Source organism: Vulpes vulpes, chromosome 16 (genome assembly GCF_048418805.1).
Source record: "Vulpes vulpes isolate BD-2025 chromosome 16, VulVul3, whole genome shotgun sequence".
Classification (NCBI taxonomy): domain Eukaryota; kingdom Metazoa; phylum Chordata; class Mammalia; order Carnivora; family Canidae; genus Vulpes; species Vulpes vulpes.
Window position 1 is genome coordinate 64,372,756 of NC_132795.1, and position 72,089 is coordinate 64,444,844.

Consider the following 72,089-nt stretch of genomic DNA (forward strand, 5'->3'; position numbering starts at 1 on the left):
ATTTTAAACCGGATGTGCAGAAATACAAAAGACGGCTAAATTAAAGAAATTTTTGATTGACTTTCCCAAACCTACAAACCTTCGATAGATTTTCCAGTCCTTATTTTGAGCAAAGTAGTCTTGGTGACTGGTATTGCCTGAAAATTTCTGCATGAATAATGAGATAAACTTTCCCATAGACTTAGTCACTCCTTGATAAATTCATACTCATATACGGACCACAATTTGGGTGCATGCAAAACAGCACTAAAATTCTGTAACATTAGGTTCTTGAAAAGCCAAATAAAGCCAATATAATCTATAGTTCAATGTACTTTAAAACATGACTATTCTTTCTTCATCCCTAATTTAGAATCCAGGCTTAAAACGTGTTGAATGTGACAAGATTCATAGGCAAAATAACTTCCTAAATAGCTAAATGTGTTTTGTCCAATTTTCCCGGTTGGAGAGCTATGTTTCTAGTTCTGCATCTTTACACTTTTTAAGTGTGTTCCATTTACCTCATAGCCTTTAGGTATCATATAGTTTCAACCTAATAACTAACTGATAAATGCAATTCTCATTTGGGAGTCTGAGGCTCCAGAGGTCAAGTGGCTTGGCTAAGATTATAAATGTTGAGATATCAATCTGAGGCAGAGCAGCTACTTGAAGCCATATATGCTTTACTCTGCATTTCTACTCTTACCTACTGTCTTCCAAGTTATGTTAAAATCAGGCCAGAGGCCAAGGAGTGTGAGCCATTCTTGTGCTGTGGCTCACTCCAGCTGCATTTTGCAACTATACTGGGGGGGGGGGGGGGCTGTTTTCAGTTATTCCTCTCATTAATATCCACTACTCTATCATTAGCCTTTGGTCCTATCTGATTTATGGTTTTAACTGCTCTTGGTTCAAAACTCCATAAACCAACACAGCATTTTGGCTAATATATAAGGCAGTACTTATTTTAAATAGATAGACATAGCTTTCCAACTGAAAACCAAAACAAAATTGCCATATACTTTTTGATTATAGAGTATTTAAATAATAGGTGATGGCTGTTTTTTACTGTTTTGGGGTTCTTCTTTGGGTGATTGTATAAAATATGAAGAAGTAATCATTTATCATGTCTTTGGACTGCTCTCAGAATATCTGCCTTAGGAGAATGCTAATGATCAAGTTAAACTCTCTTAACACTAGGGTTAAAAAGAAGAAAGACATACACAGACTCCAATACACATTGTCTATTCTAGCTCCTAATAATTCCCCCTATAGTATAGATTTGTGATAAAACAAAATATAGGCTTTTCAGAAATGTGTCCATAATGGCAGATAAACTGGTATATTTCTTTGCATAACTAATTATTCTTTCCTTCATTCAGCCTTAAGTTGATTCTAGGCCCTTCCTCCATATATATCCAAATGCACAAGTGTTTATGATTAAGCTGTAAGAAGACAAAGTTCTTCTGAAAGTATATATTCACACTTTTAAAGACACTTTGAAAGAGTTAGATAAGAGATATAAAGCACATACTTAGAACATAATGAGAAGCAGTTCTTCACTTAGTGGTTGGTTGTGTATCCTAGATCAGCAATTATCAGACAGCTACTTGGTTTTTAAGATGCAGATTTCCTGATATTAATGGAATAGATATTCTGTTTATTGATTTGTTCATCTCAAAGAAAGGCTTGTGTGCAGTGGCAAAACTTCTTTTCCAGGGAAAATTATTCAAGTTTTTTGAGATATGATATCACAAATTGTCTAAGGCTTATGCAAGGTGAAACATTTCCATTTCATTTTTGTATACATTCCAACAATGAGATGGTTTATTTCAATTCCATTGCATAGTTGTCTTGAAGCACCACTTATATTTGTTTTAAGGGACAGCCGCAAAAAGCCAAATCTAGACATGATCTCCTGAATTGCACCAGCACAATTTAATACAATACCATTACATTGAAAACATTTACACATATTAGAGCTGTAAATCGACTTATTTTAAGCATAGTTTATATAATATTTTGACAGACAAAAATATATGTTTAGAACCATTATATGTATCTGTCCATTCAATAACAAACTTACAACAAATTACACATGATGCCGGAGTAAATTTTCTCAGAAACTAAGAAGAAAAAGTCACACTTTATGTTTAAAAAACAATGTCAATTCATTATTTCCAAATGAAAAATGCTAATAGCCATTACATTAGATTCACTTATTTCAAGCTTACATTCATTTCACATTCACATAAAATTCATTATTTTTAACTGTAGCAACAAAGTTGAATTTTGACACCGAGCACTTGAAAGCCTGATGACTTTTCAGTTCAGCTACAAGCTTGATGTTTTGGAAAATATGTGTGGGAAAAAATTTTAAATTACCCAAGAAACATGTTATAATTAATGTGGAAGCATGAAAATAAAATATGTTTTATTTTAATGCTTTATCCAAGTATTGCCTCCAGGGGTTAATATAGCCAGTGGTATCACATGTTTCCATTGTCTTATTCTCATCAAGAATGGATTTTTGTAAATTAAATCAACTGACTAGCGGGAAGAATACAAAGCCACCAGCATTACCCATGATGTCAAATCAGAGCAGGGATGAGCATTAGGCAATGTCTTCTGAGTGTCACAACAGTATTCCTTCCCTGGAAATGGAATAATGTGCCTAATGACCCTGTGATCATTTTTTCATTCTTTTTGATCATCGACATTTTTTGTCCTTTAAAAAAATCATCTCCCTAATATTTAGCACATGTATTAGTGGATTTTATACTAAACTAGTTTTTTATAAATCTAGTTTGAAAGTAGGTATGAAATAACGTGAAATAAAAATAGGACACTATTTGTTGATTCACATTATTTATCTAGTTTTTAATATCTTAGACAAGATGAATTTCCCTTTATCTTTCTATTATTAGATATTAATGAATGGAATGAAAGAAATTTTCACTGTTAATATTTATTCCATTTCACTGGACTTAAATATAGTTATTGCACATATTTGAACATATATGGACACCTTTTGCCCAGTAAAATTGTAAACTGTAACATCTTCAAAGAGACTCTAAGCCCCTGTTGTATTCTATTGAAATATAGGTGATGTTTTCTATGGAATCTGGTGCCTAACTAGGTTGAAATAAGAACTCAGAGTGACAGAGTATGTACAGTTATTCAGACGGTGTGCTGGAAAGCATGGCACATCTGAAGGAGCAGATCTGCCAGGAACTGCATCCCCAACAGTTAATCACTTTTCCATGCCAAATGTTTCCATTACTGGACTTTGTCTTTGTGAGCTTTCTGCCCTGGGTTCTTCTCTCCATTCATGTCTTAGAATCTTGGGACTCCCACACTTACAGCTTCTTTCCAAGTCCTCCATTGTATACTAGGTATAGAGAAGATTCTGAGCAAATTGATGAATGAGAAGAATTCTCATTATTATTATTATTATTCTCATTATTATCAAGTATGGATGATGTTCTATAAAGACTTTGAATGTGACATCATATTCTCCATCAAGTTCTGATAAAGCATTAAAATATGGGACATTTCAACATGTAAAATACTTAATTCATATTTTAAAAATTAACTGATAAAAAAAAAATAAATAAATTACCTGATGAATCTAACTCATGTTTAATAACAAAGGAGATGTATTATTTGATGCTTATAGACAATTAAAAAACTTTTAAAAAAGGAATTCTAGCTTCTAGAACACATCTTTTATGCTTAATGTTGAACACTGAATTAACTTCATTTTGTCTACAAATTGCAAAACAAGTGCTTTTGGACAAAGTGCTTTAGTTTAAATAAGTCATGTTGCCTTTCCTTATTGGATCAAATGCTCAGATAATTTAGCTTATCAATTCACTCTGTTTTTATAGACACAGCCCTTGTTATTTCTACAATGTGACTACTGGGAAAGCATTTAAAATTCTAAAATGGATACAAATCATTGCAAATATATATGCCTCATCCATGCTCTATACATATATATATACGCATATATACATATATATGCGTATATATATGTATACACACACGTATTTTTTAACTCCAGAAAAGAAGTAAAATAATATTTAATGACCATCTCATGAAAGTTATGTGGATGCCAAATGTCAAAATTGATGGCTTTTTCCCTTTAGTACATATTTTTACTTTCTGCTTTCTTCTCCATTTTAAAATTCAGTATCTACTCTCTGTAGTGGTGATTTGTCTAGTACCTAAGATTGGCTTTGCATTAAGTGCCACAGAGTTACTGTCTTGACACTAAATCATCTTCATTAATGAATGTCCAAAATTGAGAGGGTTTTGTTTTTCTAGTTTTATCAAGAGGTGCTGTTCATGCCTCATTAATCTTAACTGGTGCTGTGCTGCTACCTCACCTTACATATGACTCAATTTCCCTTCCAATACTAATTTAGATAGGAAACCACAACATTACTTCTTTTATCATGAAACAAAACTATATAAACCTCAGATGAAGGTAAAAATCCAATCGTTTTCCTATCACCTTCTGCTTGATGGCATTCTTGATTTATTGCTTTAAGGTTGCCTGATAATCATGCCTTCCACCCTCTAGGTACATGTCTCAATGCATATGGTAGCTCTTAGATACACTCAAATGAACCAGTGCTACTCTACAAGATGGATTCGATTTTCCTATTACCTTGTACCTAAAGAAAATGCCACGACACAAATATGTCATGTGTGTGTTTGTTTTGTCTGTGCTCAGAGTAATATGTCGTGCCACTACAAAAAGGGAAATGAATTGCATATTCAGCAAACATTCTAGTTAAGGACATGAAAGAAGGGATTAATCAGCACATCAGGACAATCACTGGTTAATTTGTTGCACCATTCATTGGAATGATGGCCAGTTCCTCTCCTGATTTCACTAATGACAATAAACTAAACCCACTAGCATATTAGTGGACAAGGTCTGGATCAAGTTCACCTGATTTCCTTTGCTCTTTTGTATCTACTTCTTTTTTTTCAGAATAAAGATAAATACTCTGTTTGGCCCTCTGTTCTTCGAGTAGGGCTTAATTCGGTTTTGAATACTTAACAAAACTAACTAAAGTCAGAATCAAATGGGGATGAGAAATATCGATGCAAGCTGTCGCTTTCACAGATGCTTCCTTGTAGCTTGACCTCCATTTGTGCAATTGCACTTTTATATGGATTTTTGACCTCCTGAATGCTGTTTGTTCTTAAAGTATGTTTTTTTATATGCTGCCACCCATCCTTCCTGGACTAGCCTGCTATTGGCACTCTGTTCGTGAAAACAGTATTTTATTTGGATGGGGTCATTACAAGTTATCTTCAGTCCCCGATCCTTCTGGGCTGGAGTCGATGTTGACAAAGGCCTCCTTATTGGTAAAAGTGGAGCTGAGAGTTAGGCTCTGTCGGGGCTTCACAGGTGCAAGTTCATCCAATTTAATATTTTCATTTTTGACCAGAACTGTCTTATCCATGTTTTCTTTACTGTGCCTTGCGACAACAGCATCAAATACATCTAATTTGGGTGGCAACTTTCCACTTTCAAATAGGTATTTGGCTAGATAGGAGATGCAAATGTTGGATAAGAACGAGGTAACCATGGCAAGGGTTTTAAATGGGAATCTCTGATTATAAATGCCATTCTTATCAGAGTAATAACCAGGGTAAAAGATCAAGGGCTGTAGGTTCAGATACGGCTCCCCTCCGGTTATTCTCAAGAAAAGGCCAGACACATAACCTGCCACGGCCCCATATGTGTTGGTTCCCTTGACGAAGAGCACACAGAGCAGCTGTGGGAAGATGATGATGTAAACGAGGTCTGAGCTGAGGTACCAGAGCCCATACACGGTCTTCGTTAGTAAGGCCATGGCTGTGGCTGAAGCTCCAAACACAAACACTGTGATTCGCATAACCCAGATGATTTCCTTGTCTGATGCCTGCAAGAAATTGCCACAGGGACAGCTTTTCACACAGTGCACTGGCTTATTTAGGTGAAGAATGAGATGCATTTCTGTGCCTTAAAGCTGGTCTGAACAATTGCCCTGGTTCCTATAGTTCTACCTGGGAAAAATCAACCTAAACCATGGTATAGGAGGCAAGCAATCTAGGTGGCCTCTCTTGTGGGCCTTTGGGAGGGGTTTTTGTGTGTCATGTACAGGAAGCACTGGCAGCTACATCTTTCCCTGAATGTGCAGGGGAGAGGTAAGATGAACTTACGTGCTGTCATAGGGCAATAATAATGCAAGAAAGGATGTCACATACTTTACATGTTAAGTAGTAATTCCTATGTGGCTATGAGGAGGCATGACCCACCCTGCCTTGCTGTCTCCTGGGACTCCTAGCATCTTTAAAGCCAGCCACTGTAAAAATAACTGGGAGCATTTTGTTTTCACCTAGGAAAACTTGAGAAAGGCAAAACCTTGGTGAAGGAAGAAAGTGGATAGGGGTTACTGGCTTCTCAGTGGCATAACAGCACCGTTCTGCATCTACTTGATTCAATAAAGTCCATTACACTGAGAAACAACTTTCACACCAAAGTGGACTTAGGAGTCTAAGCGAAAAGAGGGACAGATGCTACACAAATGCCCATGAAATAATTTACTCACCATGTTCTACTTCACATTTCTTGTCATACTCGATGTAACTCAAAGTTTTTCTAAGATATTTTAGGTTTCATGACTCTTTCATTAGAAGGACAAGAAATGTAAATTACAGCAATATGACTGTACCTTTTGAAGTTTCTCGCTTTGATTTGTTCCCTTCCATATCAACATGAATGATAACATGCATTAAACACGTTCATGTAGAGCTTCAATAAAATTCAGCATTATTTAACCTTGTATGCTTAATCAAAGTAGGGTCGGATTTTAATATAGGATATTAGTAAATGCATAATACTACAGATACAATAAATACAACGATGACCACCACTACAACAACAAAAATGTTATGTTTGAAAAAATTTGTTCTTACATTTTGTCTGAATGAAAGCTGGTAGATGTTCCGGGCAAACATGGAACTAGCTGACAAGATTGAAGAATCTGCTGATGACATAACAGCAGCAGAAACTGCACCAAGACCAAAGAAAGAAATGTACACAGGGCAGAGATACTTCAGAACAATTGGTAAAATCATGTCTGCTTCCTTGTTGGCCTTGGGATCTAGAGGCCTGTATGTAGTCTGGTTCCAGTCTGTTGAATAGAAACAAAAAATAAAACAACCACCAAAGAAACATTAGGTTCTTTATCCATCTGGGGGTCATCTTATTTACCAGGAGCTCTTGAAATAAATTCAGAATGCATGAATTAGTCTAATCAGAGGAGAATTCTATAATTAGGTCTAGAAATCTAACTGAGTATGTTGGTCTGAGAAGGTGGGAAGTCCATCGTTTTATATTCAATTCTGGCTTCTAATAGGTTTTGGTTACACTTAGCCTCATTCATAAGACCTGTTATCTATTATCTATCTATCTATCTATCTATCTATCTATCTATCTATCTATCATCTACCTAATCTATCTATCATCTATCATCTATCTGCCCATCTATCTACCAATATCTATCTATATCTATCTATATCAATCTATTTATCATCTATCATCTATCTGCCCATCTATCTACCAATCATCTATTATCTTTCTACTTACCTACCTACCTAATATCTATTTCTCTTCTGCAATTGTGACATCAAACCGTACAGAATCATAGAAAACAAGTATTATAAAACAAAAGCATAGAGTATTTATTTCTTCAACCAGCTGGAGATATGAGAGGACACTTACTGTTTCAGTCCTCAGCCATACATGCATTAATGGATAGACAATAGTGGGGCTATTCTCACCCATCCTTTTCTTGTATAGGAACTTGGTTTTGGGGCTCCCTCAACATTATTTTTCTCCCAACTAAATTTTTCTTGCATTGGAAATAGGGAGGCATGATAGATAAAGGAAAATCTTTGTTTTATTGAGTAGAAAGTACAGGTATGAGGCTGACATTTTCAGGAGGATTTTGGACTCTGTATAAAAGGACTCAAAGCATAAAAGATAAAAAGCCTTTCAAGGAAGCATGAGGGCATGGGTACCAGAGATGCACAGGAAACCTTTTGCAGCACATCTCTGGCTAAGTCTGTGAGTTAGGCTATTAAAAACAATGAATCAGTTTGACAGTCGTGAGGATAAGGAAGAAATGGCAGAGAATGGCAAGTGCTTAATCTTGTTAAAGCAAGAAGTAAAAGGAAGAATCATCATTGGATTAAATCAGTTCTTGGCAAACCTGAATGAACATAGGGCTCTCTCAGGCATGCCTTTACAATGCAGAGTTCTAGACTCTTATCCTCAAAGATTCTGATTGCATAGGTCTGAATGATGATAACATTCAGCCAAATTTGGGAATTCATCAAATTATAGCTAGTCAATAGATTAATCATTGGAGTAAAAATTCATTACAGAGTATTATCAATTTGCTTTATCTCACAAAAATAACACAGTGAAGCCGATTTAGAAAAACTAGATGATAAATTATACAACCACACATTTCCATACTATATATATATATATATATGAAGGTGTTTTCTTTAAAACCACAAAGCTGAAGTAAGTAACATGCAGTTTCTTCAAGCATTTAAAAAGATTTTTGGAAAAAATAAAATAGGTAAATGTGCTTTCAAGTTTTAAAATTTGAAACTTGGAAATTATATCTGTATTTTTTCTTATTTCAGCAAGTTTAAGTCTTTTTATCATAATTGAAGGAATTGCATGATCAATTAAACATTGTCAGCAGTATTTTCCAAAATTTTCCATTAACTATTTAAATGCAGCCAAAAATCTGAGTGTTTTGAATTATACAAACTTATCCATTGTCAGTCTAAGACTCATAACATTTATATTATTCTTCTTCAACAAAATCTGAGATGAGCCACTAGTAAAATAGGCTATAAGATTATTTAGATTTCATAATGAGTTGGTCTGTTTAACTCTAGAATTCATAGAAGGAATTACATCTTTGAATTGATTTTTTAACAAATGAAATTCTGCATTGTCTAATATGTTTTTGCATATTATTTAGAAAATAGCTATTAAGGTTTTATTGTAAAGGGTACAAAAAATATCTTCTGCACCACGCAAGATAGAGAAAAATTATGGTGAAAAAAATAGAACAACAAGTTTACCTTTTAATATTTAGTTCTTTACTGTTTAGTTATACTATCATGTACTGAAGAATACAATGGCATCTTTAAATGCACAGTAGTATAGCTCCTTTAGCTTCTTTTTTTTTTTTTTTTGCTTAACTTTGATGGCATAATTCCAGGACCAAATAGGGATTTGATTTCCCTTGGATCCTACCACTTTTTTCTTCCCCCATTTTCCACTACAATTGTTCAAAGCCATTCTTTGTTGAAGCCAATTTTATAGCATTCATTGAGATGTTATGGTACCAGAAATAACAACCAACAATGTGAACCTGATCCAAGAAAAAAAAAAGATTTTTTTCAGTCTGTTGTTCTATTGCACACACACACACACACACACACACAAGCTCACCTACACACATGCACAAGTATATATACATGGCCAGATTTGTTTCCTGATTGTGACATAAATGTTATCTTTTATTCAAAGGCACACAATTACCTTTGTTAGTCATCTTTTTAAGTGTTTATGACACGGATGAACAACTGGAATAGAGAGTATGCACTATGGACCATGACTGCTCTTATAAAAGTTACATGATCCAGTAAGTAGTTCTACTAACTGTAAATCAAAATAGCCATGAGAGTATCATCCTGTATCATCTTTTCAAAACACAGTGGAATGAAAGGTAAACTTCTTTAGTCTGTTTTAATGACCCCATACCAATAGGACTCCATTGAATTTGGATTTTCTGATGTATTTTCATGAAATGCTCTTAGAAGCTGTATATCATAGATACATAACTGTTAGGAATAATTAAGAATTCAATTAAGCTAAGGGTGAGATTTAAAAAATGTTCTAGATAGAGGCTAACTAGGAGATAAGCACTTCATAATGCTCTTTTTACCAATTCTGAGTAAGCTATTCTCTAAGACTTAGTGCCTTAAGTCTACCATAACCTACACACTTATTTATTTCCCCAAGGAAAAAAACTTTTTATTAACAAAATATTAAAAATGTAAAATAGGAATGTCAAGTTCAAAGTGGTCCTTAGGTGTCAGGTAAATTTGCAAGCCAGTAGCTTTCGACTCAGGTCAAATTTGACCAACTAAAGGGCTTTAAAAAACACTGATCTCTGGCTCCATCTTAGATTATTAAAATTAAATCCCTGTGAGGTAGAATAGAAATAGGTATTTTTTAAAGTACCTCTCCTCCTCCCCCAGATGATGTCAATGTGCACTTTGGTTGAGAACCGCTGCTGACAGGATTACATATACATAATTGATAAGTACATTAACATGGGAGGGGTATGCTCACATACATTTTATTGGTGGGGAGAGCAATCAAAAACTGGAGGCACTGAGGTTTAATAATGATTTGAATGCTATAATAAAGGTTTGTATCTGAATAAGATGAGAAACAATCAACTATGTGGGGGTAAGAGGGCAAGTGGGGGAGGGAGAGCCACCTTGTGGTAATTGATTGCTTCAGTGAAGCTTCATGGGTCAATTAGTGAAGCTGCAAGAGATATACCTGTTGATGCTCCTATGGCCCCAATGAGTATGGCTGGTAGAGCCATGATCAGGCACCCAAAAGCTGCCAGGAAAGATAACACTTGAGCATAGGTGGCTGAGGATGAAGAGAGGACCCTCTGGAAGTAGGCTTGCCATGGGATTCCACCCAGCATCTGCATGGGAACAACAGGGACTCAGAATGAGGTGGAGGCAAACAACATCTATTAGGTATTCTTTTTTTCTTTTTTTGTATAAATTTTTTATTGGAGTTCGATTTGCCAACATATAGCATAACACCCAGTGCTCATCCTGTCAAGTGCCCCCCTTAGTGCCTGTCACCCAGTCACCCCATCCCCCCCCGCCCACGTCCCCTTCCTCTACCCCTTGTTCATTTCCCAGAGTTAGGAGTCTCTCTATTAGGTATTCTTAAATCAGATTCTTTTGAAAGTCACAATCACAATCGTCCTATGGCTCTGAGATGCCATAAATGTCCTACATGTCAAATATCTCAATTGCAATCATCTCATTTTCACGTTTTCAACTGTGCAGAATTTCCTCAAGCTTTTTTTCCCTTCATAATTACATAACTCAATCTTATCTATTCTTAATTTACCTACTTTAAGCTGCATTACAACTACCCATAAGAAGCCTACAATTTGTTTTCATCTAGAGGTTCTAATCAACACAAAATTGTCTAAAAAAATTAAGATTCTCAAAGGAGGAACTTTTATTTGAATCAATAAAACCCAATAAATATTTCTGGACCAGGTGATGAGATGGTTGTCAAGGGAATGGTTCTTGCTCTGGAGCTCCCTGCTCACCAGGAGAGTCAATGCAAGGCAGTGTTTTCCAGAGTGGGGTGTGCAGAATGTCCCAGATAATATAGAAGGGCATCAAAGAAAATATTAGAATTTCTATTTAGACTCATTTTTACCTCTTACTTATGTGTTACATTGTTTTAATTAAATGATTAAAAATGTCTTAATATGCTATGTATGAGTAATTAATACTTACATATACCTATGTGGGGGTGTGTTTAAAATTCTTATTGAGGATATGCAATCATGAAACTTTTGGAGACAGTGAACTATAATGTGATTTGTTGCCTGTTATAAAGAGGTTTGTATGGGAAGGAAATTGAGGAACAATTAACTATTCAGAGATAACAGGGACAGGGTTAGATGGGAGGAAGGACAGCTGCATGGTAATCACGAAAACCTGCAGAATTGACATGGAGTCAGTCCTTAAACACTGAGAGGGTGTCACTAGGTAAAGATGGAGAGAGAAGCGAACACCGGGCAGAGAATTCAGTGTGAAAAAGGAAGGAAAAAAAAAGCAATGAAGCAGCTCTGAGACCACTGAGAAATTGGCCTAATGGAAGGTCAGGGTGTGTAGGAGTGGCTAACGAGGAGGTGGAAATACCTTCCTCATGATCACTGTCATGGTTCTCTGACTCACATACAGTCAATGTTCATAAATATTTATCATATGAATGAGTGAACTGATGAATGCATTTTCCATATTACATTGCCTGTCTCACTGGGCTCTAAATTGTGGGATGTCTTATTTGTCATTGTCACCTCTGTGCCAATCAGAGTGCTTGTTACATATTGATTCCAATGCAATCTCCTCCTTATAGAAGCTATGCATGTTCAAAAGTTTAAAAAAAAAGTAAAAGAAGAATGCATTTTCCATATTACATTGCCTGTCTCACTGGGCTCTAAATTGTGGGATGTCTTATTTGTCATTGTCACCTCTGTGCCAATCAGAGTGCTTGTTACATATTGATTCCAATGCAATCTCCTCCTTATGGAAGCTATGCATGTTCAAAAGTTTAAAAAAAAAGTAAAAGAAGAAATTCTAAAATTCATAATCCATGCCTCAAGTCTATATGCTTCCAAAACTTTTCCTTTGGTTTGCAACCTATAAATCAACCTATAAATCTGTTTGCAACAGATTTTCCTTGACTTATGATGGGGTTACATCCCCATAAGCCCACCATAAGTTGAAAATATCTGAAGTCAAAATAAAAAATGCATTTAATACACCTAACCTCTTGAACATCATAGCTCAACCTAGCCTGCCTTAAACATGCTCAGAATACTGACATTAGCTTATAGCTGGGTAAATCATCTAACACAAAGCCTATTTTATAATAAAGTGCTGAATATCTTGTATAATCTATTGAATGCTATACTGAAAGTGAGAGACAGCACGGTGTATGGATACAAAATGTTTGTCAATGTATCGTTTGTTCAGACTCCTGGTTGACCGGGAGCTGTGGCTAGCTGCCACTGCCCACCACCCTGAGAGGCTCGTACTACACAGTGCTAGCCCAGGAAAAGATCAAAATTCAAAGTATTGTTTATATTGAATGCTATCGTTTTCTCATCAATGCAAAGTTGAAAACCTGTTAAGCTGAACCATTATAAGTCAGGATTATCTGAGTATCATTACCATTTTCTTTACCAATGAATATTCATCAATAACTTCAATGCCTGTATGAATTGATACACCACAATTTACATGCCAATCTTTCTGGACATTTAAGCCATCAGAGCTTTGTAACTAAAGTAAAATCTGCCCTCTGCAGACAAACAGAAGTCCTGATGACAAGGTGGGAGATGGGTTAGGAGGAGTGAGATGCAGGTAGGTGGGCTGCCATGTGGAGGCTGTGAAGAGCCACCACGACAGGCCAGCTGAAGAATACTGCCAGAGAACAGGTAGGGCTGGGAGATACCTTGGAGATATCCAGAGCAAGACCCCACAAGTCATTTATGACAAGCAGAAGTTCAGAGAGACAGTTGGAAGATGGGAGATCATTGGTGAAACATTTTAAGGCTTAACTTCTACAGTTCATTCATTCTTTCATGCAACATCTATCATTTCACATCCACTTATGCTGCATTTTGAAGAATGAACATGACTTAGTTATATACTTTTTTTGAGATGGAAGAAACTTTATTAGTCATTGGATATAATGCCTTATCTTAAAGATTAATACATCTGAGGCCTAAAGTGTGGTGTAGGAGAAATGATTTTAGGGTCTTAATGCTCAGACATTTCGATTCAAATCCCTCACTCAGACAATGGTGTGATTATCCACAGACTGCTGATCTTTTCTGAGTGCCATAATCTCCTCCATATAACCCTAAATAAACCTGCCATGCTGATACAATTTCACACACACATAATATTTAACCCCTTTCTCCCTTCAATTCATAATTATAAGCCATTCTAGAAAAGTGTCAGCCAATACATTTCTTAACAATACTTGGGAAAGAATTTCTCTTCCCTACCACTGGAAACAATTTGTTTGCATGTTTTCTTGCCTTCTTACCTGGAATTTCTTTACTGGGACAGACACATCTACTTTTTTTTTTCTTTTTATTTCTTTATTCATGAGAGACACACACACACACACACACACACACAGAGGCAGAGACATAAGCAGAGGGAAAAGCAGGCTCCATACAGGGAGCCCAATGTAGGGCTCGATCCCAGGACTCCAGGATCACTTCCTGGGCCGAAGGCAGACATTTAACCTCTGAGCCACCCAGGTGTCCCGACACACACTTTTACTGCTGAAATTTAGCAAAGGGCCATGAATACAAAGTGAAATCACCAAAATATTGTGAATCCTCTAAAAAGTTAACAAAAATAATTTCCCCTTAATTTTGATATAAATGTTAATCTATTTCTTATTTTGAAATTAAATATAGTGTTTTATTCTTGTAAGTAACCCAATTAGCAAAATCACAAAGTCTGACAGGTTCTTTTGGCTTTCCCCCTCTTCCCTCAATATGTGATCTTCCTTTATTTTTTCTGTGCCCCACATCTCACTGCCAACACCTTCACCCAAAAGTTCTGTAAGTTCCTAAGCTGTCTCTGACTTACCAGTGCTTCTTCTTGGCATCTTTCCTGAGTGACACTTCCTTTCCAAACTTCTGTCTGTACTAAAAACTCTTTGGCAATAATTTACTTATTCAGTAATTAAAGACCAAATGGATTATTTATTTCAGAAGAAGTTGGTTTTAATGCCTTAAATCCAAAATCCAAATTAAAACTTTTTGATGGCTTGGTTTCAGATTGGGGAAGTCTCTGTGGCTAGGGAATGGTGTTCCTTACTTACAGCACAACAGAAATGTGGATATGCCATACATTACCCCATAGACATTGTCTCTTTAAGATTTTACACTCTCTCCACTTTGACACTAGTCAGCTACCATAGTCAGTAAGTGGCTCCATCCTTCCAACAGAAGTAGTCAGTGCAGAAACAGACATGAGTCAGCAGGTGAAATTAACATATAAACCTTAAAATCTTAAAAATGCATTTGATTTTAGGAAAAATGAGATTACATTCCTCAGTTAACGGCATTACTTACCAACAGCAGAAAACTATCAAGCCAAGTGTAGACTTCAAATGATTCAATGGTCCCCAGCCAAGGCTTTTGGTACTTGGCATGCAGAGCAGTGTACCCAATGTCAGTAACTGCAGAATGTGACAGGGCAAAAGGGACGCTGATCCACTGTAACCAAAGAGGAATGTGACATAGTTAAGCTATGACTTTTGCCTGTCTTATATATGCAAGGTTTAGCCACACACTTTGTTTTCTAATAGACCACAAAAGCTCAGTTGTTCTTCCTGTCCACCAGAGAAGAACCTAGAATCATGTTCTCTGTGGGATGCCATGAAATACTGATTTACAAAAGTTAGTAACATATTATCCATGCCTGTGCTTAATTTTATCACGTCATATCAATTATAGGAGCAGTCAGCCAACCTTTGAAAGAAAATATTAAATTTGAGAACATAGGTATATTGGCATATTAACTTTTAATGTTTTCTTTGAGTTAGTGAAAGATGTCCATTAATAAAGTGACAATGAAAAATCTGAGAACTTGGTGAGTGAAACAAAACTTCAAGGGTGAGCCCAGAAGGAAGAGAATGGAGAGATCATCTAAATGGAACAAGGCAAAGAGGAGAAGAACATAAAGTGTGTGTGCACATATTTCTTGTGTGACAAGGTTTGCTGGTGTGGGAGTGGGTTAGGAACATGGGAGAGAGAAACATAAATACATGGCAAGAAATTTTAATTGCAAGCTAAGGGATTTATATTTTGTTTTATAGGCAACTGGAAGCTAGAAGCATTTCTTCTGACTTATAAAAAGATTTTAGTAGGTTTCTTCTGCATTTTAATATCACAGATGTGAACAGTGAGCTTAGGAGAAGGAGGAATCAGGATAAGCAGTAGGTGAACTGGTATGATCCAGATGAAGGCCTAAAGTAGAGCCATGATATTGGAAATGGAAAGACATTGGTACTGAAAACGGATTATGAAGGGAGATTGAGCAGCTCCTAGATTATAGTAGGAAGAAAGAGATCAGAGGGGGAAGATGAACAGATGAACCTCAAGTTTACAGTTGTCAAGCTCCAAGGATGGTGATAAAATCAACAGAATTGGAGAATTTGAGAAAAGGAGATAGTTTAAGGTGTGAGTTGCTTCATTAATTAAGTGTGCATGCATAGTCTTTTGAAGCTTGGATAACAAACCATAGTTGGCCTTTTACTCAGTCAAGTCAATAGGCTCTTAACTAGTAATCAAAAGAACTTGATTCCTTATCAGTTTAGTTACAATTTGTAGCAGAAAACCACTCTAACATCTATCTCACATATATTTGTCCTATCATCTTTATACTGGCATGCTTGATTTATGCTCCTGTGTGTTTTAAGTTCTGGCCTCATGAAAAGCAATGAGAAATTACATCTACCGAGAATAAATAGCTTCATCCCTGGTGTTGGCTTTCTTAGTATATCAAGTGCCTCAGCTAAGAAGTTTGTCATTGTCAAACCAACCTTGCCTCCAAAGTTCCAAACAGAGATTTATTTTTGGAAGTTTATGATGATGCTAAGGAGAATTCTGAATTTCAGCACTGTCCATTTGGTTTTGGCAATTCAAAAATAAGAAAGTAGAAGTGATTGAGAATTAAATTGACTTGAATTCAATTAAGACACTAGTGAATGAAATTCCACGAAATGCACATAGACACTAGGGGAAAAGAGGAAATGTTGTGATTATTGCTAGCATATGTAAATTTATGGCTTAACTATAATTTTAGTTGTAGTCATTTCTTTTAAAATTTTCCTGCCATTATTAAAGATTCTAGAAAATAAAAAAAACAAAACAAAACAAAAAATGAGTATGAGATTCGACTCCATTTTTCATTTCTAAGTGTCTAGTGTAAACACTAAAATAGAGGGAAGAGCTTTTCATTATGAGGAAAAAAGAGGAGGCTCAAAGGTGCTTTAATCATCCATGGGAAGGGTATCACGATGTGCAGTCTGAACTTCTTCTGTGGCCTACCTGTGAGGGCACCAGCCCTACACACTATGTCTCTGAGATAAAATACATGTGAGTGAGTACTACGCTACAGTGCCCAGCATGGAGTACTCACACCATTTTCTTTGATATGTCTTAGGTGTTGAATATTATTGTATATAAAGTAATATAGTCTTCACATTTTAAGATGTTGAGCTTACAAAGGCTCAACGTTGACTAAAATGTGTTCATAACACACCAAAGCACTCTTAACATAATACAAGTAATACATCTCATAATTATACAGTACTTTTTACTGAATAAAACACACATATATTTCCTAATTTAATTTAGAACTTATAAACAATACATAACAAACCTTTCTAGTGCCTATATAATTAAGCCTTTTCTTTGTTTTTAGACCCCAGATAGTGATGATTAATATTGAAACCCACAGTTTTTCCAATGGGATAATTTCTGTCTTATGAGAAGTCTTACAGATCAATTAAAATGAATACAGGGGGTAGATTAAGAGACCAGTGCAGGAGGCACCTGGGTGGCTCAGTCAGTTAAGCATCTGCCTACAGCTCAGGTCATGATCTCAGGGTCCTGGGATCCAGCCCTGCCTCAGGCTCCCAGCTCAGAGAGAAGCCTGTTTCTCCCTCTCCCTCTGCCCCTGTCTCGTGTTCTCTCTTTCTGTATCAAATAAATAAACAAAATCTTTTTTAAAAAGAAAGACTAATGCAAGTGAGCACCAATGTTTACATTTTAACTCTGAATAAAGTATGTTGCCTTCAAACTCAAGGACTAGCACACATAAGTTGCCATCAAATGTAGGCATGAAGGGAAGGAAGCCCTAGGCCTTTTTAAGAATTAAATTGAGGGCATATTTTCTGTTAAAATCTAGCAAAATGACTACAGTTTTTTGTCCAATTAATTCACTGAGAAATTTAAAATTTCAAATGGTATATGACCTACTATGTATTACTCATGACAGAAAATGACATTTCTATTAATTTTTGCTGAGTTAGTATAATACCACAGTACCTTTTAGAAAGAAAAAGGAGAGGAAAGGAAAAGAAGAAGGAAAGTCTGCGAATGGCTCCACTTACCAGGCCTATGAAAATGCAGAAAAGCTGAACTACATCCGTGTAGGCCACAGAGTAGAGACCACCCACTAGTGTATACAGAGTGGCGATCAATGCAGAGACGATGACAGAAGCTTGCACGTTGGCGCTAATGATCACACTGATGGTGGCTCCTGAAGAAAGCAGACAAGAGAACACTGTGGTCAAAGTACTCAAATGGATTCCACTTTCTGTTCAAGGATATACTGAATGTTCCGTGACAGTAAGTATTTCCCTGTGTCATGTGAAAAGTATTGGATGATAACAGTTAATGTAAGTTTTCATATCAAAATCTTAAAATCTCTATAACTTAAATATGTATATACATATATATACTTACGTATATAAATCTACATATATTTAAACACATTCTTTCTCTCTGAAATTTATGCTTTGCTAACTTATTTATGTGGGACACCCAAAATTCATGACATGACTTCAGAATTCCATGAAATATACTAAATTTAATACTACTATAAGAACCCGAAATAATTTTACTACCTATCTGAAACTGACTTTATTAAATATATGCAATATATTTACTCATATCCTTGAGATAAGCCCAATCACCCATTTTCCATTAATTCTGACTCCTGCTAGCTTTTTTTTTTTTAGGGTACTTTGTCACAGTACCCTTTTTTTAAAAATATTTATTTATGATAGGCACACAGTGAGAGAGAGAGAGGCAGAGACACAGGCAGAGGGAGAAGCAGGCTCCATGCACCAGGAGCCCGACATGGGATTCGATCCTGGGTCTCCAGGATCGCACCCTGGGCCAAAGGCAGGCGCCAAACCGCTGCGCCACCCAGGGATCCCCCTGCTAGCTTTTTAAATTCATTTTTATTTTCATTTATTTTTATTTTTTAAAGATGTATTTATTTATTGTTGAGAGAGAGAGAGAAAGAGAGCGAGAGCAGGGGAAGGGGAAGAGGGAGAAAATATCCAAGCAGACTCCCATTGAGTACAAAGCCCAGCATGAGGCGCAATCTCACGACCCATGAAATCAACACCTAATCCAAAACCAAGAGTCAGACACTTAAGCAACTGAGCCACCCAGGTGCCCCCTTGTTAGCTTTTTTTAGATGATGGATGGTATAAGGTACCAAGGTTTAAGACAAGTGTGTAGATGAAAATAATAAAATTAGCAAATTTTATTCCAGTCCTACTGCTAGGACACCAATGTGTTGAAGGGCCCTAGATTTCAACTGAGATTTTTTTTTTAAAAAGATTTTACTTATTTATTCACAAGAGACACACAGAGAGAGATAGAGGCAGAGACAGCAGAGGGAGAAGCAGGCAGGCTCCATGCAGGGAGCCCGATGCAGGACTTGATCCCAGGTCTCCAGGATAACACCCTGGGCTGAAGGCGGCACTAAACTGCTGAGCCAACTGAGATTTTTAAGTAATTTTCACTATCAGAGTTTTAAGCCTGCCTTAGAAATAAAATTTAAGTTTTTCTTACTTTATGTCTTTTATGTCTTTGTTTATTGAGTTTGTTGGTGTCTATATCTTGGATGAGAATATTAGAGAATGTACAATTAGACCACTATGGCTCTTGGACTTCTCTCAGAATTCACTTGCTGCTTTACAAACTCTTTCCCCATTGTTCTCAAAAGCTACATATTTTATATTTTATATTGTTAAATGTAGCAATTATAGGAATGCTAACATACATGGAACAAATCTGTGATTTTTTAATATCATTAATTGCGATCTTATATTCTGCCACCACTTCTCAGTTGCATGCTAACAGTGTGTGCAACCCACTAGAGATGAAAATGCATTCATTTTCTCAAGGAGCAGTATAAAATATTTTGATCTAAGATAACAATACAAAATATTTTTCAAAAATTTCTTTCTTAGTGCTTTGAATATGGTAACAAAATTATTTTCTTGAGTAAAGCAAATGAATAAAAGGAAAAGACTGACAAGGAATTGGAAGATGAAGACAATGGAAGGTAGTCAATTATTTATAAATGACTTTGGGTAATTGACTGAGTTATTGTTGTATGGATATTTAACAGGCTTCCCCCCCCCCCTTGCAATTATTTACTTCATGTTGAAACTTTAGTTGCAATTCTTTGCCATTCTTCTTTTGGTCTGGTTTTCTATTTTAATGACATTTCTAAGTACAATTATTACCCTGCCTCTTTGGGTTGCTGTTTAATTTTCTACCCATTAGTGAAAATTTTATTAATTCTACACCTCCAAAAGGAAGGGAAGGAGGCTGTATGCTATAGAAGAAAGATCACTGGACTAGGATTCTAAAGATTTGGATACTGGTAAGTACTACCATTTGGTTGTAACTCAGTGGTTTTAAAGAAGTCTCCCACTTTTCTATTACTATTAAGATTGGGATTAATTTTTTCTTTAAAATATTTTCTAGATAATTCCATCATTTGTAGTGAGTAAAATAAATTACCTGCTAATGAAATATTACTTTATTCATGCAGCCATAAAAATAAACATACTATAAATAAAATCATAAAATTCACTGAATTTGAGCTGTGAGAAGTGTAAATATACATCTTTAAAAGATTTTATTTATTTACTTATTTAGAGAGAGAGAGAATGCATGAGTTTGGAGAAGCGCAGACAGAGAGGGAGAGAGAGAATTCCAAGCAGACCCTAGTCTGAGTGTGGAGCCTGATGCGAAGATTGATCCCAAGTCCCTGGGATCATGAACTGAGCCAAAATCAAGAGTTGGATGCTTAACTGACTGAACCACCCAGGTGCCCCTTACAGATACATTTCTTAAAAAAAAATGTTTGTAAAGGATGTTGTCCATTTATGGTAAGAAGATAGTTTAAAATTCTCCTAAGTTTCTGTGGTGAACTAAGCACATTCACAGGAAAGTGGTAATAGATATTGTATTTGTCTATTCTTAAGTATTCCAAGTTATTTCTAATAAACACTAATTTTGAATTATGTCCAACTATTATTTTTGAAGAAAATATGTATTGATTTAAAAATACATCTTTTTGGGATCCCTGAGTGGCTCAGCAGTTTAGCACCTGCCTTCGGCCTAGGGTATGATCCTGGAGTCCCGGGATCAAGTCCCACGTCAGGCTCCCTGCATGGAGCCTGCTTCTCCCTCTATGTCTCTGACTCTCTCTCTGTGTCTCTCATGAATAAATAAACAAAATCTTTTTAAAAAAACTATTTTCTTTACCAGAGCATATATTTCAAGCAATAGCAGCAATGTTTTTATACATGTTGTTTGATATGTGTGTTCATCTATGTTGATATATATATATATATATCCTAATATTTTACATATATATTGACATACACACAGACATAGAGACACATGCTCATATACAAAAATAATTAATTGAAGCAAGTTCAGAGTTTAGTTCAAGTTTATAGTTCCAAAATACTTTAGAAATTAGTTGGGGCACCTGAAACCAAAAGACACCTGGGTGGCTGAGTTGGTTGAGTGTCTGACTCTTGACCTTGGCTTAGGTTATGATCTCAGGTTTGGGACATCCAGCTCCATGTTGGGCTCCATGCTCAGCAGGGTGTCTTCTTTTCTCTCTCTCTCTCTCTCTCTCTCTCTCATTCTCCCTTTGTCCCTCCCCCATTAATACTCTCTTTTCAAAAGAAGGAAATATTAGTTTATTAATTCAATTCTCCCTTCAGGGCTCGATTGTATAGATTGATCTTTATTTGATGAGAGTGAACATTTTGTATTCTGTTAGCTATTCAGCCCACTCCCTTTTTAATATCTCAGCAGGCAGTTTGTTCTTAAAACCAACATTTTCTAGTGTTGAAACCAATGACAAATAAACTACCCATTGCTTCTTGGCTAATGAGAGCAAGGTGGGAAGAAAGGTGCATTTTTACACATAATTTCATTAGGATTTAAGTGCAGTGGTAATTATGGCATAATTATTATATTGCACCAGGAAAGTGCAACATTTTCCACTGAGGTATATGTTACTTTATAGCTATCAAACTCTCTTCTACATCAAATCATCTCTTCATTTTACAGTTGGAGACCAAGAAGGTAAGATTATATGGGAGTTTGAAAAAGAAAGGTGTGAAAGGTAATATAAACTAATATCTGATATTACAGAGGACAGATCTGATAATAATACTGAAACCAAAAGACAAGTTTGTGGTATAGAATATATACCATAGAAGGACATTCATCTTTTTTAAAAAAAAATTTTAGATTCAATTAGCTAATATATAGTACATCCTTAGTTTTAGGTGTAGTGTTCAGTAATTCATTAGTTGTGTATAACACCCAGTGCTCATTACATCACATACCCTCCTTAATGCCCATCACCCAGCTATCCCACCTGCCTCCACCTCCCCTCCAGCAACTCTGTTTCTATAGTTAAAAGTCTCTCATGGTTTGTCTCCCTCTCTAATGACTGGAACTGGAGAGTATTATGCTGAGCGAAATAAGTCAGAGAAAGACAATTATCATATGGTTTCACTCATGTGTGGAATCTAAGAAACAGTGCAGAAGATCATACGGGAAGGAAGGAAAAACTGAAGGACATTCATCTTATCTTACTTTTGCTTTGACTACTTTGGGTCTAGCTGTAGACTGGAGCCCTTTATCTTCATTTGTAAGATGAGATAAAGAGAAACATATGTAGATGCCTAGATGTTAAATATGGACATATTTCAGTGAGGAAGGTTGTGAAACTTCCAACTCTGTTGATCTGCGAGAAGGAACTCAACACTCAGTGAAATGATCTGTATTTCCCCGTGATCAAAAGGAAGGTTATGAAGCCTGACTGAAGATCTCCCGCTATCCCACTGAAATCTGTTTTCTAAACCTTACAAGTGGGTTGAGAATCAGTGGGCCAAGGATAATTTGTCCTTAGCATTAATTGGACTTGGTAGTAAGTTAAACCCTAAGGACTCTAGGTTCATTTTCTAATGAACCTAAACATGTTTACAACCCAGTACTTTAGGATTACCTTGAGAAAACAAGTGATGTTTTTCTTTTTCTCTTTTGAAGAAAGTAGAGATAATTCACTCATTCATTCATTTGTGATTAAGATTACTACTATTAACAGGACACAAGTCCTGCCTTCAAGAAATTTATAATCCCTTTTGAGAGGTTGGATTTGGGCTTGATATAGATTAACAGGCACATAATCATACAAAGTGACAAGTCCAGTGAAAACAAAATTCCAGGTGCCTAAGGAAGCCCACAGCAAGGTCAGGATTACTGGTCCAAGTAAGTGACATGTAAGAGAAGACTGAAGGACATCTGGTTGGCTTGGCAGATGTGCAAAAGGGCAGACAGGGAACAAGTCAGAAGCAGAGGGCACCTGCACTTGCACAGTGTTAGAGGCAAGAAAGGAGGTGAGGCTTAGAGTTCTGGAAGGAGGAGGAGGGATGGTGAGAGGAATCAGAGTCTAAGTCATAAAAAGCCTAATGCACCCACTTAAAAGTTTGGAAAAGAACAGTAAAGGAACAAAATCCGATTTGCATTTCAGAAGAATAGACTAGAGGAGGAAGTCTGAACAATAAACAGGGAGATGGTTGCATTCACCCAGGTGAGGGAAGCTGCAGGTGGCCTGGCCTGGGGCTTTAAGGGAGTAAAGTTGTGTATGTGATGTTCCCTTAACCAGAGAGAGGCAGAGGTCCTTACCTAAGGCAGAGAAAATGGCTGCAGCCCAAAACATTTCTCCCATTAGAGCGGGAATAAATAGGAGCCCACCCATGCGTTTTCCATAGATCTGTTGAAACGGGTCTAACATGGTCACATATCCCTTGGAACGCATAGGCTTTGCAAAGAACAAACCACCTAAAATAAATTAAACAAATGTTTGTGAGAAAATAAAAAATCCATAATATAATAGTCTTGCCAACTTTTTACCATGCTATAATTTCTCAAGGGAAATAAATTTTTAGAACACTTATTTGTGTGGAGGAACCAGTCTGAAATATAGTGTGAGTACAGAACCAAGACATATTTAGCAATCAAACATGAATTTCTTAACACCTTTGTCATTGTATGCATCCAAAGGGCCATTGGATGGTATATCTGAGGCATGTGCATTGAAAAACATGGACCACTCACTAAAATGGTGTGACACTCATTAAAATGCCTTTGTATCATCCACCATAGCATTCAGATACTAATTAAGCTCAAGATCCAATAAATGTATTTTAAATGAAAGAAAAAAAAAAGAACTCTGTTATATAATATCCTTGACCTTTTCTTAGTTTGATTTACACAAAGAAATTCAGGTACAATTCAAGTTGATTCATTGTTAATGACATCTTTACTATTTTTAAAAGAAAAAAATCATATGTTAAGAAATTCACTATTCTCTTACCATAGATCAAGGGATTTTTAAAAAACATATTCCATAATCAAGAGATCAAATAATCTAAGCATTATTGTTACTGACTTCTGGTAGCAGGTACTTGAGAGATTCCTGGTAACATTTTTTTCCACAATAGTTATTCACAGTTTGATTCATTATTTCACTTGTTATTTGTACTCCTCTTCTTTATGCTTTACTGAGTGGGTCACTAAGGTTTAAACTTTCACTTACCTAAAATCAGACTAAGAGAATATCCAATTGGTGCCTGAGCCCAAGCTAGACCATAATCTGGTACATACACTGCTTCGGCTGTCCCATTGATGTAACCTCCTCCGACCCAGGTGGCTGGAATAGAATGAACAGTGAGGGAAAGACACTGCCATACCCCAGACCTGCTCAGTTTAACACGGTGGCCAGTAGCCTCCTATGACTATCGAGCACCTGAAATATGGCTAGTCTGGTTTGAAATGTTCTGAGTGTAAAATACACATTGAAATTAAAAGACTGAGTATGAAAAAGTAAATGTAAGCTATCTCAATAATTTTTTTGTATTATTACATGATAAGATGAAAACATTTTCAACATAATTGAGTTAAATACATTCAATTATTTATATTTATTCCCCTATTTTTTCATGTTTTTAAAGTGGTTTGTAGAAAATTTAACATTCCTTTTGTGGCTCACATCATATTTCTCTTGGTCAGTGTTGCCCTGGGTGTTTTCTGAGTCCATTTAGTCGTCAATACTTTCAAACCATATTGTTATATCCCAGAGTCTGACATTATATACAAAATATTATGTGACTATTTCTATTCTCTCTCTTTTTTTTTAAGATTTTTTTATTTATTCATAAGAGGCACAGAGAGAGACAGAGGCAGAGACACAGGCAGAGGGAGAAGCAGGCTCCATGCAGGGAGCCCGACATGGGACTCCATCTCGGGTCTCTAGGATCAGGCCCTGGGCTGAAGGCGGCACTAAACCACTGAGCCACCCGGGCTGCCCAACTATTTCTATTCTCAATAATATTACAACCTTTCCCCCCACCCTCCATAACATGAGGTCAAGTTTCTTTATCTTAAGGTCTTTCTGTTTTAATTGTATTGATATTCTCACATTGATCTTCTCACATTGATCAGGTTTATCTTCTTGCGGGGTTAGAGGGAGAGTTTCACGCATGCACAGGTGTGGATGTATGTGCCTTTTTAAAAAATTTGTTAATAGGGTCACTTCTTAAATACCCTGAGTATATAGGATTTAGACAGATTTGTTCTCCATTGTAACATATTGTTTACTTTCCTAAATTGTTAAAGGAGACATCGCACTTTTACTCCAAAGTGTCCTAAAGTGAGTGTAAATTATCTTTCCCAAGTGCCCCGCATGCATTTAGACATAAAAAAATGGCATTTAGAATTTGAAAAGTTGACTGAATACCCACTTGCATTCTTTGTTTTAATCTGGGTCTTTTAGTAAGATATTTGATATTTCATGGAGAATAATAAGAAAATGTCTTCTTCAGTTGTCATTTAATAGAATTTCTGTAGAATAATAGCTGAAGGAGGAGGCCAAGGAACCAAAGAAAACACGTGATGGTTAAACAAGATTGGAGGGATCCCTGGGTGGCGCAGCGGTTTGGCGCCTGCCTTTGGCCCAGGGCGCGATCCTGGAGACCCGGGATGGATTCCCACATCGGGCTCCGGGTGCATGGAGCTTGTTTCTCCCTCTGCCTATGTCTCTGCCTCTCTCTCTCTCTCTGTGACTATCAAAATAAAAATAAATAAATAAAAATTTAAAAAAAATAAACAAGATTGGACCAAAAAGGATCTATAAACTTTACCATTTTCTGTGACAAGGCAATATCACATATAATTATTGCTAAAAAGCTAAAGTTAATGGAACACTTAAATCTTTACAGTTTATATCCTTTGAAGAGTACTGCCAAGATATTTTTTTAAATTCTCTGTATGATTTGTGTAAAATTATGAGGAACATAATGGCTTACCAGATATGAGTCTGAATTCTAGGCTATATCATCCAATTGGGAATAAAAGTTAACTCTGAAAAGTTCTCTGAAATCTCACAGAATATAAGTAAAATAAATAATATGTACATGAAACTATCAAAGACAGATGTCTCTATTGTGGTCATGCCAAAATATATCTGGCTTTTGCTCCAAATACAAAGCTAAGAAGAGAGTGTTGTGGGGTTAGTACTATTGCTTAAAGGTTAACATGAAAAGATCTCCCTGCAAAGGAATTTCCAGCACATTTAAATGGAAAGTGTATATACAAAATCCTCAAGTGGACAAATATGCTCTTGGCAGCCACTCTCATCTGCCTGGAAGATTTTACATGGGTCTTAACAAACAACAAATGCTATAATTTGTTTTTTTTCATTGTAAGCCCTCCTGAAAATTTAAACAGAGTTTCCCTCCTTCACTGGGTGTCTGACTAGGACTTGAAGAAATGATTCTCACAGGTACTGAATCAGACCTGATTCGCCTACTAGGCAACTGGAACTGCTAACACCACCCAGCATCGTCTCATTGCATAAAGTGAATGGTCTTATGAGAACAAAGCCTATTAGTGATCATTTGTCTTTGCGTAGGTCTCCTCTCCCTTGTCCAAAAACAAAACAAACAAACAAAAAAACTTGCTGACTGAATGATTACAAACATTATAATATAGAAATGAAGACTTGGTTACTTATCATGTGAAAGTCCTCCCATTTTTATTAGTCTTGTCCCTTTTATGCCAGAATTTGCTCTGCATGTTTGTATATTTCATGTCAGACTCACCAGTGAAAACAAGAATTCTTTCAAACTATGTGCATTTTTATTTTTTAATCTTTCTTCTTTTTCAAATACATACAATCAATGAATGTAACAGGGTTTAGATAATATGGTTCAGAATTTAAATGAATTATAATATTGACCAAGATTCTTTTCAGTTCTGAAGACTAAAATCTTTCAAAATCGAGCTAGACCATGATACTTCATATGAAATATAATGATTTAAATTTTTCTATATACTTCATTAGACTATTCTGTTGAAAAATAATTCTAGATGATAAAAAAACAAATCCTGGAATATGATCTTTATGAACACAATAGATATAACATTAAACTAGAGTAATAATAGCACATTGTAATGAACAAAATTTACAATGAGCAAAGATTTTGATATGGACAATCTCATTCAGTCTTTTCAACAGTTTTTTGAGTGGGATCAACTCTCATTGTTTTATTTTGCTTTTCTACTTATTTTCTTTGTACAGGAAAAATCTGAAGGGAATATAATTCACTTCAGACATCAGTATTGCATCTGGATCTTTAGGATAAAGAAGAAATGTTTGTGCTATAATGAACAATGAACATTAAGATGTAAATGTGTATGGTGTTCATCCATAGGTAGATAATAAGAGAACATCTTAAAATGTATACCAGCATTTCAGTAAACATATATGCAGGTGGTAGACTAATGGATGATTCTCACTCTGTTTTTGTACTTACCTGTGTATATTAGACATTACAGAAAATATTTTGCACAATACAATTTGTTCTATATATGTGTATATGTAGAAAAACTGAGGAACAGAGGGTAAAAAAGGACCCTTTTACAAATGATGCGCCTTTGTAAAGAAAGGAAGTGAATTCAGCTGGAAGGCTGCAGGCAGTGCATTGAGGAGGGGCCTCAGGGTGTGGCTGCTGGGAGACCTGTGTTGGGTGATGACTCCAATCCTTGTTAATCATGTAATTCTGCATCTTTACTCAACCCCAGAGCCCTTTCACACTGCTCAAATATAAGGAGCTTCATAAAGATCACATGAAACCATATGCAGTTGGCAAAGAGTTAAATGAATATAAAACATGCATATCTGAAAAATAAAACGTATAGTCCATAAACTATTCTAGAATATTATAGGTTTCAGATGGCCAGCAGAGATGCAGTCTTCACAGATTGCTTTGGTAAACTATTCCATATACAGAGGAATCATTTTTAAATAGCACCTCAGGGCTGAAATTGGGCATTATTTGGATATATTTCTGATGAGATACTTTCCAATGGGCCCTCAGAGTTCCAGTTAGTGTAGATTATGTTGCTAGTATTAAAAAACCTAGTAAGAATTGGAAGTGAAATGTGTGTTATTGGTGAAAATGTATCAAATACATTTGTTGTTTTTCAGAACTATTTTCTACAACCAAGAAGAATAAAAAAGAGAAACAAATCACCACTTAAATAGAACCACCTCTGGGCATCAGCTCCTCAGAGCCCAGGGGTGGTTTGAGTGGGAGAAGGCTGCAGATGCTGGCTGAGGCATTCCTGTTAGGACACGCCCTAGCTTGTCCCCTTTTATATCAAGGTTCCTGGGAATCTTTTTTTTTTTCCAGTGCTGTGGATTCCTAACTTGTGATTGTCTTCCTCTGAGGAAATTAGTTTATTGAATGGGAGAATTAGGTTTCAAAACAGGACATCAATCAATTTGGAATTGTGCTGCCCCTAACTGATTTATTCAGTTGAAAACCATCACGAGTTAATGTTCATTGACATTCATCATTTAAGGACACCCAAAGTCACAATTTTGTGCCTAAATTAGTGAACAGGATGAGATGCTGACTTTATTGTGTAACTTTTAAGACTAAGACGCTTTTCTCCACCTCTTTGTTTTTATTCTGTTCCCACCCACTGAATTGTCCAGATAGCCCAGATTCATTTCATCAATATTCTGTCCGGCGATTTATTATAAAATCATTTTGTTCAAGTACTACTGAGTTGAAACCATTTTATTTTTGTTTTAAATAAATGTAAAGTTATTTTTAGAACACATAAGCAGTGAACATAAGGAATCCTCAGAGGACAAAGGCTACAGTTTGCTTCGTCACTCTGGGAAGGCAAGGAGGGGTGGGCAGCATGGCGCAGAGGCATCAGGACCTACCTGTCATGGTAAATGCACCCACCAGCAGACCAATGTCTCGGCCACCAACTATGATGGCCTCGCTGCGCTCTTCTGAGCTGCCGCTGTTTTTGGTTCTCCAGGCAGCCCATATTCCAACCAGTAATATTAGAAGGTAGAATACGATGATAGCTATCAGGCCTTCCACATGGAAAGTCATTTTTATTTTGGGGTCCAGATTCTTCCACAGCTAGCTACTTCATTAAGATCTCTGAAGAAAATACAGTAATGCATTATAAACCAGTCAAGCATGCGTAGGCAGCTGGGAATAAACCAGCTGGCTCATGAGAGATCCTGTGCTACGTACAGAAAAAACACATTGAAATCACATATGACACTAGCAGTTGCCAACACAAGTCCACTATTTTTTTTTTTCTATTTAACAGTTTAACGTTGTTTTGAGTTTTCAAGAAAAAGAAAAAAAATAGAAAGTGCCACTTAACAAATGTAACCACAGTCACTTAGTGTTTAATGAATTCTTTCAATTTGAAATTAACCTTGTCTTGTAACTTGGTCAAGAGATCATTTCCAAAGACTGTGTATTTGGAACTTACTATTCCATCGAGAATTGTGCAGTAGTCTTACAATACTACTCTGAGTATTCTAACATATTCATTCATTCATTCATTCATTCATTCATTCCTCTGTCTCTCCTTTCAAACAATATCAGGGAATGGTTCGAAAAGGAATGTGATATGTAAATCTGGGAGACAAAAAAGAAAAAAAAAACTTTAGGAAACTCAGTTTCAAAAACACATCAGCTCCAATTTTCAACAAGTGCCTGTGGTCCAAGTTACTGAAGCAACTAAAGATGTTACATCGTTTAAAGGGTGCACCTCTTCTTCCTCTTCCATTGTTCTTTGCTCTTTTCATGTCTCCCCCACCCTTTTGCATATACAACAATTTAAGAATACAGAATTGCCTAAAAATATAAGAGGGTGTCAAAGGTATTAAAAAGAAGACGTCGAGTTCTAACGCCTGTTCTTTCTGGAATTCTTGTCTTCTGCTATTTTTCAACCCTCGTGACCACGGCTATTTCATGGTCTCGCCTTCACACAAGCACGTTTCTGGGGGGGAATACAGGTATTTGTGTCCGCAGGTGGGGAATGAGACCTCGGGCGAAAGAATTAGGCCCCCTCGGATTCCGGGGAAGCGAAAGAAGCGCGGCGGGGCTGGGTGCGCTCGGGCTCCGCGAACGCGGGAGCTGGGGGGTCCTTCCTTCTGGGGCCAGCGCGAGGCTCCCCGGCTCCCGCCCGCGCGCCCGCCCGCGCGCCCTCGGCCCCAGCGCAGCGTCCAGCCCCGGAGAGCCTGGGGCTGCAGGCAGCGGACCCGCCGCGCGTCCCCACCGGGAGGGGGATGCCGCGTCCCTCCGACCTACAGACGCCGCGGGGCGGCCACCGCGCCCCCGAGGGAGCGGGCTCCGAGGCGCCCCGCTGCCCGCTCCGCTCCTACCTGCAGTGGTAGCCTGGCCGGGAAGCGCTCCGCCGTCCGGGGCTCCTCCCGGCACCGCCGCCCGGGCACCGCGGAGGTTGGGGGCTGCGAGAGTGCGGAGGGAGCGGAGGGCTCGGGGGGCCGGGGCTCGGGGGGCCGCGCCCGCGGGGAAGGGCCGGGCGGCGGCGGGCTTCCAGCCCCGGGGCCCCCAGAACCTGGGCGCGCGGGGCCGACAGGTGTGTGCGCCGGGGCGAGGGCACTGGAAGCGGCCGAGGTGGCGATCGATCCCGGTATTGGCAAAGTCCCCTTTATAAGGGCGGCCGGCGGGGGCGATCGTCAGAGCCGGGAAGGCGGACGTCAGAGCCAAGGGGTGATGGGCGGGTGCTGGGGACCGTGCCCGGCGCGGCGCGGGGCGGGTGTGGGGATGCGGCGCCCCGGGCTGAGCCCGCGCTGGAGCCGCCGCGGGACCCCGCGCCCCGCCGCTCCGCCCCTCCTCGGGAACCAGGGCGTGGCCCCAGGGCCGTGTCCCATTCGGTGTTCCCACGACTCTGGTTGGAAGCAGGGAATGGGGGGACGGGGAGGGCTTCGGAGCATCACGTTTTCAGCTGGAGCTGCTGGAAGTCCAGCGGAGGGGAAGGGGCGACAGTTGTCTTGCTAGACTTGGCCCCAAGCGGTTTCTGACATCTACGTGGGCCGTGGTGGACGCCGGTGCCACCCACGCCGGGGTGCTCTGAAGAAGACATTTCAGGACGGTTTCCAAAGTCGATTTAAAATCATGTCCCTTTCGCTTAAAAATGGGGTTATAATGCAATATTGCTAAGAGTTGTCCAAAACAACAGTGAAGTTATCACACGCGCCAGATGAGGTAGCTTTCCTCGTAGAGCTAACTAGGTTGCTCGCCCATCAAAATATCCTATTCCGGCGTTACCAAAAATTTACTGTGTAAGTTGAAAATATCTATCTATCCATTCATCCGTCTATCATCTATCTATCCCTAGATATCTATATTAATGCCCAGATTATTTATATGTCCACAGATCCAGTCACACATCTATAGCTCTACTTACAGATCTAGATATGTCGATAGATTGATAGCTATAGATATCTGTGCATGTATACACAGATATGAGTGTATGGGAAGAGAGAGAGAGAAGAGCCACAAGTCACAAAGCCACAAGCCCCTCTGGTCACTTTCTTCCTTTTTCCCATATTCCACCATGCCAGTCTATTGAACAATGAAATATGAAAATCTAGTAACCGATAGAATAAATATTTCTTGACTACTGGTCACCTCTTTCTAGATGAAATTTTGGACCATCCCCATCTTCTTAAACACAGCATTTGGAAATGAACTTTCAAGTTTTTATCACTACTCCTTTGCTTTGTTCTCTGCATAAACAATAACTGCATCCAAACACTTTGTTTGGGATAAGAGGCCAATGGAATTAAAGCAGAAATTAGGACGAGGGAGAAGGGTCTGCATGGACAGTTATTTCATCTGGTTTGAATGATATGCTCACTGCTTTTCTGGAAATGGTTTAGAAAGCCTTTCAATGTAACTCCATTTTTTACACGGAAGGGTTATGAATTTAAGCAATTTTAAGAAATGGATAGAGGGAAAACAGAGATGGAATTTCATATCATTATTCAAGTGCTTTTCAACAGAAACGCTTCATTCTTGATTTTGTTTTTGACAGTTATATGTGAGTCAATTTCTGATTCTGGACTTTGGTCACAGGTTAATTTGTGTCTTCCCAACCAGAATACACTTAGGGTGACAAAGACAAAAAGCTTGTGGTTGTAGCAGGGCAGCGGTAGGCAAGAGAGTGTATGAAGCAGTGCGCTAAGGTTCTGGGGCTAAGACTCACATCCCAACAGAGACAAAAGAGGTGGCCGTCCACAGAGAAATACCATCTGAGCTTTCGGCTGTAGGAATGGGGAATGCAGCCAGGACACAAAGCTCTCTATGAGGCTCACCTAATCCACTTTAAGAAGCCAGATTTGCCAGCCTCTAGATTCAGTGCCAGATCTGGGAAGGTACAATGACTTTGGAGGTGGCCCAAGCAATTCTGACCTGGCAGAGCGGCTATCCTTCATGATGGAGGGCACCAGTTGAAAATGACAACTGCTGATGTATTGAGTCTGCTTCTGTGGAAACATTTCCTCATTTGCTGAGCCCTGTGAGCCCCTGCATCTGATCTCATGATGATGCCACTTGTGAATTTCTGCTCCAGGATGTGCCTTCCCAGACACCCATTCTCTGTTGTCTTCAGTGTGTACCTCTTCATCTACTTCCTTGAGAATATGGGAAATATATGGCAGTGGAAAGCTCAGTTGCAGCTTTCGAAGATAAAAAAGCAGATTTTGCCTTTCCAAATCATTTATTTATTTAACAGACACTTCCTAAGTGCCTTTGGTGTTCTAAGCACTGTTCTAAATACTGAGAAACATGTGGAAAATAATATAGTACCTGCCCTGAGGCAATTTATAATTAGTGAAAGGAAAGCAGGAGCAAACAAGCAAAAGCTCTACTTGAGTCTACCTGCTGGCAAAGATATGTCATATCTACACACACAGATTTTAGGGAAAATTCAGAAAAAGGTCTTAATCAGATCGGGGTATTCTGGGAGGAAAAGGAGATTTATTCATACAACAGACACACTGTGAGGACCTACTGTGTGCCAGGAATTATGAGAGATACCAGGTACCTAGACAGAAAAAAAAGGGAGCCCTGTCCTCATTAAGCTCATAGTCTATGACCCTACAACTCAAAGTATGGTCCATGGAACAATAGTGTCAAACATCATCATCATCATCATCATCATCATCATCATCATCTCTTTTTTTCTCTCTCTCTATTGTTTTTATAACACTGGTAATTTGAGAAGGACATCACTTGGCATACACACATTGAACATGACTCAGATATGAATGGCAGTGCATAATGAGATTTTGGGGGATCCATTTTCCTTAAGTCATTATTCTTCATAATGTCCCAGTTTTCTCGTACAACTTTTACTTGAACCTTTCAGAATTTCTAATTGATTATATTCAGCTTCAATTGCAATTTGGCCTGTCATTTGCAAACCAGGGCTGTCATCAGAGTCACAGAGTACTTTAAAAATTATAGATACTAGGACTCCAACAGCAAAAACTCTGATTCAGTAAATCTTGGACAAGAGTTCAGAAATCTCTTTTTAAATAGACTGTTTTGTTTTGTTTTTTTTTTTTTTTTGAAGAGTGACTTAAGTTTACAAAAAAATTGAATAGAAGGTATTTCCCAAATACTCCCTTCCCAACACATGCATAGCCTCTACTGCTATCAGTACCACACCCCTCCTTATCTCTACCCAATGGTACATGTGTTACAATGGATGGACCTAGACTAACACATCATTATTACCCAGAGTCTGTAGTTGATGTTGGATTTCACTCTTGGTGTTCTTTCTATGGGTTTGGACAAATGTATGATGACATGTATCTAACATTGTAGTATCATACAGAGTAGATTTATTGCTCTAAAAATCATCTATACTCCACTGATTCATTCCTTCTTCCTCACTAATCTGTGAAACACTTTTTTTTTTTTACTGTTTTCATAGTTTTGCCTTTTTCAGAATGTCATAGAGTTTGAGTCAAGTGGCATGTAGGCTTATCAAATTGGCTTTATTCTCTTAGCAACATGCATTTATGTTTCCTTTAGGTCTTTTCATGGCTTGATAGCTCATTACTTTGTAGTGCTAAATAATATTCCATTGTCTGGTTGTACCAGTTTATTTGTCCATTCCCCTACTAAAGAATATCTTCTTTACTTTCAAGTTTGGGAAATCATGAGGAAAGCTGCTATAAATATCTGTGTGCAGTTTTTTGGGTAGACAAAAGTTTTCATCTCCTTTGGGTAAGTACCAAGGAGCAGGACTGCAGGATCACATGGGTAGGAAGATTCTTAGTTTTGCAAGAAATTGTCAAACTATCTTCCAAAGTGTCTCCCTCAGTTTTTACTCCCCCAGCAATGAATGAGAGTTCCTATTGCTCCACACCCTCAGCAACATTTGGTGGTGTTGGTGTTTTGAAGATTAGCCCTTTTAATAGTTGTGTAATGGTATTATAATTTTATTTTAATTTACATTTCCCTGAGGTTGTATAATGTACAGCACCTTTTCATATACTTATTTGGTGTCTGTATATATTCCTTTATGAGGTGTCTTTTAAGGCTTTTAGCCCATTTTTTTAAAAAAAGATTTTATTTATTTATTCATGAGAGACACACAGAGAGAGGCAGAGGGAAAAGCAGGCTCCCTGTGGAAAGCCCAATGCAGTACCTGATCCTGGCACCCTGGGATTACAACCTGAGCCAAAGGCAGATGCTCAACCACTGAGCCACCCAGGTATCCTGGCTTTTAGCATGCTTTAAAACAGGTTATTCTCTTATTGTTGAACTCTTATTAAGAGTTCTCTGTATCTTTTGGATGAAAGTTCTTTTTTACTTCTGTGTTTTGCAAACATTTCTTCCAGTTTATGGCTTGTCTATTTATTCTCTTGACAGTGTCTTTTGCAGAGCAGCAATTTTTAATTTAATGAAGTCCAGCTTATCAATTACCTCTTTCACGGATTGTATCTTTGATGTTGTATATAAAAAGTCATCTTCATAGCCAATGTCATCTATTTCTCGTTATCTTCTAGGACTTTTATAGTTCTATGTTTTACATTTAGGCCTGGGATCCATTTTGTGTTAATTTTTGTGATGGGTAAATGCTCTATGTCTACATTCTTTTTTTTTTTTAAATAAATTAATTTTTATTAGTGTTCAATTTACCAACATATAGAATAACACCCAGTGCTCATCCCATCAAGTGTCCCCCTCAGTGCCTGTCACCCATTCACCCCCACCCCCCACCCTCCTCCCCTTCCTCCACCCCTAGTTCGTTTCCCAGAGTTAGGAGTCTTTATGTTCTGTCTCCCTTTCTGATATTTCCCACACATTTCTTCTCCCTTCCCTTATATTCCCTTTCACTATTATTTATATTCCCCAAACGAATGAGAACATACACTGTTTGTCCTTCTCCGATTGACTTACTTCACTCAGCATAATACCCTCCAGTTCCATCCACGTTGAAGCAAATGGTGGGTATTTGTCGTTTCTAATGGCTGAGTAATATTCCATTGTATACATAAACCACATCTTCTTTATCCATTCATCTTTCGATGGACACCAAGGCTCCTTCCACAGTTTGGCTATTGTGGACATTGCTGCTATAAACATCGGGGTGCAGGTGTTCTGGAGTTTCATTTTTTTTTTTTTTTGCATGAGGATATCCAGTTGTTCTAGAATCATTTGTTGAAAAGATTATTTTTGCTCAGTTATGTTGCCTTTACTCTTTTATCAAAGATCAGCTGACTACATTTATGGGATCTACTTCTGGCATCTCTATACTTTTCCATTAGTATATTTACTTGTTCTTTCACCAATACTACTTTTTCTTATTGCTGTAGCTTTATACTAAATCTTTTTTTTTTTTTTTATACTAAGTCTTAAAGTTGAGTAACGTTGAAGAAACCCCACCCCCCGTGAAAATGTAGGACCAGGCCTAACCCAGAGGCAGTCCACACCCAGGTGCCTTCCTGGAACTTAAGCAACGAAAAACGTTCTGTTTTTCCGAGATAAGAAACCCCCCCACACGCCCTGACTGGAAAGTCCCTGAACATGCTCATGTTGACCTTCAAATAGACCAATCATGCCATAACCTGTATGCTATGCTAATCCCACGGTTGTTGCCTTTAAAAGATGCCTGTAATTGCCAATCGGAGCTCTTCCACCTCTGAGGCGGAGAGCCCATTTGCGCAAACGTTCAATAAAATCCTCTTGCTAGTTGCATCTGCCTGTCTGGGGTCTGAGTCTCTGGGGTGTCCACTGGGACACGCTGGCACCCGTGAGCCAGGGTCCAACAACGTGAATCCTCCAAATTTCAATATTGTGTTGGCATTCTGGTCTTTTGCCTCTCTATATAAACCTGATAATCAGTTTCTCAAAATCCCCAAAATAATTTTCTGGGATTTTGATCGGAATTATTGACTCTATAGATCAAGTTGGGAAGAACTGACATCTTGATAATATTGGGTCTTCCTATCTTATCCATGAACATGGAATATCTCTCCACTTATTTAGTTCTTTCATCAGTTACATAGTTTTTCTCACATAGATTTTGTACATATTTTGTTATATTTACATCTGCATTATTTTAGGGGGTGCTAATGTAAGTGTTGTCGCCCTTCTAATTTCAGATTCCACTTGCTCTCTGTGTATATAGGAAAATAGGAAAGCAGAATCATTTTTCTTCTTTTGAAACCTTCTGTGGTGATCCTGATAACCAGCTAAGTTTGGGGATCCTACTGCATTTCAGAGTGGAAAAAGTCTTGAAGTCAAAACACACAACTTTAGTTAGTTACGGGAACTTCAAAAAATTATTTTGCTTTCTTTGAATTTTAATTCTCTTTTCTCCAAAGTGGAAATAAAAAGCATGCAAAGTTAGTGTTGATCTCATATGAATGTGAAGATTAATTGAGACAGTATTTTCTAAAACATGTAGCACATATTTTCCCACTGGTACTCAATATACAGTAGATAATTGCTACTTTAGCTGTAACTTCTGTTTTATTTGCTTGATTTGCTGTTAAAGCCTGCTGGTGCTCCAGCCTCTGGTGGCAGTGAATCACCCAAGGAGTGTGCTGGATAAATGTTCTTGCCCATTTCCTTACCTAATGGCAAATAATTGTTTTGCTAATAACCTCAGGGTTGCTTCAGAAGTTCATATATTCCTTGAACCGCATCATAAAATAAGGTCTAGATTCTGCTTCTTGATCAATTTTTAACTAAATTCAATTTATGCTTTTGTAAGTAGGGCTGGAAGGACAGATAATAATTCACTTTCATAGAGATACAGGTGGGAGATACATCCAACTTCTTCCTCTGTCTGAAGCAGCTCTTACCGACAGTCCCCAGAAACTTTTCAGTGATACATTCTTCACCTTAGTCACCTTGTATAAGGTTAACACCTTTTCATTTACTAATCCAAGAGAAACTTCCATGATCCCTGTCTACACCCAGTCAGGGTGATGTGTCCCTCTTTCAAGCTGTTGTCTCATGGCACTTACTATTACCTATTGATTGTTTACAGATCATATGTCTATTTTTCCACTAGCTTGTAAACTCTAGGAAGGGAAAGATCACATTCCATGCATCTTATATAGTCAGTGCTTAGCACTGCTCCTGGAATACCACTAGTCAAAAACTTAGTTGAGCTAAATTGCCTTATTATTTTACAGAAGGAAAAACTGAGATCCAAAATAAATAAAGGTCATCGGATAGACCTCCATGTGATGACAGTAACACTAAAATTAATCACTTGGAAACAGATCAATTAGATTCAAATGCAATTGCCCAGGAAATGCCAAGTTTTTTTCTTCTGTCCTTATGATGGCATATGAGGACTAAATCTTCATACTCTTAAAACAAGAACTTATATGGGAATTATGTAATTGTATACCCTCATTATAGTTTTTTTTAAAAGTATAAGAGTAATGAACAATGTATTTTAGAGTCACCTTCTCTTGGTGGTGTCATTCGTGCAACCATTGCTATTATTCTTGTTGTAGCAGAGGATATTTTTCCTTGTTTCTTCCTAACATTTTATTATGAAAATATTCAAGTAAACATTAAAGTTGAAACACATAATCAAAGTTAATACTTATATAGCCACTATTTAGATTCTATCAAAAAATATTTTTCTCTTGTCTTCTATCTATTCATCAGTTCATTTTATTTATTTGATGCAAGTATATCATTAGAGTTCAATCATCATTTACAGTTTTTTTTTCTTTCCCATTGAGGTAAAATTTACATGCAATGAAATGCATGAACCTTGAGAGTATGTTAGTTGAGTTTTGGTAAATGCAATTACCAAATGCTGATCAATATATAAAACATTACTTATCCCCCAGAAAGTCTCTTACAACTCTTTTGAGTCAATCCTTGCCATTGTCCCTAAAAAGCAAGTGATGTTCTGATTTTTTCCTACTATAGATTAATTTTGCATATTCTGGAATTTCATGTAAATGGAATCATACAATAGGTACTTGATCTCAGCATAGTTTTTTGAAATTCATCCATATTGCTGACTGGATAAGTAATTTATTCCTTTTTGTTGTCATTTTTCATTGTGTAAATATAAATATCACAGTTCTTATTACCACAATATCACAGTTGGTGATCTATGTTCTTATTGATAGGCAACTGGATGTGTACAACTATTTTTGTGGACACGGGTTTTTGTTCTTGGGTAAATTCCTAAAAGTTGTATTTCTAGGTCACAGAAAATGTAAATTTAGATTTTTTTAAAATGCTAGATCTTTTCCAAAGTATTGGTGTCATTTTACACTCTCACCAACAGCATATAAGTTTTGGCTTCATATTTTTGCCAGCATTTGGTGTTATCAGTCCTGTTTTAAAATAATTATATATGTGTTATATATAATTGTTTATATATATAATTGCATATATATATAATTGCATATATATATATATAATTGCATATATATATATATATATATATATATTTCCTTTAATTTTAGCCATTCTGGCTGTTATGCAGAGATATGTCATTGTGGGTTTAATTTGCATTTCCCTGATGTGCTTAATGATCAATAGTATGTGTTCTTTTAGGGCACCTCCCTGGCTCAGTGGATAGAGCATGTGACTCCTGGGGTTGTGAGTTGAACCTCATATTGAATGCAGAAATTATTTTTAAAAAATAAAATCTAAAAAAAATTAGTATGTCTTCTTTTGTGAAGTGTGTATTCAATTTTCCCCATTTATGATGAGTTACTTGTTGTTTTAAAAAATATTATTTAGTTCTAGACATTCTTTTTGTATCTATTTACTTATTGAGGTTCAGAAGTTTTAATTCCAATCAAATCTAATTATTTTCTTTAGTTTAATTAGAGTAATTATGAATAGCTTCTTTAGTTTCTAGTTTCTTTAGTTTCTTTCATTTCTCTAAGACTTTCTAGCTCGAGTCAAACAATATTCCCTAATATTTTCTTTTTAAAAAGCTTTATAATTTTAATTTTTGCATTTAATTCTGTAGTCTATCTCAAATTAATTTTTGTGCATGGTACCAGGAAATTTCACATCATCAAAAAATTGTTTCTGCCTCATTCTCTCTTTTCTCCATATCTGTGTTTCCATGTATATGTGCAAAAGACTTTGAATTTGTCCCACAGATTCTTGAAATTCTAGTTGTATTTTCAATTTTTTCCCTTTATTTTTCAGATTGGATCAATCTTATTGAGATATATTTAAGCTCACTGATTTGAAATTCTGGTGTATCATCTCCATTATGCTTTTACCCTATCCGATGTTCTTTAAAATTCACACATTGTATTTTTTAGTTCTGAAATTTCTATTAGTTTCCTTTAAATTGTTATATTTGCTGAATTTCCTATCTTTCCCATCAGTATGACATATTTTCTTTTTGTAATCAAACATAGTTAAAAATAGGTTTGCTAGTATCCTGATCTGCTAATGGCAGATCTGGGTCACCTACAGTTTCTTGCCTATTGCTATCTTTTCTACTGGGAATTGGTCACACATTTTTCCATTGCTAATTATGTTGAGTAATTTGGTTTGTATTCTGGACAATGGGAATTATAGATTTTTCGATTTTGGTATATTCTTCCAAAAAGTTTCACTTTATTTATATAATATTTTCATATTCAAATACGGGATTTGTCTCTCTGGAATTTTCGGGTTTTTTGTTTTAAGATTTTATTTATTTATTTGAGAGAGAGAAAGAGAGAACACCAGAGAGAGCATGATTAGGGGAGTCAGGCAGAAGGAGAGGGAGAAGCAGACTCCCCACTGAGTGTGGAGCCCAATGAGGGGCTCAGTCCCAGGACAATGGGATCTGAAGGCAGATGCCTGAAGATAGATGCTTAATCAACTGAGCTATCCAGGTGTCCCTGTGTCTCTGTTTTTAAAACATATATTGTTGTTTTTAAATAAAAAAAAAATTAATTGAAGTATGGTTGACATACATTATATTAGTTTCAGATGTACAACATAAAAATTTGACAATTATATACATTATAAAATGCTTACTGTAAATGCAGTTACTGTCACCATATAAAGTTATTACAATATTATTGACTATATTTCCTATGCTGTACTTTTTCATCTGTGAGTTATTTTATAAATGAAAGTTTATCCCTCTTAATCCTCTTCACCTATTTAGCTCATCATATCAACCCCTCCCCTCTGGCAATGCCACTTTGTTCTCTGTATTTATGAGTTTATTTGTTTTTTTAAAAATTGTATGTTTATTTGTTTTGATTTTAGATCCCACATATAAGTGAAATCATGTGGTGTTTGTCCTTTATGTCTGACTTATCACACTTTGCATAATACCCTCTATCTTCATCCATGTTGTCCTGAGTGGAAAGTTTTCATTCTTTTTTATGTCTGAGTAATATTCATTATTGTGTGTGTGTGTATAAAATATTCCATTACTCTATACATATACATATACATATACATATACATATACATATACATATACATATACCTTATCTTCTTTATCCATTCATCTATCAATGCCCACTTACAGTTCTTCCATATTCTGGCTATTGTAGATAATGCTACAATAAACATAGGGGTATTCATACCTTCTCAAATTAGCATTTTTGATTTCTTGGGGGTAAAACAGCCAGAAGAGGAATGACTAGATCATATGGTATTTTTATTTTTAATATGTTGAGGAATCTCTACATTGCTTTGCACAGTGACTACACTAATTTGCATTTCTACCAACAGTGTGTGTGTTCCTTTTTCTCCACGTCCTTGCCAATACTTATATCTTGTCTTTTTTGATATTAGGTGTCCTGAGTGAGGTGATATCTCTTTGTGGTTTTAATTTACATTTTCCATGATGTTGAATGCCTTTTCATGTACCTGCTGGCCATCTGTATGTCTTCTATGTCTTCTTTGGAAAAATGTCTATTCAGGTCCTCTTTGCCTTTTTTTCTTTCTTTCTTTTTTTTTTTTTTTTAGTTTGTGTGTGTGTGTGTGTGTGTGTGTGTGATCTGAATTCCTTATATATTTTTAATAGTAACCTCTTATTGAGTGTATCATTTGCAAATGTCTTTTCTCATTTTGTTGGTTGTCTTTTCATTTTGTTGATGGTTTCCTTCAAGATGTGATAGCTTTTAAGTTTGATGTGGTCCCAATTGTTTATTTTTTACTTCTGTTTCTCTTGCTTGAAGAGAAAGATCCAGAAAAATATTGCTAAAACCAATGCTTAAGAGTTTACTGTCTATATGTTCTGTTTGGAGTTTTATGGTTTCAGGTCTCACATTTAGATCTTTAATTCATTTTGTATTTATATTTGTGTATGGTGTAAGAAAGTGACCCAGTTTCATACTTTTGCATGTTGCTGTCCAGTTTTCTCATCACCATTTATTGAAGAGGTCATCTTTTTCCCACTGTATATTCTTGCCTCCTTGGCTGTAGGTTAATTGATTACATGAGTGTGGGTTTATTTCTGTGCTCTTTATTCTGTTCCATTGATCTATGTCTATTTTTAGACCAGTAAGGTGCTGTTTTAATTTGCTTTTCAGTATAGTTTGGAATAAGAGATCAGAGACTATGGTATCTCCAGCTTCATTCTTCTTTCTCAGTGTTGCTTTGGATATTTTGAACTTTTGTGGTTCCATACAATTATTCAGATTATTTGTTCTAGTTCTATGAAAAATGCCATTAGTATTTTGATATGGATTACACTGAATATATATATAGCTTTGGGTAGTATGGACATTTTAACTATATTAATTCTTCCAAGCTGTGAGCACTATTTCTTTCCATTCATTTGTGTTGTTTTCAATTTATTTTATCAATATCTTATAATTTTCAGAGTACAGACCTTTGACCTCCTTGGTTAAATTTATTTTTAAGCATATGATTCTTTTTGAAGCAATTATAAGTAGTAGAATTGTTTTCTTAATTTCTTTTTCTAATTAATTATTAGTGTACAGAAACATACCTGATTTCTGTATATTAATTTAGTATCTTGCAACTTTGCTGAATTCATTTATTCTAATAGCTCTTTAGTGGAGTCTTTATGGTTTTCTATATATATAGTATGATGTCATCTGCAGGGAATGACAGTTTTACTTCTTCCTCACCAATTTGGATGTCTTTTATTTCTTTTCCTGTTGACTGATATGCTAGGACTTCCAATACTATGCTGAGTAAAGGCAGTAAGAGGTGATATTCTTGTTTTGTTCTTGATCATAGAAAGTTGTTCACCACTAGGTGTAATATAAGCTATGGGTTTGTCCTTTATAGCCTTTATTATGTTGAGGTATGTTTCCCATAAACCCACAGTAGAACTTATTTCAAAATTGGGGTCAATCCTCTCAAAACCCTCTCACCTATGTTTATGTAATATTCTAAATCCTTTGTTGTTATTTCAACAATCTTCACAGCATCTTCACCAAGAGTAGATTCCATCTCAAGAAACCACATTCTTTGCTCATCCATAAAAAGTATCTCCTCATCAGTTCAAGTTATATCATAAGATTGCAATAATTGAATCACATATTTAGGCTCCACTTCTAATTCTAGTTATCTTCTTATTTCCACCACATCCATAGTTACTTCCTCCTCTGAAGTCTTGAACCCTTAAGGTCATCCATGAAGATTTTTTTTTCCAAACTCCTCTTATCATTGATATTTTCACCTCTTCCCACTAATTACAAATGTTTTAAATGGCATCTAGAATAGTGAATCCTTCTAAAAAGTTTTTAATTGACTTTGCCCAGCTCCCTCAGAGGACTCACCATCTATGGCAGCTATAGCCTTACAAGATGTACCTCTTAAATAATAAGATTTGAAAGTCTCCTTGACCCACAGTTAGCAGGCATGAAAACAACATTCATCTTGTTCATCTCCATCAGAGCTATTGGGTGACCAAGTACATTGTTAATGACCAGTCATATTTTATTTTATTTATTTATTTTTAAAGACTTTATATTTATTTGAGAAAGAGAGAGAGTGAAAGAGAGACAGCATGAGTTGGGGGTGGGGGGAGGGCAGAGGGAAGAGGGCAGAGCCTGACTTGGGGCTCAATCCTGGGACTCTGAGATCAGATCATGACTTGAGCCCAAGGGAGACAGTTAACCAACTGAGCAGTAGCTTCTGAGCAGTAATATTTTAAGAGGATTTTTTTTTTTCCTGAGCAATTGGTCTCAAACAGTGAGCTTAAAATATTTGGTAAACTGTTGCAAACTGATGTGCTGTCACTTAGCCTTGTTCCACCTATAGAGCACAGGCAGAGCAGATTTATCATAATGCTTAAGGGCCCTATGATTTTCAGAATGGTAATGAGCATTGACTTCACCTTAAAGTCACCAGCTGCCTTAGCCCCTGACAAGAAAGTCAGCCTGTCCTCTGAAGCTTTGAAGCCAGGCATTGACTTCTACTCTCTAACTATGAAAGTCCTAGCTGGCATATTCTTCCAGTAGAAGGCTGTTTCATCTATGTTAAAAATCTGTTGTTTAGTGTAACCACCTTCATTAACTATCTTAGCTAAATATTTGGGGTAATTCACTGCAGTTTCTATATCAGCACTTGTTGCTTTAATTTGCACTTTTCTGTTATGAAGACAACTTATTTGCTTAAACCGCATGAACCAATGTCTGCTAGCTACAAATTTTTCTCCTGTAACTTCTTCACCTCTTACAGCCTTCATGGAATTGAAAAAAGTTAGGACCTGACAGCCTGGATGGCTCAGCAGTTTAGCACCGCCTCTGGCTCAGGGCGTGATCCTGGAGACCCAGGATCAAGTCCCATGTCGGGCTGCCTGCATGGAGCTTGCTTGTGTCTCTGCCTCTCTCTCTCTCTCTCTCTCTTTCTCTCTCTATCTCTCTGTGTCTCTCATGAATGAACAAATAAAATCTTTTAAAAGAAAGAAGCTAGGACCTGGCTCTGGAGGAGGCTGTGTCTTATGGGAATGTTGTGACTGTTTGATCTCCTATCCAGACCAATAACACTTTCTCTATATCAGCATAAGGTTGTTTCATATTCTTCTTCATGTGCTGGAAGAGCACTTTTAATTACCTCCTGGAACTTTCCCTTTGCTCACACCTCGGCTGTTCGCTACAAGAGGACTAGCTTTCAGCCTATTTCTGCTTTTCACAGGCTTTTTTTCACTGAGTGTAATTATTTTTACCTTTTTCTTTCACTTGAACACTTAGAAGCAGATGTAGGGGGGTGCCTGAGTGGTTCAGGCACATAAACGTCTGACTTGATTTTGACTCAGATCATAATTTCAGGGTCCTGAGATCAAGCCCCACATCTGGCTCCAAGCTCAGAGCAGAATCTGCTTGACTTTCTCCCTCTGCTCCCCTTCCACTCTTACTCTTATAAATAAATAAATAATTAAATAAATAAATAAATAAATAAATAAAATTAAAAAGAAAAGAAGTAGTTATAGGGCTATTAAATGGCTTAATTTCAATATTGTTTAGTGTCAGGTAATAGGGAGGCCTGAGGAGAGAGAGAGAGATATGAGGGAATGGCCAGTCAGTGGAGTACTCAGAACACACACACCATTTATTGATCAAGCTCATTGCCTTATATAGTAAAGTTCATGGGCCCCCAAAACCAGTTACAATAGTAACCTTAAAGCTCACTGATCACAGATCATCATAACAAATGTAATAATAATGAGAAAGTTTGAAATATTATGAAAATTATCAAAATGTGACACAGAGATACTAAGTGAGCAAATGCTGTTGGGAAAATGGCACCAATAGATTTGCGGGGCCCCAGGTTACACAAACCTCAATTTGCAGGAAATGTAATATCTGCAAAGCCAATAAAGCAAAGCACAATAAGATGAAGTCTGCCTGTATGTGAACCTATGCATGTGATGACATTGCATGCATACAGAAATAAGTACAAGAGAAAATGAGGAAATCCAAATAAGACTGATAAATTTTGTCAGTATCAATATCATGATTGTGATATTGTAGTACTATAGTATATGTACTACAGTTTTGCAAGACATTATCTTTGGGATAAACTGGAAAAATGTTAGATCTCTCAGCATTATTTCTTGTAACTGCATCTGAATCTACAGTTGTCTCAATAAAAATTTCAATTAAAAAATTTACCCTCTTTTGTGTGTGTGTATGTGAACCTAAAGATAATCCAGGTACTAAAAAGATTTATATATCTGATTTAAAGACTGTGTTCAAAACATAAAGAACCATTACATATTAGTCAGAGTTCGCCAAAGAGAAACAGAACCTAGAGAACACATGTGTGGCATATACACATGTAATATATTACTATAACTATATATAATATATAATACATAACTATAATATACAACATATATAATATAAATAATATCACATATGTAATATAAATAAAATTATATATATATAACAGAGCCAAAAGGATGATCACATAATTTATATATATTTTATTTATATATATAATTATATTGCTCTCACAGCTCATGCAGTGAGGCAGAAAGCAAAGTCAATCTTCCTCTGCCTTTTAGCTCTATTCAGGCCCTCAATGAGTTGGATAACGTCCACCTGTTTGGAGAGGACCATCTGCTATACTTAGTTCACCAATTCAAAAGCTAATCTCTTTGGAAACATCCTCACAGACACATCCAAAATATCTGGGCTTTCTGTGGGCCAGTCAAATTGACACATATAATTAACTATCACACAACTCAATAATAAAAGACAAGTAACTCAATTTTTTAAATGGACAAAGCATCCAAAGAGACATTTTACCAAAGAATGTCTAATGAGCATCTGAAAAGATGCTTAAATAGTCATTAGAGTAGTAATATTAAATACAAATTAAATACAAACTTAAACCTCAATGAGATGCACACCTACTAGGATGGCAATAATAAGGATAATAGCAAGTGTTGAGAAGGATGTGTAGAAACTGGCATATCATATTATACTGGCAAGAGCATAAAATGAAGCAGTCACTTCGGAAAATAGTTTGGCAGTTTCTGAAAGCTTTAAATAATAATCATAACATGTAACCCAGCAACTTCAGACAACTGAACACAGGAATCCACACAAGGATTTATATGTAAATGTTCATAGTAACATTATTCAGATTAGTCTAAAAGTAGATACTACAAATATCCATAAACTGGTGTAGGAATAAACAAGACATGCTATGGCCATACAATGGAATACCACTTAATACTACTTAATAATAAAAGGATTGAATTACTGATACATCCTACCACATGTATGAACTTCAAGAACATTATAATAAGTGAAAGAAAGCCAGACTCAAAAGACTACATATTCGTAATTCCATGCAATAAGTTAATAGTGGCAGAAAGGAAATCATTATTTGCCTATGGCAGGTGACTGTGAGTGGGAATAAATTGCATACTGGCATGAGGAATATTTTTGGGCTAAAGGAAATATTCTAAGTCTCAAGTGCAACATTGTTGCACAATTCTATGTATTTACCAAAACTTCACTGAATTTTACATTTACAATAGGTATTTCTCTCTCTCTCTCTCTTTTTTTTTAAAAGATTTATTTATTTATGATAGACGCAGAGAGAGACAGAGGCGGAGGCAGAGACACAGGCAGAGAGAGAAGCAGGCTCCATGCAGGGAGCCCGGGACTCCAGGATCGCGCCCTGGGCCAAAGGCAGGCGCCAAACCGCTGAGCCACCCAGGGATCCCGGTATTTCTCTTAATATAGAGAACAAACTGGTGATTTCCAGAGATGAGAGAGGGGATGCGTGGATTAGATAAAGGGGATAAACAGTACACTTATCTTGATGAACGCTGAGAAATGCGTAGAATTGTTGAATCAATTACACCTCAAACTAATATAACACTGCATGCTAATTGTACTTGAATAAAATATATTAATCTCATGATATGTAAATTATATCTCAATTAAGCTGTTATAAAATCACTGGTACATGAATCAACACGGATGAATCCCAAAATCAGTTTACTGAGTGTGATATGCCTTCAGGAAAAAGTACAGACTGTAATGAATGCAGTTACATGAAGTTCTAGTACTAGCTCAACTGATTTGTGGTGAAACAGAGCACTAGTTCCCTCTGTTAAGGTGGGGTGGGCACTGGCTGGAAAGGAACATGAAAGAAACTTCTGGTGCAGTGATAATATTTGATATCTTAACAGCTGTTTGCTAGTATTTTGTGTATACAGATTTGCTAAAATCCTTTAAATGTGCACTTGAGACTTAAATATTTCATTGTGTAAATTCTACCTCAAAAAACATAACAGAAATTTATTTTCATAATGAAATGTTTAAGAGTGAAAAATGTCTACAACTTATTTGAAATTGAAAAAATAAGGTAGAAAGAATGATTGATAGAGGAAAGAATGAGTAGATGTGTGAATCTGCAAATATTGCAAGATGTTAATTATAGAATCTGGGTGATGAGATTGTGCATGTTCATTATATATATGGTGAACAGATATTGTATATTTGGACATTTTCATAATATAATGTGGAAAAATGACCCAATAGATATTGTTCTCACTAGTACTATTTGGTAGAGGCCATAAGCCAATTATATTTAAGAACAATATATTCCTTAATATATTTGGTCAGTATAAGAATCTTCCCAATTTTATTGAGAGAGAACCATTTGTAATTTCTACAAAATTCTTGATATCACCAGAAGTTGTTCAGTGCTATTACTTAAATCTTTGAGAAGATTTAGGATTGCCAGTGCATGTCTTTGTTTCCATTTCAGATTCCAAATTAGCAATGGAAATAAGATGACTGTTAGAGCAGCAAATGGCTTGGAGGTCTGCAGGAGAAAATCTCAGAATCCTCTAACTGAGCCTAGTTTTCTGCTTTAGGGCCTGTTTGGTTTGCAGAATTGAAGTGATATCCAGAATATACATTTTTGGGACAATTATTTAATGTTTTTTTTCTTTTAAAAACTATAGCCTAGTGGTCCCTGAGTGGCTCAGTCTGTTAAGTGTCAGGCTCTTGATTTCAGCTCAAGTCATGATCTCACGGTCATGAGACTAAACCCCATGTTGGGCTACATGCTTAGCACAGAGTCTGCTTGAGATTCTCTCCCTTGCTCTCTGCCCCTTCCCCTGTGTACTCTCTCTGTCTTTCAAATAAATGAATAAATAAAATATTTTAAAGGAATTATGCCTAGTATCAAAAAATTTATTAAGGTAGCTGGCTGTAATACAAAGAAAACATGAGTTAACCAAAATTGTGTACTTGTATTACATAAGGTTTAGGCTAAATACCTGACACTTTTCCTTTTATAAGCTTTTTCTAGTCTTCCTTTCCAAAAAGGTAATTTTAATAAATTTCAATGCTACTTACCCTTAGGAGGATATAATTACATGAAATTTAATTTCCTTTTTCCACCCTTTTCCTTTGATGTGACTTGGTTCTTTGATGTAAAAACTTTTGCACTGAAACTATCAAACAGAAAGTAAAGGCTTCTGTCATACTTAATAATAATATTAATTTCTTTCTCTCTGTATATACATGAAACTATATGTGTGTTTTCTTGTACAGTATGTTACTTAAAAGGTAGAAGGCTTTTATTTTTCAAAACTAGAGTAATATTTTTCTTGCATTCTTTTGAGAAGTTTTTTCCATTAAATTTAAATTATACTCTTTTGAAAGAATAGTTTTATGTGTGCTTTTCATTGATTGAAAAACCTTCCATTTTCAAAGAACATAGGAACATGATATATGATGGATGGGCTGTCAAATGAATTTAATAAACTGTTGCTAAAGCAACTTCAAAATGAATCCGTGAGCTACTGAGCACATTTGACCTTGACCAGTTTATGATGGCAGTAACACCACCAGATTTTGGTCTTGATCACCAACACATTTCTTATTATTGCAAATATAATTTAAAACAACACAGATTCACTGTCTATATTTCAGGTACCATCAGTAAGGACTGGGGGAACAGTAAGCAGAGCAAGCTAGTTTATAGAACTGAAGGCAACAGGGGATTATAAATGCTAGGAATATGGAGAGAGAGCAAGCTCTAATGTAAAAGAAAACCAATTAAATAAAAATTCTACAATTATCATTATTCCAAAAGGAAAGAAATAATGTTTTTCTCAATAAATTTTTATTTTAGAATTTTTTTTGTATTCCAGAAAAACTGTGAATATATAACAAACTCAATTCTCCGTATTATTAATGTCTTACATTAGTATGGTACATCAGTCACCATTAACTAATTTTGATACATTATTATTAATTAAAACCCATCATTTATTCCGATGTCATTAGTGCTTACTTAATGTCCCTTTCTGTGCTGGGATCCTATCCAGGATGTCATATTACAGTAAGTCATCATATCTCCTCAGGTTCTTCTAGACTGTGGCAGTGTCTCAGATTTTCCTTATCTTTGATGGCTTCAACAGTTTTACGGAGTATTGGTCAGGTGTTTTATAGAATGTACATTGGTTGGGTTTGTTTGATGTTTTTCTCACAATTAGACTGTGATTATGGCTTTAGGGGCAGAGGGCCAAAGAGGTATGATATCATTTTTATCATATTATATCAAGTGTACATGCTGTGAACATGGATTCTCACTTGGCTGAGGCAGTGTTTTTATGTATTTCCACTGAAAAGTTACTGTCCCTTCCCTTCCCCCTTTCCATACTATACTTTTTAGAAGGAAGTTTCTATGTGCTACTCACATTTAAGGTGTGGCGACTTATTCTCCTCTTCCTTGAGCAGGGACTATCTACAAAAATTTCTTGGAATTCTTCTGCATGGAAGGATAGAATTGTTATTCTTCCCAATTCATTTATTTATTTAATCATTTATTTATATTGGTGTTGTCTCATGGATATTTGTTTAATGCTCTGGGGTTAATAATGATCCAAAACCAAATTATGTATTTTGTTGCTTAAATTGTTCCAGCTTTAGAATTAGGATCTTTTACAGTTGGCTACTGTGTCTTTTCGACATACTGCCATTGTTGTGTGTGTGGGGTGGGGAGGGGCGTAGGTGTGTGTTTGAGCATTTCTTTACCTTCTACAGCTGCAAGATGGTTCAAGCTCATTTTATATATTCCCTACCCCAGTTGTAGAGCAAACCATTTTACCAGGAAATTCTAGCTCCTTTTATGAAGTATGGTATTACAAAGTAAGAAATGGTCTCTGGGTGTACTCCTTGTTTCTGAAACATTATTGGTTCTACTTCTCTCAGATAAGAGTTTAGAAATAGGTATGAATAATAACCATGTTTACACATATATCTATAAATATTCTACATATCTCCATCTTTATCTATCATCTAGCTGTATCCATCTCTATCTATGTTAAAACATGAGTTCAGGAGCACCTGGGTGGCTTGGTGATTGAACGTCTGCCATTCACTCAGGTCATGATCCTGGGGTCATGGGATTGAGTCCTGCAACAGGCTCCCCACAGGGAGCCTGCTTCTTCCTCTGCCTATGTCTCTGCCCCTCTCTCCGTCTCTTATGAATAAATAAATAAAATCTTAAAACAAAACCATGAGTTCATATTGTTGTATCCAACTCAAATCCAAGACCACTTGGATCATTTTAGCCATTGTTATCTTTTTTCTATAACTCCCACTCAAACAATGATAAACCTGGTTTCCATCATCTTCCATCAACTTACTTGTTTAATTTGGTATACTTGTATAGTAGTTTCAGAATTTCAACATCACGTTTTAATAACAAAACAAAAATCATGTTAGCCAAGGTCATTCTTGAACTCTGTGTATTTTTCTATAGTAAGACAAAGGAGTCTGTACTAAGGACTCACAAGAAATATTTTATGTATTTAAGGAAGTTAAAATCCAGTTAAGATGACTAATTAAGAGCGAACCTTGGTTTTTTTGCCTCTAATTCATGCAAATTATTACTAGTATTTGCTACTTAAAAGTGGAGGTAACTAGAGGAAAAGACATAAGCCAATTCCTCATCCATCACTCTGGGGCCAGAAAGACATAATGCTTCCAACTTACTGTTGAGAGAAATGTAATACAATGAAAAGACCCAGCTTTAATCCACCCCTTTAACTGTGGAAGAATTTCTTTTTTTCTCAGCATCTTGATTTCTTTTTTTTTTTTTTTTCAGCATCTTGATTTCATCAGGATATATATGCTATCTTTTGGGGGCACTTACATTTTTAATCACAGAATCGTAGATTTTCAGAGGACAAATATTTTAAAACCTGGAAATTATAGGTATACTTCAGGTCTCTTTGCTTATTTTTTTCCTGATGATTAGTATTGATTTAGTCTTGATATTTTAAAGATTAAAAACTCTAAGCATTAACACCTCACTTAATTCAATTTCACAGAAAGTCTCGGACTGTGAATCCACTGCCATTTGGGGAGTCTTTTCTAATTCCCAAGAGACATTGATCATTCCTTAGTCACACAGAATCATCTGGATTGTGCATCATGTTCTCCATATTATAATTGATGATTGGAATCTGTTTGCTGTTCATGTCGAATGTAAATACCTTCTGTTAGTAAATGTTTTAGACATTAAGCATTGCTGCTCAGTAAGGAAGAAAATGAAAATGAACATTATTTTTGCAAATAGTCAACCAATGGCTCAAAATTCAATAGGTGTGGAAATTCAGAAGATATCTGATATAAAAATTAACAGGAATCACTGCTAAAATCATTTACATTACCAACTCCTTTAAATAAACAAATAGAAGATTTTCAGATTTCATTTAGGATGGATATTATTATATTTCCAATGCAAAATAGTTTTAGAGACATTCTGGGTTAATAAAAGGAAATTTACACTGTATGCTAAGAATTTAATCCAAACAATAGTAAAGCAATTTGACTTATAATTTCCATTTTAGATACTTTTATGTTTCTATTCAGATTAAATTTTATTAGCTCCAATAAGTCTGTAAATAATTGCTTCTAGATGGTTACATAAGCCAATTCAATTATCTGTTTCTGTTAATTTTAGTTATAGATGATTTAGAGACACGTGTGCTCTCTTGCTGAACATGGTAAAACAATCCATTCATTCTTTCAACAAATATATATATTGATCCCCTTCCATGTGCCAGGTTTATATGCATAATAGCTTTTTATTTTTATTTTTTTGCATTTGCCATAAAAGTTGAATGATGAAAGTAAAACTTTATTTAAAGACTCATGTAATTATGCAATTGTGATCCTCTGGGAATAAGTATTTCTTCAAACTGTGCTGGTATAGTGAATAAACAAAACAAAACACGTATTACTGTTTGTCTTTTTTCTTTGCTGAACCAGAACAACATAGACATTCCTAACTGATTGGCCTAATACTTGTAACTGCACTCTTATTTTCTACTTTACAAAGTATTTCAAGTCATGGGGAGGGTCTACTGGAAGAGGAAAACACAGGCAGAGCTGGCAGTGTCCAAGGGCTCTGTGCCTGACTGAGTACGGGGTGGTGGGGAGGGAGGCCCTGGGGCCAAGCCCTGTCTGCGATGTCGTTGTCATTCTTGAACATTGCTGCCTTCATGTTCACCAGGCCAGAGAGCCCCACCCTGCCCCCCTCGGGCTTTTTTTTTTTTAATTATTCAACACTGACATTTTATTTTCTGAACTTTATCAGATACCTGCCTTTCATGAGGAAAGGCACCTACCAATGTGTAAATGTACCAGCTGTGGCAAAATGTGCACTGGGACAAAGTCTCACTAGGCATGATGTTATATGTGACCCTGACCAAAAGGAAATGAAGCTTGAGGTAAGACTGTCTACTGGGGAACGGAGTTTGGCCCCTGGTCTCAGTGGAAATCTTCCTCCTAACAGGAAATAAGAACAAGGTTGATCTGAGCCTAAAGATGGACAGTCACTGAACTGTACTGAAGACAAAGTGCTTCCGACAGTTGTAATACCCTCAACGAAACATCAGATCGTATGGCTCAGAGGACTACAGACCAGTCACTTGGTTATTACATCTCAGAAGCACATTTTTTCTTTACTGAAATCATTGATGCACATTAACAAAAAGGAAGTATTTAAAATAAAAATAAATGTGGCAGTATTACAAACAGAACAACTGCCTTCTACTAAAAAATAGTAACAATTCTTTCCCTTATTAGATACTGTTGGGCCATGACTAAGGCATAGTTGGGACCCCCTTGCCTAATCTTTTCTCTCTGCCTTTCCAGGGTAAGTCATTGTATCTGGGGAATAAAAAACCTGGGGATGGATATGACTTTCTTTTTCTTTCCATCCCAATGATTTCACTAGTTAAGTGAGTCTACATCTCATATATTACAATTGGAAATACACAAGGCTTATTGTTACTGTTGCTATGGCATTGGATGATGTAGCTTCACTGTGGCTTCAACTCTTTCTCACTCAGTTCTCTGGCATTACTTGGTTGCCATATGGCTCATCTGGCAGCAAAGTGGTGTTCCATGAGCTGGATTCAATCTGCACATCTGTTTTGTTTGAGCCACAGAGTTTTGGCGCATCTAAACATCTTAAAATCAGATTTCACATAAAATTTCAGATTTCCCATGAAAGTTGAAAAGCTGACCTGGCTGGCTGTTGGTTCCCATAGAAAAGTGCCAGGCCTGGCTGAATGATCACTACTCCTTTGACATGTAGAGCCATAGACTTTAGGGACTGCTCCGGCTTTCCTGGGATCAAGGGCAAGCATCAGTTTGCATTTATTTTTGCATATTTATTTTGCCTTTATCAGAGTGAGTGTTAGGAAATAAAGAAAATAGTTACTGAATTAATATCTTTATGAAAAGTGGGAAAATTAAGGACAGAGAGGATCAATTATTTCACCATTTCCCTCTCCCTTATTGGATTATCTGCCTGGAGCCCCCCCCCCCCCCCCCACTTAAGTTTGTGACCTCTAGTATACTTGAATATTATTTTGAACAAATATACACTTGTGTATATATGTGTGTTGGAAGTTTCATTAGCTTAATTCTGTGCAGTGGCCATTGAGTTAATGAGATACTTGCACTTTGTTAGGAGCTGGGTTTACATAAATGAGGGAGACATGATATTATTGTAAAGGAGTGTATGGTGCAGACAGCTACAGTGGAAGTCCATTATAATTGTTTCCTAATTCATTTTACATTTTTAAAATGTACTTCATTTTATTGTGTGTTGCATGATAATCCTTTGAGCCAGAGTTAAATTTCCCATGTCATTTGTTATTAGTACAAATATATACTGGTCTTTAGATAGGAGCCAAAATCAAAACTCACATATTTCAAAGATACTCTCCATTTAAGTCTCAAAACAAATTTCCCAAAACTTACTGGTAGTGTACAGTGAAAAAAAATTTGATAGCTGACTTATCAAGGAGGATAAGATTATTTCTATTAAGGAAAAATTAATTCCTGGCAAGAATTATAGAGTGTACCTAGAGAAAAGGAAAATATTCTTCAAAGAAAACTAAAACAATTCATCTGTCATGCCTTGAACATCAGTCAAATCTATCTATAATATTGTCTTAGAGAGAAGGTAAAAAAAATAAAATAAATATCTATAATTTCAGGAAGGTATCATCATCACTAACTTTCAACAATTTCACTGTACACACTGGATGTTCACAACATGATGGTGTCTGTTTCCCAATCCATCTGCCAGAAAAGGCCCACAGGATGGAAATCAATTTATAGGTCACAGTGGCAGTGGCTTTAGTTGATGCCTTTATAATTTAAAGCCATAAGTGATTGCCCTGTTGACAGTTTGATAATCCTGAGGTGACTGTAGGTGGTTGATGCTCTATTAAAGATGAGGTTAGAGACTCTCCAGTATGGAGAAACAGAACAAAACTAAAGAAAAATCCTGTGGCTTGATTCGTAAAGTAGATATAAGGAAACATGGGTAGAAGTTTGATAAATTCTTAGGAAAGCCATTATAAATATGACTCTCCCCCACAGCACAGCTGTATCCTTGTTTACTTTTTTTTAACCCTTAAAACTTTTCCTGTTTGGAAGTGATTAAAGCAAAACAATTGTCATAATTGAGGAGCATGTGAGGAAAGCACACTTTTAATCTGATGTCCTTAATGCTTCTGGACAGAAAAGAATGCTGTGATTTAATTGCTTTTTACTACTGACAGTCTATGTCTTTAGAACACAGATCACGTTAGTAATTTTTTAAATAATATGACTAAAATGTCATTTCTCATGTTTGAAATTGGCAAATGTTAAAAATCTTGTAAAGATTTCCTAATTTATTGTATAAAATCTTTTCCCCAAACTGCTTCTAATCACACTGGGAAATGATTTCTTTGTACTTCTCTTCAAGCAAATGATCTTGCAAGTAATTTTCCTTTATACTCAGTCTCATGTATGAATTATCTGCATTTCATAGCAACATTAATTATTATTAGATTTCTGGGTGATGAGCTAAAAGTACCACCTGAATAAAATGTCATATCAAATGCTGAGTGATTAACGAATACCCAAAGACAGGACTCCTTCATACACTTATTCTTTCCTCTCTGGGGAATATTACAAAGCTCCTTTAAGGCTCAACATCTTTTTCAATATCTATGTTTTCCATTTTATCATCATTACTACTGGATTGGATGATGGCCTAATTGCCCCAGTAATATAAGCAGCACAAGTATTGAGCCTTCTGACTATTGTTCAACGCTCTGCATGCCCAGGACAAAAGTGGAGAAGGGGTGAGAAGAAAGAATTGGCTACTTACCAGCTGCTTTATATTTATTAATTCTTTTAGTCTTTCTAAAGCAGTATGAGGTAGTGTCATTATTCCCATTCTGCTGATGAGTCCACCAAGGCTCTCTTGAGATTAAATGATTTGCCTGAATCACTCAACTGGTAAGTGAGTGTTGGAACCAAGAATCAATTGCAGTTCTCCATGATTCTAAAGTCCATGCTCTGTCCTTCTGTCCCTATAATGTCTTTGCATACACAGAATGGAGCCTTTCCTCTGTCTTTCTTGGGTTCCTCCTTACTCAGTAGAACCAGTTCTAAGATACATGGCACCTGAGTACCACTCCAGGTATCTGCCACTCAATGGATATCATATTCAAGCTTTTGCCCCAACCACAGGGATGGAAACTTCTAGATAAACCTCACAGGAAATGCCACATACAAATTCACCTGGAATAATCATGTCTTGTAGAATATATCCATACTGGGAACTCTATAGGCCAATATTTAATAAATAATAAATATAAGTACAATAAACAGAATTACTACCAGAGTTCAATATGTTGAACTATTGGTTGAAACTTGAGAATAAGATGGTAAGTGAAGACTTACGTTAGTTTTTCTGAAATTGATTCATAATATGAAAAAAATAAAATAGTTCTATGGCCATGTAAGTTTAGGAATTGCTCTCATGCATTCTGAATAGGTTTCTTTAAGGAAAGATATCTGAGAGCTCTTGATATACTAATGTAGTTTTAAGAAGGCCTTCCCTAAACATATTTGACTCTGTAACATTATATTTTAGGGTTTTTTTTTTCTGAGGATAGTTTAAGAAATTAGTGTTCCCTAATCACTCTTTAGGAAACACTGGTTTATGCTAACAAAATGAGAAACCAAAAGCTTCTGTCCATCTTTCCCTCTCACACACCATAATGTAGTTGCTGAAAATTACAACTTCTCTATACGATCTCCCGTTTGATTCCCATACAATTTATGACATTGTTCTAAAACTTGCTTGCCAGTTTTTAGAAGAAAGAACATGGCGGGCATCAACAAAAATATTCCTTAATAAATTGCCTTTATAAAAAATTACTTATTTTAAAAACTTAAATTCAATTAATTAATATATAGTGTATTATTAGTTTCAAGGGTAGAGTTCAGTGACTCATCAGTCTTAAATGATAATAATGCTCATTACATCATGTGCCCTCCTTAATGTCCATCACCCAGTTACCCCATCTCCCCCTCCTCTCCAGCAACCCTCAGTTTGTTTCCTATGTTTAAGAGTGACATATGAGTGAGATCATATGATAATTGTCTTTCTCTGATTGACTTATTTAGTTTAGCATAACACCCTCTAGTTCCATGTCATTGGAACCATGTCATTGCAAGATTTAAATACCTTGGTGGCTGAGTAGTATTCCAATGGAATCCTTATTCATAATAAATTGCCTTTCGATTACTGAGGAAGCCTTCATTATATTGTAAAAACACCAACTGAAGGCAATCTGACCCCCTTCATTAGACTCTAGGTGTTGACATCTTCCTCTAATAACTACTCTGAGTTATGTGGATTAACTATGAGCCAGACTTAACATGACTGATGTTAAAATATTTTTGCTTGTTGAATAAGAATTGTCAGTTGCATGATGGCATTGGAATTAAACAATTGAAGAAACCAGAGATCTTTTTTTCCAGCATCAACTTATTATCTTCCCAATAGACCTCTGTGACAATGGATAGAAGCAATTTTTCTACTGATAAGAATGGAATCTTATGGCTCAAAGTTAGAGACTACTAGGAATAAACTCTAATCCAATCTATTAATCTTTACCTTTTACCAAAAACTATATCCACAAGACTGCAGCATTCATCACGTTTTGAAATACTGAATATTGTTTAGAAAGGAGAATTTTTCTTTGTTTTTGCAAATGAAAAAAATGCTATAGCATTGATTGTGTCACTACTGTGATATCTGAATTTATGTATTGGAATGTTTTAAAAATATTATGAGGCTACAAATGAGGTGGGGCTATAAAACTAGTTTCTCTCTGAAAGTTTTTAGCTATGTATATTTCCCCAATAAATGTCACCTCCAGTCATTAGTCTTTGAATAAGTAAGTATCTTGGAAATAATTGCCCTAATAATTTATTCACATTACTATCTAAAGGCAATTTCATTCAGAAATGTAGAGGAAGAATGTTTTAATGGGTGGACATGACATTTGTGAAATACTCATTGGAAATTAGATATCAAAGTAATTCTATTTTTCCTGTGCTCCTAACTTAGGGGTGGAGGGAAAGTAGCAGTGTTATACTCAGCCATGGCTGACCACAAAACAGTGAAAACACATGCAAAGCATCCAGTGATTGGACAGATTTTTGGAATTGGCTCCAGGCCTCTTTGTCAATGGTGATTATGTGTTCCTCATTGCTCTTACGCCCTGCCAGGTCCTTACTAAATACTCAGAATATCTAAAAACTCATTGAAAGTGATGCAAATTATGCTATTCTTTAACACAAGGAATTCTTAGATTGCTGGAGTAAGGGATATGGAAAAACACCTAGCCTTAAAAACCAGAACATCCAAGTGAAAAGTCAGTACAAAGTCCTACCTTTACATAAAATAAATAAATAAATAAATAAATAAATAAATAAATAAATAATTAAATAAAGTACATATCAGGAATTGAACTCCTACGCTTTTTCTTCTTTCTAGAGATATGGTATCCATGTTTCTCTGTCAGTAACTCTATCAAACATTTTTCTAAACCAAAGCAGACAGATGACCAGTGAAGCTCATGCTGGGCTAGGCCAGTGGAACACCATCTTGGTAGGACAGATTTTTGACAGGAAGAAGGAACTGCAGAGCCCTTACCCAAAAGAAGACCTAATGAACTGAATTGGTACGGAAAGAATCTTAGGCAAACCTGCACGCTTAACATCCTGTAAGAAAAGGATACCTTTTAGTTTATTTCTACTATAAGCATATATTCATGGGTGCCCAGAAAAATAGTAACACCAACATAAAAAGCATTGTTGCCTTCATAGTACTAACAACTGATAAAGTGCTCAACATTTAATACTTTGACTTTTAAGTGGTAATCATGGAAGTTCCAAGATTACATACATTAGCCCAAGTATTCAGGCATAAAAATATTTTTTCAGTGCTTAAAATGGACTTCTAGAAATAACAGAACTATATCAGGGCCAAATGAAGACACAGTGGTACAAGGGCTGCAAATGTAAGAGGAGGAATTGGTCTCCACAGGTAGCTTTTAGGTAAAGGACAGCCATCTTGGTCGATTCCTACAGCCAAGACGAGCTGCGATCAGAGAAGTTGGAAATCTCACAATGGGCGACTGGCTTAAATAACACTACCAATAAATGCTCCCAAATAGTCAAAATCCTCATGAGGGCTGAAGGACTGAAAACTCAACTGTTATGTTCATTTAGTAGGACAATAGTATATCTATTTTATTTCATTTCTTTGATTAGTATTATGATTGATTTTAAATGAATTTATCAGTTTTCAGTTCCTCTCTTATGACTGGCCATTTCATAACATTTGTTCATATTTTATTTGATGCTTATTGTCTTCTTTTGATTAATCTTTAACATCACTATGTACATGAAGAATATCAAGTATTTCTTTCTATCATATTTATATCAAAATACTTTTCCAAGTATATTGCTGCATTATTACATCTCTTTGGATTTCTTCCATTGCATTTGTAATTCAAAAGTTTTCCTCCATGAGGCTAATTAGATACAGATTCAAATAGTTTTTTAAACTATTATTTTTATATTTAATAATTTAACAGAATGCATGAAAATATGTAATATCAGGCAAATATGGAAACTGATTTTATTTTTCAAGTATGTAGCAATTTTTGTTGTGCCTAAGATTGCAAATCCAAGAAACCACCAAGGAGCCGACACCGATGCAAGTACATGAGGGTTTATTAATAAGCTCAAGCTTGGGTCCAAGTATACCCGACACAGCGGAGCAGGGACTTGGACCCTGAGGTGGGTTCCAGCTGAGTTTTATGGGCTGGTCTAGGACACCTCCAGAAGGGGTGGAGGAATTTCTCAAGTTCTGTTTACATTCTGATATGGGGGCTTTCAAGGGCATTAAATTCTGTTCTCATTCTGATATAGGACTTGCTGCCACAGGTGTTGAGCTCTGTCCTCATTCTAATATGGGGCTTTCTAGGGCGTTAAGCTGTTTTTTTCCTGTAACTGGAGTAAGGTAAAGTTCAGCTCTTATTCATAGGGGCCAGAGATGGCTGTACTTGTGCTAACGCTGAACTTAAGATGGAATAGCCTTAATTTTCTTGGCCTCCACAATTTTTAGCAGCAATATTTATTGAGTATTCCATTCCTTATACCATGGATTTTTTTTCTGATTGTATGTGTATATAAATATAGCTAATATCTTTTGGTCATTTGACTTTTTTAAATTCTTGACTATTTTTTCAAATAAATCTTAGAATCATTAAAGTTCTATTTAAGAAAATTGTGAAATAGAGTAAAGCTTTCCTAAATGAGCTAGAGAAATACTGAAATAGCTATAATTTTTATTCTCTATTTTCACTGAATTTTTAGTTGTGTGTTGTTTTGTTTTTTTTTTTAATTTTCTTCCCATAAGTTTTTACAGAATCGTTTTTAGTTTTTCTGATTTTCACTCATTGTGACCAGAGTTCTATCTTCTCATTTGGCACTATGGCATTGTTGTCATATAGAATACTTTCTCTTTCGTACTAATATTCAAACCTAAGGCAGCCATGCTTTATTGAGACTGTTAAGTCTTCTCCAGTTTCAATGGTGTCTTAAAGGGGCAATATTTAAATAGTATAGTGGTTCCTACAAAGAGTCTATTTGTTTTCCAGGGATCTGCTATACCAAGGTTAGAATAAGGGTTGAGACTAGTGATGAGGAAACAGGGCTAGCTGAGGACAAAGCACAGCTGATATCCCACAAACAATCCCCACCTAAGGTGGGATATGTGTGACATTCCTCAGGAAGGTTCCAGTTGACTTAAAGTTAATGCCTTGCTAGAGGGAAAAACAATCTTAACTTGATAATGGCAAGGCCTCTAGTATCTTATAGGTCCTCCTTAGCATACGAAAATCCTTTTGAAATCTCCCTTTTGTTTACTTCCCCTAAGTCCCAAGTATATAATCAGCCACTCCTTGAAGGCCTGGGGCAGCCACTCTTCCTGTCCAAGGGTCCAGTCCCCCCCCCCCACCCCCCCCCCACTGTGCTTTAATAAAACTACCTTTTTGCACCAAAGACACCTCAAGAATTCTTTCTTGGTCATTGGCTCTGGACCTCACCTATATTCCAAAACTTCATCAATAGGACCTACTTGATTGACAAGTTTTCTGTACCACTTACTCAGTTATGGAATAGAAGCTCTTGTTTTGTGCCACGTGTTTACTTTTTAGTCAGTTGTGTTACTCTTTCAGTCTTCTTTCCTCCATTTAAATATTTCTGCCAAATAAACTATTTGAAGTGTCCTTTGCAATCTTCCACAATATCTTGCCTACATGATTTTGTTCACAGAACTATCCTACTCAAGAAACCCCTTTCCTCCTCCTTCTTCTTTTTTTTCATATCTGAATCCTACTTATTTTTTCAGTGATTAAATAAAATGCCAATTTATCCATGGAGTAGTTTCTAATCCCTTTAACCAAAAATAGCTCTCTTCTGAGTTCTCAAACCACTTTATCTGATGTGTCAATTAGGATGTTTTCATTTTGGGCAACAGAATCTCCCTTAACTTAGGCCAAAAGAAAAAGTTTGAGGTAGCTCATTCTATTAGTGGAAAAGAAGAGTTGGATTGATCTGGAGAACTAGGTAGTATGAACAGAGGGTGAACCTCTGTAAAATGCTCATTGGAAATACTCAAGAAGATTATTTTCCATCCTATAGGTTTATTAAAATCCTGAAACCTCTGGAGAGAGTATCAGATTGAACTCACTGAGTCAAGCACATTTACCTTGGGTAGCAATGGGGGAGAGTACCATGATGAATGTGCTCACCCAGGAGTAGGAGTCTCACCCAAACAGTGGGAATGAGCTAGTTAGTCCTCCTGTGGAAAATAAGGTATTCAGTTACCAAATGAAAGGAGGGGGAAGCTGAATTATGTAAGAAGATGATAGTCACTACACTTTTGTTCTCCATTACTTTTGACCTCTAATGACAGATATATTGATAAGTCCTACTTTCTGCATTTTATTAATATTTGGTTCCTCACCACAGTAGCACATAACATGCACACACACACACACGCGCACACACACACACACACACTTTTCTTCAGCAATTACACATAAATGTGACTTCTTTCCATAAGGACAGAGAGAAATGCACAGACAGAACGTCCTAAACAAACCTTTGAGCAACATGTTCAGATTACTTCTTCCTTAAGGTATTTTCTTTTCTTTTTAAATTAAATCTTTATCTTCATTATGTTCATATATTTTAGTTTCTAGGGTAATTTATCCCCTGTTCTCAAAATATTTCCTTTCCCAGAATTTACTCAAGGGTATAAAAGGAGCAGAGTTCTCTCCTAGTGGACAGGTCTCCTCTTTCTCTTGATATCCATGATGAACAGGAATAAAGTTATAAGTTTGGGACTTGAGAAAAAGGTTTATAACTTGTTTAGATTATGATTTTAATCAATGAGGCCCCATGGACAAAACTTTTAGTTTATTTATTTGAAGATTTTCATTGTTCAGTGATTAAAAAGATTTGTAAGCTTCTCCAGTTAGGAATTGAGGACTTTGAGTGGGAAGACAAAGTCCCTGCTGTGAATGAACTTGTAGTCAGGTAAGGGAGCTCTGAGTCCAGTGATGGGGCTATTTGGGGCAGGCATCAGGAATTGATTTAAATAGGCAGGAACATCAACCAAACTGTATAGCAATGAAAGTGTCCTGGAGGTGAAAGTCAAAATCAAATCTAGTGAGGTCACAAAAGTTAGCCAGGTACAGAAGAGGCCAGAAAATTTCAGGAAGAAGTATGGGCAAAAACCATGGGGACATGAAGGGTGTGATATATTTAGGGAATTACCTGTATTTCAGTTTTTATTTTATTTTATTAACAAATAGAATTTAGAGTGTGTTAAGCTCTGTAGTAAGAGCGTTAGAAGTTTTAATTCATTTAAGGTCCCATAATGTATGTTTAGAATTGGGGTTGGCAAATTAACAACCTAAAGGCCAAATCCAGCTCATAATTCAATTCTGTAAATACAGTTTTATTGGAAACAGTCATGATAAATTATTTATATATTATCTGTAGCTGCTTTCATGTTACAATGGCTAAGGTAAGATATTGCCACAGAGTTCATATAGCCCACAAAGTCTAAGGTATTTACTATCTGACCCTTGACATAAAAAGTTTGCCAACCTCTAGTGTAACTGGAGAGGAAACAGAAGGCTAGGGAGACAGGGAAAAATTATAGAGGTTGTTAGTTTAAGGAGATTCATTTATAATATAGGAGAACTGCTTGTGAGTGTAACTGTACCCCAAACCCAAAACAGACATGATTTACAGTGATTTATTAGAGACTGCTCAAGAAGAACAATTAATGTTCTTCTGAAACTATAGCAATTTCTCATAGTCTACACAGTTCTACATGAAGTGGTAAACTTCACAAAAACTATGTGTTCAAATCTACAGCTGAGGTTTTGGTTGACTTCGGAACAGCAACAAAGCACTTCTGGACTGACAATCTAATTTTACAGTAAATAAAGTAATGCTTGGACTGTAGTTGTCTTTTTAACCAAAAGACAAATCTGAAAAATGTTTTTCAGTATCGGCGATATTTAATATTTCAAACAATGATCCTGTTCATACATAGAACCTCATACATAGGGGATCCCTGGGTGGCGCAGCGGTTTGGCGCCTGCCTTTGGCCCAGGGCGCGATCCTGGAGACCCGGGATCGAATCCCACATCAGGCTCCCGGCGCATGGAGCCTGCTTCTCCCTCCGCCTGTGTCTCTGCCTCTCTCTTTCTCTCTGTATGACTATCATAAATAAATAAAATTAAAAAAAAAAAGAACCTCATACATAGGATCTCATTCATAGGTTCTTACTAACTTCTTGACATAGGGCAAATTACATACACTTTTGAACCCCACTTTCCTTATCTTACTGCAAGATAATGTTTTGAAGATTCAATGAGATAATAAAGGTAGAGCCCTTAGTATAGAGTTTGGAAACAGTGGGAACTCAATAAATAATGTTTATTATTATGGAAACCAGAAAGCTTGAGAGACCTCTATGTATCTCTTTAAAGCTGTTTTCTTGCAACCTCGTTTTTTATTGAAGAAAAGCTTATAGTTGGAAGTCAACAAATTTCACATCATCTAAAAGCTCAGTCAAGTAAACAGTTCAAAGATTGAAAACAATAAAAGTGCAAACATAATATTTATTGGATTTCATTTTTTCAAAATTAACCTGAGTGTAAGGCAGAAATCACCTTTCTGAAAAGAGGTCTGATTTCGATGAAGTCTGGAAATATTATCAGAGGAAATCTTTTTTGCTTTCAATTTTCCAAACTCAATAAAAATGGCAAAGAATGGGAGTACATGTCACTGTTTTTTTTCCCAAGATTTTATTTATTTATCCATGAGAGACATAGAGAGAGAAACAGAGACATAGGTAGAGGGAGAAGCAGGCTCCCTGCAGAAAGCTCGATGCAGGACTTGATCCCAGGACCCCAGGATCATGCCCTGAGCCAAAGGCAGAGGCTCAACCACTGAGCCACCCAGGTGCCCCCATGTGACTGTTTTGATGCAGAGAAAGGTGAGAATAGAAATGTTCCCCTCAGGTACCTAACCAGGAAAGCATATCCTATCCTGTATCTGAATTCCCAGGTCCAGCTAGAAAGTGGCACAGTTTCTAGTCTCCAAGTTTGCTCATGTTTTCTGCCTATTAGGTGTCAAAATACAAGGGATTAGTCTTAGAGATCAAAGCATCAGAATTAAGGGAAGATATGTTAAAGTTTCCAACCTTGACAATTAACAGCCCAGAATGTTAAGCTAAGAGAGGGAAAGACAGCTAGAAGAAGGAGGGAGAGAATGAGAGAAAGTGGGGTATGCAGGCTCCTAGTACTCAAAGTCTTGATTGAATGTTTGGGCAAAAGCTTTTCTTACTTAACAATCTGGGAAAATCTCAGAAAATGTTTCTCCTCCAGGTTATAATCTTTCTCTCAAGAATCCTGAGAGATTCTCAGTTTACATGTCCCACAGGCATGGAGTCCAGGATGGCTGTGTCAGGTCTTTTAAACTGAGAAATGAGCCCAAAGTTCGATTCCTTGGAGCTTTACCATATAGTACACCCCGCTCTCACTCCCACACTACCTGTGAACTCATTCCACGAGGTTCAAGGGCAGTTATGCACTGGTGATGTTTCCTGGTCTCTGAGCTGAAATTCTTGCAAGGGTTCCTGTACTTTATCTGCAGGAAAATCTGTCTGTACCTGCTAGTTGTAAGCTGGGGTAGCCTGCATAAAACTTTACGGTAAGTCTTCAGAGAGCTTTGTAAACTTATCTGAGGGCGTTGAACAGTTCTAGCTAATGAATTATGTTAGCTAGCATTATCAGAATAAAGAGAGTGGAATCCTTTCTTTAGGAATAACAAACAATTAATTTGTAAAGATATAAAAAAAAAATTTGTAAAGATATAGTCAATAGTTACCCTGTATATAAGAACAATTTATAAACAGTGAGACCATTAAAAATTTTCTAAGACTTTTGGTTTATATTTTGAATCTTATAACATTGTCTCTGATTAACAAGCATATCAAAATTTATTAACAAATATCAATTTGTACCAGTGTCTCTGTTTAAACAAGGATATTTCTTTAAACCTGAGACATATGAAATCATTGAAAGTATTTTAGTACATCTTAGACCACAAATGATGAAGAATGAATTTCTCTATTAACCTATTAGAATTTTTTCCCTTTTATCTTAATTTTGGTAAACAAGAGTTTACCAAATCTTCAATATCTTGTATAAATGTGTAACAAATAGATTTTTTTTTCTGTAATTGAGCTTTATTTTTCAGGCCCCCCACTCAGCAGCAATCACAATAATTTTTTTTTTTTAAGATTTTATTTATTTATTCATGAGAGACAGAGAGAGAGGTAGAGACACAGGCAGAGGGAGAAGCAGGCTCCATGCAGAGAGCCCGAAGTGGGACTGGATCCTGGGACTCCAGAATCACACCCTGGGCCAAAGGCAGACGCTAAACCTCTGAGCCACCCAGGGATCCCCTGCAATGACAATAATCTTACCAACAGAAGCCCGCTCTCTTCCCCAGGGCTGTTAATCATGTCAGGGAATTTCTGAAGTGCCAAGATGGGAAGTAGGGGATGTCAGGTCCTAGCATCACTGGTCTCCACAGGGATTCTGAGATGTTTTTTGTCCACTCTGGTGTTTGGTTTTCAGTTTCATGGTTTCACAGCTGATGGGCCTGGCCCCTCCAGTCACAGTGACTGGCCTGGCTTATGTCTATTACTTCCTTGCCCTGCCATGTGGACAGGATCTCTGTGAGGTAGCCCTTCTGCCTAGACATATTTGAAATATTAGCTCAGAACTTGTTAGAAATGAAAATTCTAGTGCACCCCTCCCCATGAATAACCTTCTAAGTTAACAACTGATGAAATGGTCAGCAGACCGAAAATTCTCTGGGGCCCTACTCTCCAAGGCTTTTTCCAGATCAAGCGGAAGCAGGCATTGCTATACAGTATCTCCTTCCCTTGAGGAGGCCGTGTTGGACTCTTATTCTATTTCTTCCTCTATGTTTAAAAAAAAATTACTATACTTTATATCTTAGAGAAAATTTAGGTTTATAGAAAATTGAGCAGATAGTAAAAGAGTTCCCATATATGCTCCCTTCCTATCACTCAATTTTCCCTATTATTATTCCCTATTATTATCTTGTCTCACTGTGGTATACTTGTTAGAATTATAAACAAATATTGATACATTGTTATTAACTAAAGTCCATAATTCATAGTAGGGCTTACTTCTTCTGTTGTACATTATCATATAGAACACAAAACTGATTTTAAGTAAGTCAAATTTTAGGTTTTCTCAGGGAAAATGAAATAGATAAATAAAGTCCTTAATCAAACAAAATCCAGTTCAGGAAATAAGGTAGTTTACAGATTTAGAATAGTTTGCTCCCAAAAGAGACAATAGGATAGCACACTGCATTTATAAAGTTTAAATGTACTAATTAAAAGTAGGCTGGAAACCAATAAATTCATTTAACTGATTAGCTTAGACTAAAAAAAAAATAATCTTGGTTTCTCCAACTTGATTGAAAACTAAATTCTCAGTTAACATACACAGAATTCAGATCCTTTTAAAAGCAACCATTTTAATGTTAATTCTGAAACATAATTTGCAAGAATTTTCATCTGAAATAAAATGACTTTGCCATGCTAGTTCAAATTTGTTGCATTCCTTAAGATAGCGACAAAAGACCTACCACCTCTCAGCATGTTCTCCATAAAATTCAGCTTTGCCTCCTTTTTCAGAAGGATACACACATACACTCTGTGCCATGAAGAGCATCTCTAATTGCTTGTAAGGGTGATAAGTGATCAATATGTTATAATGAAGTGGATTCTGGTTTTTCAGGTCACTTGTTTAAATGATACTGTTTTGGGGGAAGAAGAAAAAAGGTATTGGGGGCCCTCTGCTGGTGAACCCACATAAGAAATGAAAACAGGTTAAAATTTTGGAAGGATAAAATGACATTTTGAGGGGCCTTCCATCCATAACATTTTGGGGAGTCTTGCAACCTCTACCCCTACCCTCTCTACACCCATCCTCTTAAAGAATTATAGGATCAGGACTTAGAAACCTAAGTACCCACACTTCAGGTCACTAGGATAGAAAACAGGACCAAGTGGAGAGAACAGCTATTAAATGCAGTGAGGTTGATAAATTTATTTTTCCAGCTTTATCAAGGTATAATTGACAGATAAAATTATAATACATTTAAAGTCTACAACATGATTATTTAGTATACATATATATTGTGAAAGGGTGCCTATCGTTGAGTTGATTTATACATGTATCACCTCATGTACTTATATCCCCCCTCCCCTTTTTTTGGTGAGAACATATAAGCTCTCCTCTTGGCAAATTTCAATTATACAATACAGTATAACCAATTATAGTCACCATGTTATACCTAATGTATAAGACTCAAACCCTATTAATCTTATACCTGAAAGTCAACCCTGAGCCCTGGCAACCACCATTCTACTCCGTCTTTCTGTTTCTATGAATTCCTTATTTGTTTATTTTTAAGATTTACCATGTAAGTGGTACCATGCAGTTTATATCTCTCTTTTTCTGGCCTGTTTCACTTAACATGTTTCATCCATGTTGTCACAAATGGCAAGATTTCATTCCTTTTTAAGGCTGAGTGTCATCCATTGTATGTATACACCACATCTTCTTTATTCATCTCTAAATGGACACATAGGTTGTTTTTATACCTTGGCTATTGTGAATAATGCTGCAATAAACATGGTAATACAGATATCTCTTCAAGATAATAATTTCATTTTCTTTGCATTTAAACCCAGAAGTTGGATTGCTGGATTATATGGTGTTCTATTTTTAATTTCTTGAGAAATTTCCATACTGTTTTCCATTTAGGATGTACAGTTTACATTCTCATCAACAATGTATAAGGATTCTCTTTATTCCATACTCTCAGTAACATTTGTTATCTTTTGTATTCTTGATAGGAAATGTCCTAATAGGACAAAGGTGATATCCCATTGTGGTTTTGATTTGCATTTCCCTGATTATTTATGATGTTGAGCAACTTTGTATCTATTGATCATTTGTAAGTCTTCTTTGGAGAAATGTCTATTCAGGTCCTTTGTCCATAAAAAAATTTGGATTGTTTGATTTTTTACTATTGGGTTATATGAGTTTCTTATATATTTTGGATGTTAACCTCTTATCAGATACATAGTTTGCAGGGGACCTGGGTGGCTCAGAGGTTGAATGTTTGCCTTCAGCTCAGGTTGTGATCCTGGGGTCCTGGGATTGAATCCTGCATCAGGTTCCCCTGCGTAAGTCTCTGCCTCCCTATGTCTCTCATAAATGAATGAAAGAATGAATGAATAAATAAATCCTAAAAGATTTGTGCTTTGCAAAGATTTTCTCTCATTTTATAGATTGTTTTGTTGTTTCTTTTGCTATGCAGTGCTTTTTTTTTTTTTAAGATTTTATTTATTTATTCATGAGAAACACAGAGAGAGAGGCTGACTTGGCCAGGCCCACACCCTGGACTGAAGGCGACGCTAAACCTCTGAGCCACCAGGGCTGCCCTATGCAGGACTTTTTAATTTGATGTAGTTCCTCTTATTTATATTTGCCTTTGCTTTTGTCTTCAAATCCAAAAGCTCATTGCCAAGACCAGTGTCAAGGAGATTACTCCCTTATGATTTCTTCCAGGAGTTTTACAGTTTTAGGTCTTATGTTCAAGACTTTGAACCATTTTGAGTTAATTTGTGTGTACCATGTATGATAGTGGTCCTTCCCTCTTTGTATATTTTTGGCTCCTTTGCTGTAAATTATTTGACCATATATGAATAGGCTTATTTATGGGCTCTCTATTTTGTTCTATTGATCTTTGTGTTTACTTTTAAGCCAGTACCACCCTGTTGTGGTATACAATAGCTTTGTATAATAGTTTAGAATTAGGAGGTGTGATGGCTCCAGCTTTCTTTTTTTTTTCTTATTCGAGATTACTTTGGACATTTGGAGTCTTTGTGGCTCCACAGAAATTTTAGGATTGATATTTCTATTTCTGTGAAAAATGCCATTGGCATTTTGGTAGGGATTCTTTGAATCTGTATGGACATTTTGGCAATTTTAATTCTTCTGATTCATGAACATGACATATCTTTACATTTACTTGTGTCTTCTTCAATTTCTTTCATTATTATCTTCTAGCATTCAGTGCATAGTTCTTTCATGTCCTTGGTCAAATTTATTCCTAAGTGATTTATTCTTTTAGATGCTACTATAAATGGGATTGTTTTCTTAATTTCTCTTTCTGATAATTTATTGTTAGTGTATAGAAGCATAATTGATTTTAGCATGATTTTCTATCTTGCAACTTTTTTGAAGGGGTTTATTAGTTCTAACAGTTATTCTGATAAAGTCTTTAAGCTTTCAGCTTTTTATTATTAAGTATGTTGTTAGCTGTGGTCTTGTTATATATGACCTTTATTATGTTGAAGTATACTACATCTATACATAATTTGTTGAGTGATTTTATTTATCATGAAAAGATGTTGAATTTGTCAAATGCATTTTCTGAATCTATTAAGGTAATCATAATTTGTTTTTATTCTTCATTTTGTTAATGTGGTCTGTCACATTTATGTGTATGTTGAACCATCCTTGCATCTAAGAATAAATCTCACTGGGTCATAATGTGTGATCTTTGTATTTGATACAAGGCATAATGTGTGCTATTATATTTGATTTGCTAATGTTTTGGTGAGTATTTTTCCATATATGTATATCCGCAATATTAGCCTATAATTTTCTTTTCTTGTAGTGTACTTGTCTCACTTTGGTATCAGAATAATGCCGATATGGAAAATTAATTTGGAAGTGCTCCCTCTTCTATTTTTGGAAGAGTTGGAGAAGGATTGACATTAATTTTTCTTAAAGTGTTTACTAGAATTCCCCATCCATCTTGTCCTGGACTTTTTTTTTTCCCCAGGAGGAAGGTTTCTGATGACTGATTCAATCTCTTACCAGTAATTGGTCTGTTCAGATTTTCAATTTCTTCATGATTAAGTCCTGATAGTTGGTATATTTCTAGCAAGTTGTCCATTTATTCTGGGTTATCTAATTTGTTGGCATATAGTTGTCCAAAGAAGTCTTTTATGATCCTTTGTTCTGTGGTATCAGTTATAATATTTTCTCTTTATTTTATTTATTGAGTTATTTTCTTAGTCTACCTAAAGGTTTGTTAATTCTGTATACCTTTTCAAAAATCCAGCTCTTATTTTCACTGATTTTTTTTTCTCTTGTCTTTTTAGCCTCTATTTCCACTCTGATCTTTGTTATTTCTTTCTTTCTAATAACTTTGGGTCCCATTTCTTCTTTTTTTTCTAGATTCTTGAAGTGCAAAATTAGATTATTTATTTGAGATCTTTGTTTTTTTAAATATGCATTTATTACTATTAATTTCCCTTTAAGAACTGCTTTTGGGTCATCCCACAAGTTTTGATATGTTGTGTTTCTGTTTTCATTTGTTTCAAGGCATTTTTTCATTTCCCTTTTGATTTTTTTTCTTTTCTTTTCTTTTTTTTTTTACCCATTGGTTGCTTAGGAGTATGTTGTTTAATTTCCACATACCTGTAAACTGTCCAATCTTATAATTGATTCATAATTTCATGTCACTGTGGTCCAAAAAGATGGCTTTTATGACTTGAATATTCTTAAATTTATTAAGACTTGTTTTCTGGACTTATCCTAGGAAACGTTCCATGTGTACTTGAGAAGAATGTGTAT

General features: G+C 36.3%; 1 protein-coding gene across 1 annotated transcript; it reads right to left on the minus strand.

Moving 5' to 3' along the window:
• Nucleotides 1–1,892: 1,892 nt before the first annotated feature.
• On the minus strand, nt 1,893–30,871 carry SLC5A7 (solute carrier family 5 member 7). The gene is made up of 9 exons (XM_025992367.2): nt 30,778–30,871; nt 29,308–29,536; nt 24,607–24,720; nt 23,694–23,849; nt 18,059–18,207; nt 15,012–15,155; nt 10,646–10,799; nt 6,958–7,175; nt 1,893–5,921 (listed from the first exon to the last, which is right to left on the minus strand). Exons 2-9 carry the CDS (start codon nt 29,483–29,485, stop codon nt 5,295–5,297), a joined length of 1,740 nt encoding a protein of 579 aa, XP_025848152.1. The 5' UTR covers nt 29,486–29,536; nt 30,778–30,871; the 3' UTR covers nt 1,893–5,294.
• Between the last annotated feature and the right edge of the window lie 41,218 nt (nt 30,872–72,089).

Bases quoted from the DNA above. Each gene is read 5' to 3' on its own strand.
- SLC5A7 (XM_025992367.2), bottom strand. From the start codon at position 29,485: ATGACTTTCCATGTGGAAGGCCTGATAGCTATCATCGTATTCTACCTT. The intron at 23,850-24,606 runs GTAAGTGAAAGT...AATTTATTTTAG, and splicing joins TTCTCTTAGTCTGATTTTAG to GTGGTTTGTTCTTTGCAAAG. The intron at 15,156-18,058 runs GTAAGTGGAGCC...CTTTGGTTACAG, and splicing joins TCTGCATTTTCATAGGCCTG to TGGATCAGCGTCCCTTTTGC.